The sequence below is a fragment of the Babylonia areolata genome, chromosome 5 (genome assembly GCF_041734735.1).
Source record: "Babylonia areolata isolate BAREFJ2019XMU chromosome 5, ASM4173473v1, whole genome shotgun sequence".
Classification (NCBI taxonomy): Eukaryota; Metazoa; Mollusca; class Gastropoda; order Neogastropoda; family Buccinidae; genus Babylonia; species Babylonia areolata.
Genome location: NC_134880.1, coordinates 3,278,965 through 3,346,859, shown reverse-complemented (window position 1 = coordinate 3,346,859; position 67,895 = coordinate 3,278,965). Strand labels below are relative to the sequence as shown.

At 41.9% G+C, this 67,895-nt stretch overlaps 3 protein-coding genes across 5 annotated transcripts; 1 reads left to right on the top strand and 2 right to left on the bottom strand.

Annotated features, from left to right (window-relative positions):
* Positions 1 to 12,103: 12,103 nt before the first annotated feature.
* LOC143282320 (cyclin-dependent kinases regulatory subunit-like) lies at positions 12,104 to 17,798 on the bottom strand. Its single transcript, XM_076587923.1, has 3 exons — positions 17,631 to 17,798; positions 15,294 to 15,421; positions 12,104 to 13,941 (listed from the first exon to the last, which is right to left on the bottom strand). Exons 1-3 carry the CDS (start codon positions 17,690 to 17,692, stop codon positions 13,892 to 13,894), a joined length of 240 nt encoding a protein of 79 aa, XP_076444038.1. The 5' UTR covers positions 17,693 to 17,798; the 3' UTR covers positions 12,104 to 13,891.
* A 327-nt stretch (positions 17,799 to 18,125) lies between these two features.
* On the top strand, positions 18,126 to 51,582 carry LOC143281864 (SHC-transforming protein 1-like). Of its 3 annotated transcripts, none has more exons than XM_076587121.1 (13): positions 18,126 to 18,265; positions 35,794 to 35,947; positions 37,141 to 37,211; positions 37,939 to 37,999; positions 38,935 to 39,054; positions 40,535 to 40,588; positions 41,215 to 41,393; positions 43,030 to 43,183; positions 44,083 to 44,206; positions 46,345 to 46,449; positions 47,369 to 47,604; positions 48,508 to 48,639; positions 51,411 to 51,582. In XM_076587121.1, exons 2-13 carry the CDS (start codon positions 35,795 to 35,797, stop codon positions 51,546 to 51,548), a joined length of 1,527 nt encoding a protein of 508 aa, XP_076443236.1. In that variant the 5' UTR covers positions 18,126 to 18,265; position 35,794; the 3' UTR covers positions 51,549 to 51,582. The 3 variants fall into 3 exon arrangements, with proteins under 3 accessions (XP_076443236.1, XP_076443237.1, XP_076443238.1); XM_076587122.1 differs by having other exon boundaries at positions 18,139 to 18,265; positions 35,773 to 35,947; XM_076587123.1 differs by lacking the exon at positions 18,126 to 18,265 and adding an exon at positions 29,643 to 29,688.
* A 7,659-nt stretch (positions 51,583 to 59,241) lies between these two features.
* LOC143281866 (uncharacterized) lies at positions 59,242 to 63,550 on the bottom strand. Its single transcript, XM_076587124.1, has 2 exons — positions 63,480 to 63,550; positions 59,242 to 61,283 (listed from the first exon to the last, which is right to left on the bottom strand). The coding sequence occupies exons 1-2, from the start codon at positions 63,506 to 63,508 to the stop codon at positions 60,716 to 60,718; spliced, it is 597 nt and encodes a 198-aa protein (XP_076443239.1). The 5' UTR covers positions 63,509 to 63,550; the 3' UTR covers positions 59,242 to 60,715.
* Between the last annotated feature and the right edge of the window lie 4,345 nt (positions 63,551 to 67,895).

Sequence of the window (67,895 nt, the reverse complement as noted above, 5' to 3'; positions counted from 1 at the left end):
AGAAAAAAACCACCCACACAAAGACTGAATGGAGTACAGACAAACGTGTGGGAGGGGGCAGGATACAGGGTCGGGGTGGGGGAGGGGGGGAGCAGAGAAGGGGAGGGGGGGTGACATTTCAGGAAGGAAGGAAGGAAGGTGATGATCATCAAATTCTGTATTATGTGGGGGGGGGGGAGGGGGGGGGGGGATGCGGGTGCGAGGGGGATCGGGGGGAGGGGGAGGGAGGGAGGGGGTCTCGTTGGGCTCAATCGGTGGGAGTGCCGAGTTCGCAGCTAAACTGTTCATTCATCGTGAGCGCGATTCACACACACACACACACACACACACACACACACACACACACACACACACACACACACACACACACACACACACACACATACAATGACAATTTCGCACAAAATTTTCTAAAAAGTATAAAATGTATATGCGGTAAGCAAATAACTGTAAGCCATCTACTGATTCATTGTCCGAGCATAAGACAGTTACTTCCAAAAGATGTAGTTGATGACTTTTCTTCCAATATTTCATTAGCCACTGAAAAGATTTTGAATGATTATTCATTGCTTAGAATGTTTTCAGAAATTTTAAACTCCAGTCCAGTTGGTATCCTCCTTTGATGTATCATGTTTAATACTGTTATTTATATTTACATTGTTGTATGTTAATACTTGTTGATATGCATATACATATTCTCCTTACCATGACAACTCATTCAATACACACCACAACCTCTTTAGACATTTTCTTATAATATACTTTTCCTCTGTTACATAACATGAACTTCTTTTTTTTTTTTTACACTGATATTCACATGCATTCCCTTTCCTTTATACACTACTTTACTCCTTTCCGTCTAAAAACACTTAAAGTGAATAGACGTTAAACTGAAGAACATACACACACACATACACACACACACGCACACACTCACACTCACACACACACACACACACACACACACACACACACACACACACACACACACACACACACACACACACACAAAACCAAGCCAAAAAAACAACAACAACAAAAACAAAACAACAACAAACAAACAATAAAGCAATAATTAACTGTCCAAATAATAATAATAATAAATAAATAAATATATAAATAAAAAAAACATATATACATACATGCATGCATACATACATACATTTTGAAACCTTCAACAATTGAACGTAACAAATAAATAGGCAAGTAAATAAACACTGAGATACATTTTTGATATACTAAAAACAAACAAACGATAAAGAACGAACGAAAGAAGCCAATAATTCAATGAGTATTTAAATACATATAAATAAAAGTTTGCACAGTCAACGAACAAAATCCAACACTAACTCAATGACAGAAAGAAGAAACGAAATGTCACCTAACCAGAGAAATAAGATGAGCAACTAGTTAACATGCTTTTCTCCACCCAGCTCTGGGACATAAAAATATGATGATTATTTGACAATAATGATTTGCGCATGGGGTGGGGTGGTCGTTTTTAAAATCGCTTATCTTGTTAATCATGCTCCCGATTGCCACATTGTGTTAGTATGCACTGCAAGCAGCAGTAAGAATGTATATATGTGTGTATATATATATATATATATATATATATATATATATATATATATATATATATATATATATGGGGGGGGGGGGAGAGAGAGAGAGAGAGACAGAGACAGACATAGAGACAGACAGACAGAGACAGAGAGTGACAGTGAGACTATCAGTCGCGGCTCGTGCAATGTCGATCTGAACTGAGGTCACCTGAGGCCAACCTGCCACAGAAAGCAAAAATTAGCTGGCTTTTTTTCTTTTTCTTTTTTTCCTTTCTTTCTTTCGATCTCTTTATCTCTTTTTTTTTTTCTTTCTTTCTTTTTTGTCGGTTTTTTTTTTTTTTTTTTTTTTTTTACCGCTTTTATTTCTTATTTTTGTTTTTGCTTCGTTTTTGTTTTATCTGACACCAGACAGATCCTGTAATGAACGCCAATTAGTTACTGGTCACACGTGACGGCATGAAGACAATTAGCGTTGGCGTTGGGTGGGTCTGACATTAGACACCTCTGGTCTTGAGAGAGAGAGAGAGTGGGCGGGTACGTGACGTGTGGGGTGTGGGGTGAGTTGGTGAGAGTGTGGGGGGAGGGAGGGGAAGGGGATGTGGGGTAAGCGACTGGGAGTGTTGGAGGCGAATGGTGAGAATAGAGAAAGTTGAGAGAATGGGGGGAAGGGTGGGAAGAGAGAGAGGGGGGGAGGGAGAGAGAGAGGGGAGAGAGAGGGGGGTGAGAGAGTGTGGGGTAGTGCCGGAAAGAGAGGGAGGGTGGGAGAGAGAGAGAGAGAGAGGGGGGGGGTGGTGAGAGAGAGGAGGGAGAGGGGTGAGAGAGTGGGGGTAGTGCCGGAAAGAGAGGGAGGGTGGGAGAGAGAGAGAGAGAGAGGGGGGTGGTGAGAGAGAGGAGGGAGAGGGGGTGAGAGAGTGGGGGTAGTGCCGGAAAGAGAGGGAGGGTGGGAGAGAGAGAGAGAGGGGGGGGTGAGAGAGAGGGAGAGAGAGGGGGGTGAGAGAGTGTGGGGTAGTGCCGGAAAGAGAGGGAGGGTGGGAGAGAGAGAGAGAGGGGGGGTGAGAGAGAGGAGGGAGAGGGGTGAGAGAGTGTGGGGTAGTGCCGGAAAGAGAGGGAGGGTGGGAGAGAGAGAGAGAGAGAGGGGGTGAGAGAGAGGAGGGAGAGGGGTGAGAGAGTGTGGGGTAGTGCCGGAAAGAGGGAGGGTGGGAGAGAGAGAGAGAGAGGGGGGGGGTGAGAGAGAGGAGGGAGAGGGGTGAGAGAGTGTGGGGTAGTGCCGGAAAGAGAGGGAGGGTGGGAGAGAGGGGGAGAGAGAGGGGGGAGAGAGAGAGGGGGGGAAAGGTGGGGAGAGAGAGAGGGGGGAGGGAGAGAGAGGGAGAGAGAGAGGGAGGGTGAGAGGGTGTGGGGAAGTGCCGGAGAGAGAGAGGGAGGGAGGGAGAGAGAGAGGAGGGGGAGGAAAGGAGAGAGAGTAGAGGACAGTGTGTGTGTGTGTGTGTGTGTGTGTGTGTGTGTGTTGTGTGTGTGTGTGTGTGTGTGTGTGTGTGTGTGTGTGTGTGTGACAGGCAGACAGACAGGCAGAAACTCAGAGTGAATTAGATGGTGAGGGCGGATTATGAGAAAGGCCTGCCGGTTATTTTCTGACAGGTAGAGTGAAGTATTTGTCTGTGACCATGCATAGTGTAACTGTTGTCCTTGACAACATTCTTTTCAGTTGTCATTTTCTCAGGAACAATGACGTCACCCGCTGACCAGACACAGTGTCATTAGTGAGAGAGAGTGTGGGCAACTATGGCAGTTTGAAATGAGGGGAGAACAAAGAGGAAAACATGTGCCGGAGAGAGAGGGAGGGAGGGAAAGAGAGGGGGTGAGAGAGAGAGAGGGTGGGGGAGAGAGACACAGAGAGGGAGAGGGGGGGGTGAGAGAGTTGAGGTAGTGCCGGAGAGAGAGAGAGAGAGGGAGAGAGAGGGGGGAGAGAGAGAGAGAGGGAGGGAGGAAGAGAGAGAGGGAGAGAGAGAGGGAGGAAGAGAGAGGGGCATGGAGGGAGAGAGAGAGGGATGGAGGGAGAGAGAGAGGGGGGTGAGATAGTGTGGGGTAGTGCCGGAGGAGAGAGAGAGAGGGGAGGGAGTGGGGGGGGGGGGGTAGGGAGACAGAGACAGAGAGACAAATACGAGGGAGCGAGAGACACAGGGAATGGGACAGGGAAGGAGAGGGGGAGGGGGAGAAAGAGAGGGAGACTGAAAGACAGACAGACAGACAGACAGACAGACAGACAGACAGGAGGAAGACGTAATGTATGAACATTATTAATGACAGGAATCATGCAGACATCATAAAACTGTGTGCCGTGACTTTGCACAGCGACGGTGATTTCAATGGGTTTTGTTGTTGTTGTTTTCATCACTAACAAACATTTGATGTCACCTGTATAGGAGAGAGAGAGAGAGGGAGGGAGAGAGAGACAGAGAGAGAGAGAGAGAGAGAGATAGTTTATTCAGTCAAGGCCATAGCCCCATATGAACAGGGGGCATCAACAAAATTTTGTTTTGTATACGTCATTGTAATTGTTTATGCAAACAGTGCAGCATATTCCATAACAAGCTCCAATAAAACTAGGATATAAGTGTCTCTCTTAAATGAAATGCTTTAGAGAGAAACAAAGCAAAACTACGTATAGTGTTAGAGAGAGAGGGGGAAGGGGGGAGTGGGAGAGTGGTGATGGGGATGGGTGGGAGTGAGAGAGAGCAGGAGAGAGTGTGTGTGTGAGAGAGAGTGAGAGAGAGCAGGAGAGAGTGTGTGTGTGAGAGAGAGTGAGATAGAGCAGGAGAGAGTGTGTGTGGGAGAGAGAGTGAGAGGGAGCAGGAGAAAGTGTGTGGGGGAGAGAGAGAGAGAGAGAGAGAGAGAGAGAGAGAGAGAGAGCAGGAGAGAGTGTGTGTGGGAGAGAGAGTGAGAGAGAGCAGGAGAAAGTGTGTGTGGGAGAGAGAGTGAGAGAGAGCAGCAGGAGAGAGTGTGTGTGGGAGAGAGAGTGAGAGAGAGCAGGAGTGTGTGTGGGAGAGAGAGTGAGAGAGAGCAGCAGGAGAGAGTGTGTGTGAGAGAGAGAGTGAGAGAGAGCAGCAGGAGAGAGTGTGTGTGTGAGAGAGAGCAGGAGAGAGTGTGTGTGGGAGAGAGAGTGAGAGAGAGAGAGATCAGCGGTATGGAAAATGACACAGCACAACACACACACACACACACACACACACACACACACACACACACACACATTAGAACTACCATCTCCACAACGATTCGACGCATTGAAATACACCCCGTCTCACGATCGCCCCAGATGATATCAGTGGATACCTGTATTACGCCAGTCCTCGGTCAGAGACCGAGTTGTAAGCGCTTCGAAAACACGGAGCCGTTTGCACAACAGGCTGCCCACCTGCTGGGGTACTTCCCTGTATCATTCAGTCAGGTTTTTAACAATCACGCGCGCGCGCACACACACACACACACACACACACACACACACACACACACACACACACACACACACACATGTAACTTGTAACGTTTATGACCGTTTCAGTATTTATTACCCCCACCATGCAGGCAGCCATATTCCGTTTTCGGGGGGGTGAGGGGATTATGTATGCTGGGTATGCTCTTAGTTTTTCCATTACCCACCGATCACTAACATAGATTTCAAGATGTTTAACTTCTGTCTCAAGTTCATCTTCCGCCCGGAGTGGGTATTCACACTGACGACAAGGATTCAGTTCAGACACTAGCAGGTCTGCACATTACACTGACCTGGGAGATCGGCCGGCAAACCACCATCCTTCACCCAACACGATCGCCGGGGATCGAACCCAGGAAACTGGGGTCAGAATCCAGCGCTCTAACCATTCGACCCCCGCACCCGGCCTCCGTGCCATGTCCGACACTCGTCACACCACGAGGAAGGAGGTCAGTAAAATACAGGATTAACAAACAAACATAATTCGGAAAAAGAACTGCGGATGAAAACACAGACACAGACACAGATTTTTGGCACAGTTTGTTTTGAACTGGCTGAAATCGTTACGTATCTCTGCGCTCGATCCCAGACAACATCTGCCAAACGGCCTTACTCATCTCAGTGTATCATCACTGACCTGTGGGGTTCCACAGGGTTCTGTGCTGGGACCTGTTCTGTTCGTTTTGTACGTCAGACCTGTGTTGCATCATTAACAAACTCTCACTGTCTCACGAAAGCTTCATGGCCGCCGACACCCAGCTACAAACATCAGGTTCCATTTCTGAATTCACCGACATTACTGCAAGCACCCAAAGTGACTGCATTTGCAGATATGAAACAGTGGATGGCACTGAACTAATCACAGTTCTCTGATGACGAGAAATCGTGCTCCTCAAGTTGTTTCCTCTTAATGTCAGAATAATCCTTTTCTTCCGGAATCTGTCTGCATTGGCACTGATGATAATTATTGCCGGCCTTTTTCCTTCAGTCCGCCATCTCGGTGTTACATTTGATCCTACACTTTCCATCAAGCAGCATGTATTCAACTGTAAAGCAGTCTACTATGAATCTTTTTCTTGTTTTCTTTCTTTAAATATATATATATATATATATATATATTTAAATTAGATATAATATTAGTTCCGTTCGACATTTCCTTTCCACTGAAGATACAAGAACACTGGTCTGTTCATTGGTCTTGTCTAGGCTTGATGTTCTCCTGACTGGTTCACTGAAGTACCTTTTTCAGTGGAAAAACTCCGAAAGGTCCAGAACAGTGATGCCAGGTTGGTCTCGCACAGTCTCTTCACTGGTTACCTGTCCACAACAGAATCAACTACAAACTTGCCAGAGGACAACACTCTCAGTCGTTGCCATGGGTTCTTTTTCAGTGCGCCAAGTGCGTGCTGCACACGGGACCTCGGTTTATCGTCTCATCCGAAAGACTAGACGCTCAGTTTAACTTAATTTTCCAGTCAAAGTTGGGAGAATGGGCCGAGAGCGGGATTCGAACCCACACCCTCACGGACTCTCTGTATTGGCAGCTGAGCGTAACCATTCTGCCACATATGTACACAAATATATAAGCATGCATTCAAGGCTTGACCATCTCGTTAAGTTATGTTGCTGTCAGGCACAGTCTACGGCCTAGCATACGTGGTGAAGCGAATATGGATTTGTCCGAACGCAGTGACACCTCCTCGAGAAACTAAAACAAAAACAAAAAAACAACAACAAACAACCACAAACTTGTATGATCTGTTCCTCATTCCTGGCACTGCCGAGAAATATCTTATAGATATCATCCACATAATTATACTGATATAGATTCCATTCCGACAGCTCCGTTCTTTCGATACCCGGCACTTACATCACATCCCCTCTGTCAGAACAAAGTCGTTCGGTCAGCATTCTTTCTCTGTTTGTGGCACAGCTGTCTGGAACCAACACCCTGTGCAGATGAGGAACTCTTCTTCCACTGTATTCATGTCTTCCTTAAAATTCCACTTCTTTAACCTGACGTAGAAACTATACTGACTGACCTGTCCCATTGTTCCGGTGTGTGTGTGTGTGTGTGTGTGTGTGTGTGTGTGTGTGTGTGTGTGTGTGTGTGTGTGTGTGTGTGTGTGTGCACGGTGTGTGTGTGTGTGTGTGTGTGTGTGCACGGTGTGAGTGTGTGTGTGTGTGTGTGTGTGTGTGCACGGTGTGTGTGTGTGTGTGTGTGTGTGTGTGTGTGTGTGTGTGCACGGTGTGTGTGTGTGTGTGTGTGTGTGTTTGTGTGTGTGTGTGTGTGTGTGTGTGCACGGTGTGTGTGTGTGTGTGTGTGTGTGTGTGTGTGTGTGTGTTTGTGTGTGTGTGTGTGTGTGCACGGGGTGTGTGTGTGTGTGTGTGTGTGTGTGTGTGTGTTTACGCATTTTTGTAAAGCTCTTCGAGCCCTGTTTAACAGATGTAGGCGCTATATAAATTCACGTCACTATTATCACACACACACAATTATCAAAACAAAACAAAAAAACAAAACAAAAAAAAAAAAAAAAGAAGAAGAAAACGTCATAATTATGTCAAACAGACAGACAGAGAGAGACACACACACAGTGATGCAGACAGACAGACAGACAGACACAGTGATACAGACAGACAGACACAGTGATAGACAGACAGACAGACACAGTGATACAGAGACAGAGACACAAATACTGGCCGCACACGATGCGGCGAACGAAAGCTGGTCAGCTGAGCCGCAACGTGACACAAACAATGAGCTCTGATGCATGCAATCCTATCTCATGCGTCGGTTCTTTTCTAGTTTCTCCCCTCCCACATCAAATATCGTTGGAGGAAAAAAAAGGAAAAAAAGGCGGGGGTTGGGGGTGGGGGTGGGGGGGGGGGAGGACTGCAGATGAGGAGTGAAAGTTTCCGTGTTCTCATCCAATTGACCAGGACGGAACGTGACAAAAACAATGGACAACTGAAGGCACAAGCTCTACAAAAACACAACCACCCACAAACACAAAAAGCCGGGAAGGGATGAGTGTTGACTTCAACAGGTAAACCAGCAAAACATATAAAGAAATGAAAAAAAAAAAAAAAACAGACACAAACTTCAAGGCAATCGCCGAGTGGTTTAAGCGTTGGACTTTCAGTCTGAGAGTCCGGGGTTCGAATCAATCACGGTAACGGCGCCTGGCGGGTAAAGGGTGGAGATTTTTCCGATCTCCCAAGTCAACATATGTGCAGACCTGCTCAGTTTTTCCTGAACCCCCTTCGTGTGTATACGGGAAGCGGAAGATCAAACACGCACGTCAGTAAAGATCCTGTAATCCATGTCAGCATTCGGTGGGTTATGGAAACAAGACTGAACATACCCTGCATGCACCCCCTCCCCCCCCCCACACACACACACACAACCCCCGAAAACGGAGAATGGCTGCCTACATGGCGGGGTAAAAACGGTCATACACGTAAAGGCCCACTCGCGTGCATACGAATGAACGTGGGAGTTGCAGCTCACGAACGAAGATGAAGAGAAGAAGAAGAGGTAAACCAGCAAAACCAAAGAACAGACACACACTCCAAGGAGACCCCCAGGTGGTGGAGTGCAGTGGAGCAATGACAGGAGTGGTAATGTACCTGGCCGTTTGGAAACAGAGTATCCACGGGTGAGCCGAGTCCCATTATTTTAAAAAAATTTTTTAATTATACAGTATCAGTATCAGTAGCTCAAGGAGGCGTCACTGCGTTCGGACAAATCCATACACGCTACACCACATCTGCCAAGCAAGTAACCCAACGCGCTTAGTCAGGCCTTGAGAAAAAAAATAATAAAATAAAATAAAATAAATGAAAATGAAAACACACACACACACACACAAATAAATAAATAAATAAATAAAGTAAAAATAAATAAGTAAATAAATAAATAAATAATAGATAAATGTATAAAAATAAGAACTACTACTAATAATAATAATATTTATAAGGCGCAAAAACTTGATGAAGTCAACTATAAGCGTACAAAAATAAAAATAAAAATTTACATATATATATATATATATATATTTTTTTTTTTTTTTAATTATTATACACGGACCGGGAGTTCTACTCCACCCTCCACTCGATCTTGTGAGGTGGTCTGGGCGCTAGTCACCATGAACCAAGATTCCGGGTGCAGCATACATTTAGCACACACAAACAGACCCACGGCAACAATTAAAGGGGTTGTCCCTGTGGTGAAATTATGTTGAAAAATCCACATTGATAGTAAAACAAATACATGTGGGGGAAAAAACGTATGCCGGGTGGAACTGCATCAGTTCTGCCGATGCCTTCTCCCCGGGGAGAGCATCTCGAATTTCTCACGGCACAAAAATTTGCTGTGGCAAAAAGTAACTTGTAACAATACAATGCAAAGAGCCATCAGCACAAGTTCATTTGATTCGCATTTTGTTTGTTCTTCTTCTTTCCGTTGCACGACCAACATCGATTTGCCAATGACTCTGTCGTGGTTCATGCATGCTGGATATTTTTGTGTCTCCATAACCCACCGAACACTGACATAGGTTACAGGATCTTTAACGTGCGTATTTGATCTTCTGCTTGCGTATACACACGACGGGGGTTCAGGAACTAGCAGGTCTGCACATATGTTGACTTGGGAGATCGGAAAAATCTCCACCCTTTTCCCACCAAGCGCCGTTTCCGTGATTCGAACCCGGGACCCGATTGAAAGTCCAACGCTTAAACCACTCGGCTATTGCGCCCATCGCAACCTGTAGAACACCCTAGAGTGTAAACACGTCGCTTCCTCATCTCGTTTTGTGGAGATCCCGTGTTTGTCCTCATCAAAATGGTGAGAGCAATTTTTATTTCTTTTTCGTTTCATCAAAACTAAGACGTCATGTCGTTAGTATAAGGGAAGCAAATGAATCGTATTGGCGGTACTCATAACAGTGCAGTTATCTCTCTTTACTTTTTCTCAAAAGTGAAAACCATCAGTCCCTGACGAAATCTCAGCTGTGCTGATGGACCTTTATTTCAGGCATCACTTTGACATTTCCCTCTCTGACACTCACTGGGCATTCTGGGATTGATGGCAGTATTCCAAATGATTCATAAAGGTCTGGTGAATACTGACTGTCCTTTTTTCAAGATGTTTATATCTTACTCTTAGGAATTAGGATAACAACGTGGCTTTAGTCATCCACTTGTTGATACTGATGACATATTTCTCTTCCCCTCTCTCATCCATCTGTCAATCTGTGTGTGTGTGTGTGCGCACACGCATATGTCTGTTCTTGATCATATTCTTTTTGCAGGACTTTTGTTGTTTTTTTTAATTCTTTCTCCCCCTTTTGTTAAATATATATGTCATTATGTGCTATTGTAACTGATGTAGATTAGTAAGGACAGATTGGGAGAATGGGCCATGCCTAAAATCTTAATCCTTGAATAAAAAAAACGTTTTGAGTTCTGAAATTAAAATTTCCATGACAATCACATCTGGCATGTGTGTGTGTGTTAAAATCAAAATTGGAAAAAAAAAGTTCTGCTGTGAAAACAGTAAAATGGTGTGTGTGTGTGTGTGTGTGCGTGTGTGTGTGCGCACGCGCGCGGAGCGTGCAGGCTCATGTGTGAACGTAACACCTACTGGGCATATTTTCTAACAGGAAAAGATGCAGAAGATTCAATTCTAAAAACAGAGCATCTGCAAGTCATTCAAAATAATTGAATATTGTCATTGTGGCATCCAGCTAACACAAGTATGGACAGTACAAGACTGACTGACATATTCCACATTGTTTTTTTCTCAGTTAATTAAGACTGCACTCCACTGGGTTTTGATTCTGAGAAAAATCAGTATGAGGGGGGCGGGGGTGTTAACGTGAAAAAGGGAGGAGAGAAGTAAGGTTGGCTGACTGCTCGATAACGTTTTCCCCCGATACTGTGACAGGAAAACCATTGCAGCCCAACAGAAAAGTTGACTGAGCATTTTTCCACTTTGTCCGACAAAAACTTTAATCGTCTCTGACAATCAGACAGGTGGGTAATTTCAGTCCTGGTTTTCAATTAGAAGTAATATTTCATTTCATTTACAATATTAATTTATGCTGCTGTTGCTGACAGTCACAATGTATTGTGAATTTTACATGCTTGAGCACATAAGTTACATTTGTTGTTGCTCATGTACTGTGTTGAATATTCTTTTTTGTGAATATGCACAAGAAAAACTATTCAAACATCAATCACAGGCAATAAAAACACCAATTCAACATCAGTTTTACTCACAATTTTAATGCCATTTGAATACTGACAAGTACCGTACTCAGCATGTTTGACAAAAGTGTATGAGAGTCAGAGTTTGCAAATGCGTCATACAATAAGCAACAAACAGAAGGAAAGACAGAACGAGCTCACAAACACTGAAAGTCAAATTGTATAAGCACTTGCAATAGTGGTATTACACAACCTATAATGTACAAATCTGAAATCTGAACACATGAATGGATTTGATCAACAAAATAAATTATGCAAACCCTACTCCTATTTTCATAAAGGCAATTTCAGCTTATCAACCCAGATAAAATATAGTAAAGGTCTCCAACAGAAAAAATTCATAAGTAAGTTCTTGAGAAAATACAGAACCTAATAATAAAGTAATATACGAATAAATAAATAAACAGCAAAAAAAAACAAAAAAAAAAACAACAAAAACATATTGATATGTTTTATAGTTTCCCCAAGGAAGCTGTCAATTACTTCAGTTTAACTTCAAACACTAAAATAATTACTTTGTGAGCAATAAAACATTTCTTTCACACTGGGTGATACTGTGACAGATTCATTAAAACAATCCAATTCAGGATGGCTCACATTCACAAGTCACTTGCTACTGATTGAGTTACCAAACAAAATCCATCATCACAGAAAAGAAATGAAATGAAAACGAATGGAAAGAAAAGAAAAAACATATAGTTAAATTCATGAGCATTCCAACGCTCAGCTGTCAGAACCATGCTGTCCACCCCTACCCTCACAACTCCTCCCTCTGCTCCTGCCCCCTCAATTTACTAACTGTCAGGTCTACTGTTAGTTCTCTTCAATCTAAACATCAACACCCCATGGCTTCTGACAAGGCGTAATTCATTCACATAAAATGCGCCCCTGGCGTTTTCAAAAAGGAAAGGACATGCTGAATGTTTATCAACTGGGTCCTTGGGACATTCTAAAAACATATCTTTCAGAATACACATCTTAAAAAAGTGAAAACTGTGTCTTGGAGCTTCAGTCTGCATCAAAGAAAAGTTGTTTCCCTTGACCACTCCATGGCTCAAAAAATTTGAACGATTATGACTAGAAGGTATAACTACCTTTGTATGTATGTAGCAATGCATCTTAGAACACAAAGTGCAGCATTACTACCCGTTCGTGACTCTGAATGCAGTCTAGGACCCCCAAGAATTGTGGTACCTCAAATCCCAATTTTTTTTTTTCCCCCTTTTAAATCGAACTTATCAGAAGCCCTGTGAGATCCATCTCTACTGCAGGCACCCAGACACTCTCTTCAATGCACTCTCTTCAATGCCTACATCCTGTCGACATGTCATCATGCTTAGCACAATGCTGTGAGACCTGATTTCACAAGAACAGTTCCATGTAATTCCAAGACCATTCAAAACACACACACTGAAAGTGAAACCGGGAATCACAAAGCCCTTTGATTTTTGCTAAAAACAAAGTTAGAACTTTTCAACTTCAGTTCAAGGCACATACTGACATCGTACCTAAGACTGTGGCAATGGACAGCAGTCAGTTACAACCCAGTAAACATCTTTTCTTTTAATCAAACTTTAATTTTGACCTGGATTAATGACAAATTGTATTTTTCACTTTTTGTCAGTATAAACTTACTAGTAATAGTAGTATCAACTCAACCAATATTGCAGCTCCTTTATAAAAAAACAACAACAGAACACACACACACATACACACACACAGCTGGGCCCATATATAAATTTAGAACTTATTTATCATGATTTTTCTTATTCTGTGACTCAAACTCAAAGTAAAATAATCCCATGACTGTTGACAGTCCAGAACCTGGGGGAAAAAAAAAACAACAAAAAAAACAAAAAAACCCACAGGACTTTACCTTGTTTGATGAACCATTGGCAAACTAGTGTAAACACATTTTATGTCTTTTTTTTTTTAAAGAAATACACCAGATGTCTGAAAGACATTGTGGAAAATCTGCAACAATACAAGACTATAATAATGATTTCATCAAAATCAGAGTAGCTGAAAAAAGCCAAAATAATCATAACTAAACATGCAAAAAGTCTGCATCACAAACTTCATACATCCCTGTCCATAATATTTCCCTATTCCAACCTGAGACTTAAGTAAGATTACAAAGCACTCCCCTTTTGAAACTTTTGACATTTTTCATATCATGACAATATATACTGACACTACCGATACATGACAAACTACATAAATAATATCTAAAGCAATAAATCATACATCATGCTTAAAACAATTCCAGCAGCGCTGTAGGCATACTAATGATGTCATACTGCTGGCCTGGCGTCACTGCGGGATGACTTGCACCACCAGTAGCAGCATCTGCTTCACCTCTGCCACTTGAACTTTGGAGCTGAACCCCCCTCCCCCCATCCCAAAGAAAACAAAAAACATGAATCCGGCACTGTCACTTTCTCCCGGGCTTCAGAACTGAGCGAGTCCTCCAGAGTCTACACACACGCTAGATGTGGCCTGTGTATAAAAGGTCTCTCACTGTGTTCACCAGGAAGGAGGCAGGCAGTGAGGTAGTGCAATGTTATGCACAGCCTGGGGGCAGCTTCCGCCGGAACAACAGTATGTGAGGTTCTGAAAAAACAAAAGAAATAAAAACCATATAACTTTAGAAGTGTACATAGTGACAAAAATGCATTATTATAATAATTCAAAAACAGTTATCATATATCTTTAAGTCACTGTCAAGGTTAGACTTAAAGGTCCCATAGCCTTTACACTATCAGGACAGGGCTAGGGCAAAACATAGGAAGGCAGAGCCCAATCCTCTACTTTTGCCATTTTAACTAGTTAACCATCCCAGCCCATCAGATCTGTACCCAGTCACACCTGGAAACGTGTAAGGAGTCAGAGGGAAGTACCTTTCCCAGAAAAACACTGAAACCAGGCCTTGAACCATGAACACTGGGCCAGAAGTTCAATGCCTAACCAACCTGACCTCAACATCTTCTATGATACTGATACTAGTGATAGTGTATATTGTGACAAAAAGATATGATTACCACTAGATATCATCTTTATGATCTTAATCATTTATGTACTGCTACAAACAGTGAGACAAAGACTGAACTGGAAATGAAACATGTTAACAGGTAAGACTATAAACTTAAAGTTAAATTATATATATATATATATATATATATATATGGAGGAGGAGGAAAGTAAGAATAAAAGTAATACTGGCTAATGTTAGCATCCTTAGAATCTTGTGAAATGCACATCTGAGTTCTGTACAAATATAAGTTCTTTAAAAAAAAAATATATGTATATATATAGCACTTAGCAGTTTACATTCAGGATTCTATATAGAGATCTACAAAATCAAATGTATGTTCAATATATATAAACTGACCCAATAAAACATACTTTGGAAGCACAACTTAAAGAAATTTCAACTTCATCTTTTCATAGTGAATATAAACTCCAAAAGTTCCAAGTCAACTTATTCAATCATTGTCTTCACAGCTGAGTTGACTAGCACTAGTCGACGCTCTGGGGTAACGTTAAAAGAGGTAAAAAGAAGACAGTCAAAAACAAACAGAGAGCAGGGGGCAGAGAGGGGGGAGGGGGTGGGGGGGGTGGGGGCGTGAGATTGAGACAGAGACAAAGAAAGAGAGACACTCAGACAGAAAGTTCATAAACTTTCATTCCAGGTGCCACTGAGCACTATGCTCTCTGTTGAGCCTTGACGTTCCATTTCAAAATGCATCTGCATGCACTGGATAAGTTTCGACCTTGCCGTTTATTTAAAGCAGCGAAAATGTTTTTGTTAAAGTGGCTTAATCTAAAAAATCCTGGAGAGACCACCCAAAAGTTTACAGAGACTGAGACAGGGTCCCTGGAAGTGGAACCCTTACATTTTATCTCCATGGGAAAGACTGGATGAGGCACTAGTGTCCTGACAGGTGAACCTCCAAAGTGTATACCTGGGTTGTGACGCATGTAATGGATCCAGCCTTGGCTTTGTTGCACTCCAATGCTGCGCCATTCTTGCTCTGTCATCAGGTGGTCCTTTGGCACCAGTTTGGCAATGTCTTTTGGCAGCACCACATGCCTGAAAATAAAACAGTTTATCTTTAACTGCACTGAAAGGTAAACAACTGCATTATCAGTTTCCAACACAAATCATAATGCTTTACTATCAAAAAAAGTATTTGTAATGATCTTATCAAGTTATCTGGATGAAAACTGAACTGAAAAAAATAATAAAAAGCCTATTGTCATTCAATAAAGTTACATTTAAATTATTACCACTATTATTACTGTTTTCATCATGACTGCTTACTGTGTAGTGTGTACTGTTCATGACTTTTGGCATCATCAACACTGCTGGCACAGGGAAAAAATCTTTGCTTCGATCTGGACCATCCGCTGCTTTTTCAAACTCAAAGATAAAACTGCTTCTCTGTAAAACCCCACCTTTTGTTTCTGCTTCTGTTTATATACTATATCTCCTGTTTATATCTCTATATATCTTAAATTTGTACGGCTTCTTTGTCTACCATCCAAAGAAACCAAACCATAGCACTGAAATTATGTAAAATGGACAGTAAATAATTGTTGAATAATCTAATCATAAGCCGCACTAAGTCGACTTTTACGATCATTCTGATTACAAATTTTACAAAAAACAGTGCAAATTCTGTAATTACTGATGCTAATTGCTATACAACTTGAACTGTGCCGTCTGGTATTTATAACATTCGTTTTTTTTTAACGATCATGCAAAGTGCCACAGCTCATCTTAAGAATGTTTCAAAACATGAAATTAAAATACTGTCATGGATCAAACATGAGATATATATGCTTATTGTTTTCTAATAATTATACTCAAGTAAACTATATAAGAAATCTTATATCTAAATTAATTGCTAAACTACACAAAATAGACATCACAGCACAAGTTAATCTATGATAATAATGTTATTGTTTTCTCTTCTTTCCATTACACAACAACATCAACTTACTGCTGACTCTTATGGCTGATGCATGCTGGGTATTTTTGTGTCTCCACAACTTACTGAACACACACGGAATGCATAAAATGGATGCCCACATTTCAATCTGTAATTGTAAACAGCCAATTGCACACTCAGCTCTATGAAAGGAAACCTCAGAAATTACCCTCCAGAGTGCCAACAGATGGCTTTCTCACTCGTCCACTCCATACTGGAGTATGGTGCAGCAGTGTGTGACCGCTACCTAAAAAAAGACACTGAAACCAGTGAAAGGCTCAAAAAGGTTCAGTGCCAGGCCATCACAAAGGATTACATATCAAGGGATCAGGGCTGTGAGATACACATGTTATAAGAACTGAATCTACCACCTTTGGAGAATCAGTGCAAAATCATCTGCCTCACCACAATGTATACTAATATTATACTAACAGGACTATCAACAGCCAAATACCAGCTTTACCTAAATTACCACCACAAAAAAATCATGACACATGCCAGCAAATATTTTGCTAATTTTTGGAATGCGCTGCATACTAACACAAAATATGCACCAGATATCAACAGCTTTAAAAAACTCCTAGATGAAGACCCTAAACTGAAAAAAGTGAAAGACCTTTTCTTGAGTGTTGATTGAACATAATAATTAATATTATTTTATAAGATAGGCATGCAATCAAACCTAAACAAAGTTGACAAATAATGAGGGGACACAAATAGGCCTTAAGGCCAAAATGCCAGTCCCTATTACTACTACTACTACTTCCAGCAAGACCAGCAGAAGATCTAGACCAACTATACAAAAATGGATCATGACAGACAACATGGTAGGAAAAAGACCTGTAACAACAGCAAGGGTCAAGAACTCATTCTTCCGATCTTCGTAAAAACAACAGCAGAATGGAATCAGCTGGGGGAAGGAGTTTAGTGTACAGCAGCATTAAGACAGCCATCAAGTTACCTGCGATCTGCTGTTTTCCATCCTTATCAGTACAGTTGCTTTTGTTTTTGAACATGCGCTCTTCTAAGTCTGTTGCAACGATTGCCAGATTAGCCCCTGCAATGTATTTGTCCCGATCGCCACAGAATTTGAATGAACAGCAATGAACAGTGAAAAAAAAGAACAAGAGTCACAGTTAAATTTGTCGATACATTATTTTACCCACATCAAAGAATAAGATGTAAGATCAAGTTCAAAAGATTTTCCCCCCGAGATTCAGACACACATGCTGCGAGAAAGAGTGAAAGACTGCGGGTTGATGAGGCAACGTGAGCAAGCCCAAACATGCAATTATCGTCTCGACGTACCTGTACTCGAATACATCGTCTGTGTACTTGTCTGAGTAGTAAATCTGTTTTATCGACGACATGCTGCAATATGAAGTTCTGAACGTTCAGTCGTTCGATAATCCCAAGCACTTTCCACAACTTTGTCACAAATGAAACACCGTCCAAACCCTTGTCCCACGATGCTTTCCTTCAGTTGAAAAGATTCAAAGGTGATTCGGCAAATTTCATTGGTCACTCTCATTTCCGGGTGTTTTTGGTTGGTTAGAATCTTGGTTTTTTTTTAAATATTATTTTGTCCCCCAAATATGTGTGAATGTCGATTAAAAAAAAAAAAATAGATTGTTGTTTTCGTGTGACTGTTTTTTTTCTATAAAAAAGCTCACTTATTTCTTTTATTTGATTGGCAACGACGTCAGGATTCAGAAGCTGGAGGAAAGGTAAGCAGGAAAGGGAGGAGCAGCGTGTGAGGGGTGGGGGGAGAAGAACGATAACCTTCACCACGTTTCCTGTTCAAGAACTTCCTGATTGAGACTGACTGGCAAACAGACACAGATTATTGGAAAATTCGGGTGACCTGTTGATAGGATGATATTTTAGAGGAACGTTTCACACGAAGATCAGTTTCTTGAAACAATATGAACTAAGTCTGACAGGTATGTATAAACAATTAAGTATCTGATAATAATTATTTCAATCGAATTCTGTCGTGTTAATAATTTTGGCTTCTATTACTTCTTTTGTCAGCTGGTCACGATTTCATCTAAAGATAGATCAAGCATGCTGTGTGAGGCGCTGGAGTTTTACTCATTCAGTGATGTCATTCATAGTCGTGACACTTAAAACTCAAACACATTTTAACACTGACAAGTTTTATCAAAACTTGTACTACTTCGAAATCAAATGGGTAAGTTTGTTACTTTGCCACTGTGTGTGTGTGCGTGTGTGTGTGTGTGTGTGTTGCTGCTGCTGCTGCTGTTCGTGGTGGTGGTGGTGGTAATGTTGTTGAAAGTATGTTTATATGATGCAGTCTGTATGAATCTTTTTCTTTATTGTAATTTGTACATGCGTCCAACCAGTGAAAGATTAATTTGCAACTGTCTGTTTTATTATAGATTTAGATTGTTGGTATTCTTGTTATTATTATTGTTTGCTGCAGTTAGCTTTGTTATTTATTCTTTCTTCCTTTTTTTTTTTTTTTTTTTTAATATACATTACGTGCGTACTTCTTTGGTGGTCAATTATGTAGTTTTGAAACTAATGGGATGCTGGAAATATAAGAGGTGAATCGTATAGTTTACGTTTGTATGTTTCATTGAAAATTGTCTTTAGAGAGCAAACTGTAAGACTGATTAACAGCTTCAACTGACTGGTAAAATTACACACACACACACACACACACACACACACACACACACACACACACACACACACACTCACACACACATATATATATATATATATATATATATATATATATATATTTAATTATATATATAAATAATATATATATATATATATATATATATATATATATATTCAATAGATAGAAAGATATAAGGAGAGACAATTAAGAGACACCCAAACCCAAAGGATTAAAGTTATGATATATAGTGTCTGATATAGTTCTTTGTACATAGTGAGGAACTGAGGAAGGTAGTACAATGGTTAAGATGCCCATCTGCTAATACAGAGTCCTTGACGGTCTGGGTTTGAATCCTGCTCTCACCCTTTCTCCCAAGTTTGACTGGAGAATCAAACTTAGCATCTTGTCATTCGGATGAGACAGTAAACTGACACCCCATGTGCAGCACACACTTGGCACACTGAAAAAGAACCCATGGCAACCAGAGTGTTGTCCTCTGGCAAAGTTCTGTAGAAGGAATCTACTCTGATAGGTACACAAATATGTGTGCAGGCACCCAAGGCCTGACTAGGCGCGTTGGGTTATGCTACAGGTCAGGCATCTGCCTAGCAGATGCTATGTAGCATATGGATTTATCTGAACACAGTGATGCCTCCTTGAGAAGCTGAAACAATACCATAGTACCAGGTAGTTGGAGGTAGGGGGGCGAAGAGAGTTATAGAGATGGGGCTGGTTGTGAGAGAGAAACAGACAGTGTGAGAGTATTAAATTTAGAGTTACTGGGGTGGAGAGGGAGAAAGCCAGAGAGAGTTTGGCAACGAGGGATCTTTTTTACATTTGATGTTTTACTCACCCAGTTAGTGGGGCCATATTCATTGGAATTTGTACCCCAAGATTTGTCATTAAACTGAAAGTCCCTTGACAAACTCTAGAGCTGCCTAGAGGCCAAAATATTTGGGGAAACTCTTTGGACTGTTTGGCTCAAGTTTTTGGTTTTGTGTGCCTGGTGTGCACAAATGTGTGATAACTGATATCTGATATTTTTTTAATATTAATTGTTCAACAGTACACATAATTACAATGCAAGCGAAGACAAAAGAGTATCAACAAGCTTGAAGCTTTACATGCTCACACGTTGCCCTTCAGTTTTAACGTGAGGGCTGATGAAACATATTATAAGTAATATCAAATAACTTATTCATTAACAGCAAAGGAAGAAAAATTACAAATGAATAGAAGTCAGATAACTTTACAATAATATGACTGCAAGCATCACATTGAATGTATAATCTCAACAGGTATCACCCGATGAAAGAGAAACACGAGTAAGGAAAACAAATTAAGAAGTGGAAATAAAATTTAGAAAAGAAGATTGGAGGGGGAAACAGATGGATGAGGAGAAGTGCTAACTAATCAAACATTAGTCCATCAAACTTTGAACATTTGGTCAGTCAATGATAGGCATCCAACACAGATTTATCATTTATAATCATGTTGTACCCATTTTGTACAATATTTATTAGTTGAAATCTCTATGAATCAGAAATAAATTGATGAACAGTTTTGAATATGAAAACATTTGTATCATTTTGGAGATGGATCAGGATCTCCATTCAACAGAGTTGGGAAGTGGATGTATTTTGGAGATAAAATTAGCATTGTGTTTGCCCAAGCAACATGCAAAAATGAAAAATAATAAACAGTGTTTCGTGTTTAGGTTTGGTTTGGTTTAACATACTTTGGGTCATGTGACCTTTGCATAAAAAAAAAATCATTGGGTCATAAATGGGTTGTGACAAATTTCCCTGTCTTCCTACCCCATTGGCAATAATCCTCCATGCCACTTACATTTGCACATTTCTATAACACACACACATGTGCAACAGTGTGTGTGTGTGTGTGTGTGCGCGCGCACGCGCGCGTATTTGTGTTCAATTCAATTCAGTTCAATTCAGAATACTTTATTATCTGCTTCAACCAAAAACAGAAATTTTTTTCTTTAGGCTCACTTAAAATAAAATGTTTGTTTATCTGTATTGCTGTTGTTGCTGTGTTGAGTTGTTCTTGATCAGGGAAAATGTTCAAAATCACCCTGAAAGTGAAACAGTCAACAATCACACACCCACACACACCCACACACACACACACACACACACACACACACACACACACACACACACACACACACACAATGCAGGCTAACAGTAACACATGCACCCATTCCTGAAATCCCATCTTCCCACCTGCCCACAAATATGAATAGTCACACATCACAGAACATGTAGCATTTGCACAGCCTGTTCTCAGTTTCAAATGATGTTCAGATAGGTATCCGGAAACAGATAATGTGATAACACCAAGTGGGCAATAAGTGAGGGAAATTTATCATTATTACAATCTATAATCACAGTAGACAACAACAACAGAAACCCTTACAAAGTAATTTAGAGTAAATCATACATACACTATCACAGCCATACACACATGCAGTAATAATCACAGTTAAAGGATAGACATAACAGTACACTAAAAGTTGACATAAACATATAATAGCAGTGTGCAATTTATAGTATATTGAGTTGGGACGTCATATTCCACGCACATTCACTCTGGCATTCATTCCAGTCATACATCTGATTATCAGTTACTGTTATTTAATATCTGGATTGACATTAGAATAAAGCTGCATTTGGTTCTGTTTGTTTTGAATTTTGGAACACAGAAACGTTTGCCTGAAGTTAGGAGTTGATAATTATTTGCCAGCATATGGCCATTGTCGCTTGAAATGTGTGTGGCTTTCTGTCGAACTCTGACATGGTACAAATCACACAAACTGTCCTGTCTCACACCCACAACCTTACTGTGGTACATTTGCTGTGATTTGCCACTTCTTCCACTTCTTGGTGAAGCAATCACATGCATGTGTCAAGTGGCAATAAGTAGTGTGTGTGTGTGTATGTGTGTGTGTGTGTCACTGTATGTGTGTGTGTGTGTGTTCATGTTTGTGTGTACATTTTTGTGTGTGTACATGTTTGTGTGATTTGAATTGATTTTGTACTCCAGTGTTTATGAGTGCGCAAAAAGCACTCATGCACATCCTCACAGCCAGGTATCAGCTCTCTGTCTTATCTTTTTCTGTGTCACACAGACAGACACACTTTCTCACACTCACACACACACACACACAGACGCGCGCGCGCGCACACACACACACACACACACACACACACACACACACACACACACACACACACACACACACAGATTGGAGCTGTGATCCACTGCAGTTCACAACATGCAAGCGACGATGGCCTAAGGGTCATAGCTGATTTTCTGTGGAAGTTTTGAGGTTGTTTGTTTTGCAATGTTCTTCTGTTCAGTGTTGAACTGCAGAGGGTCAACAGCAGTGAATTTCTTTCGTAGTTTGAAACTGTTGTCATGATTATTTAGCACTATAGCAGGCAATTGAGAGGAGGCTCAAACATACAGAAGACCTTTTGGTGTGACTGACGTGCAGAACAAATCAATTAAGTCAAGTTACCAACTGGTTCCTACATCATTGGGTTGTTTCAAATCTGTATGTGTCAGTGACCGATGTCTGACTCAAACCTAAACTCTGAATGTTCAGTGGTTCCTCTTGCAAAGTGGGTCATTTACTAATGGTGGTTGAACATATCATCACTCAGAGTCAAATCATTTATCAGAAATTACACCGAAACGAAGTCGACGATGAATGATTTATTCTTTCTGTTTACCAGAGTGACAGTAGCTAGGCACTTAGTCTCTTTGCACATATAAGTAATAAGGTATTGTCTAAGCTGGTTTACAGAGTTGCTAGTTTTGACATGATCAGGTAATCAGGTATAGAATCTGAGACATAGATATGTATATGTTTGTGGTAAAAGGTATGAATGATTGCTGTGTTCAATATGGAATTTTGGTACGGTATGCTCTACTGATCTGTGTTTGTAGAAAGGTTATTGTCTGATATATCTGATGCATTAAAACACAAAGTCACGCCTTTCATTGTTTTGCACATGAGATATTTTTTTGCTATTTAAGATTTATGTTTGTCACTTCAGATTTCCTCTAAAATGCCTACATAGTACATGGATGTGTCCAGGAATACTGTTTTTACATTCATTTAGTGCCCTCCCCCCCCCCCCCCCTCAATTCCTACACACACACGCGCGCACACACACACACACGCACGCATGCGCGCGCGCGCACACACACACACACACACACACACACAAAATGTTCACACAGTGACTGAGTGAGTCACGTACATTGACTGAGTGACCCCCATTAACAGTAGCTTCACAACAGGAGAGAGCTGGGTCTTTGTTTCCCCAACCTTTGTCCAGGGTGAAGAATGTTGGGAGAGGATGATAGTGCATTCACTGCTTGGGCTGACTGCTTGAGTAGTTTACTTCTTATCACTTTTCCGCATTGTTCAGTGTTTGAAACAGGTATCTTGTTTGACTCTCTCTCTCTCTCTCTCTCTCTCTCTCTCTCTTGTGTATACATGTATACATGTATGTCTTTGAATTTGTGTCTGTCTACAGGTCCATATATGTCTGTCTCTCTGTCACTGGCAGACTGCTTGTTTGTGTGAGCCGAATGTTACGTGACAGTGGTCTCATAATCATAATGCATGCCAATAATTTTGTGTTTGGTCTTGTTTTCATTGTATATTGGTTTTATTTTTACTTTATTGCTTATTTATTTTATTTGTTTATTTTGTTCATCATTCTCTCAACTGGTGCTGTCTCTCTTCAGTCTTTGTGATTCAGTGGTTCTCTCTCTCCCTCTTTCTCACCGTCTCTCTCTCTCTTTCACTCCTATCTCTCTCTCTCTGAATGTTCAGTCAGTCTCACTCTCACTCTCAGTCTCAGTCTGTGAATCTTAAGGCTCTCTGTCTCGAGAAAGCTGCCTTTTGTCTCTTTTTCTTTCCGTTTGCATACAAAGAGAGAGAGAGAGAATGAGTGTGTGTGTGTGTGTGTGTGTGTATGTGTGTGAGTGAGTGTCTGTCTCTTTCTCTCTGCTTTGTTCTGTGAGAGTATCGCTGTATGCATGCATATATATATATATATATATATATATATATATATATATATATATATATATATATATGTCTGGGCAGGCATACATGTGTGTATGTGCACCCGTATGCGTCTGACTGTGTGAATGCAAATGCATGCATGTAATAGAGAGAATGTGATCAGTGACTTTATTTACACCAGAATTACATTAATCTGCTCATGATGCTTTTTCAGTTGGAGTGTTTTGTTTATAATCTGAACTTAATATGGAAAGCTAATTGATTAGAAAAGCAACTGAACAGTACCTGATAAAGTGCCTGTCAAAATTATTATGAATTATTGCATAGAGGACAAATTTGTGTCCAACTTCCAAGTAATAATCCATCAAACGTCGATGAATAGCACATGCATGAGTAACAAAACATGCATATTTGATCTCCTTGCATGCATATATACGTGAAGGGCGTTCAGGGGCTAGCAAGTCTGCATATATATATATATATGTTGACCTGGGAACTTGGAATTTCCACCCTTAAGTCACCAGGTGCACTGGGGATAAAACTCTAGAAATTCAGGCGAGAATCCAGGAAAGAATAAACATAAAGTTTCAAATGAATGCCTCTGGACCCCAGTGGCAAATGTTTCAGTTTTATAGATTTATATCGCTCAATGAGTCACTTCCACCAGTGGAACCATCACATGCAAGCAGTTTTTTTGTGAGTGAATTATAACAATAATAAAAAAATATTTTTATGTAGAGCTATGGTGTGAGCTGAAGCAAACCCTGGACTCTTTCCCAGTCCAATACTTTAAACTGAATTATAAGAATAAATAAAATGAACTAGAAAATTTTTTTTAAATCATAAAAGAAAGTCATAACAGCACAGTCAGTGATACCGATAAAAGGACAAATTTGCAAGACCCACAAAGTGGTGGTGTGTGTCCATCGAGATCGATGATGACCATCGTTGTCATCCAGCTGGGGATGGGGGGAGGGTGGTGGTGGGGTGGGGGGGGGGGAGGATGCTCATGAATCTATCTGTGAATGCGCAGATGGCTGAATAGTCCAATCTGTGCACGAAATGTTCGCTGACAGTTGGGGCAGACAAAGACAGGCATACCATTGTCAGGGAGCTTGTTTGCCCGTGACTTTCTGGCCTGCCTCTTCTCAACAGCTGCAGCAGTCCTGTTGGCCTCGCACAACTTGGCGCCTTTGTGCACAGCAGCACGCCATTTGTCACGGTCCACTGCAGATTCCTCCCAGGAGTCAGGGTTGATATCAAACGCTTTCAGAGAGACTTTCAGAGTATCTCTGAAGCGCTTCTTCTGACCTCCGTGTGATCTCTTCCCTTGTTGCAGCTCGCCATAGAAAAGCCTTTTGGGCAGCCGATGGTCTGGCATGCGCGCCACGTGTCCAGCCCAGCGAAGCTGGGACTTCATCAGGATGGTGAAGATGCTGGGAAGGGTGGCTTTTGCGAGCACCTCTGTGTCTGGGGTCTTGTCTTGCCACTTGATGTTCAGTAGCTTCCTGAGGCATGTTGTGTGGAAGTGGTTCAGCTTCTTGGCATGTCGTTGGTACACTGTCCAAGTTTCGCAGGCGTACAGTAGTGTGGGGAGAACTACTGCTCTGTAGACCTTTAGCTTGGTCTCAAGACTAATGCCTCTTCTGTTCCAGACATTTGCACTGAGTCTACCAAAAGTTGCGCTTGCTCTTGCAATCCTGACGTTCACTTCATCGTCGATGGTCGCATTTCGTGACAGTGTGCTGCCAAGGTATGTGAACCGCTCCACCGCACTGAGTCTCTGACCGTTGACTGTGATGTTGGGCTCAACGTAGGGTTTCCCTGGGGCTGGCTGATGGAGAACTTCAGTTTTCCTCGTGCTGATGGTAAGGCCGAAGTTCCTGCTGGCAGTGGCAAACTTGTCAACGCTGAGTTGCATGTCAGCTTCAGATCCAGCGTTGAGGGCACAATCATCAGCAAACAAAAAGTCTCTGATGATGTCTGTCATGACCTTCGTTTTGGCTTGAAGCCTTCTGAGGTTAAACAACTTACCATCTGTTCGGTACTTTAGGCCGATTCCAACATCGCCATCTCTGAAGGCATCAGTAAGCATTGCAGAGAACATGAGGCTGAACAGCGTTGGAGCCAGGACGCAGCCTTGCTTGACACCATTTGTGACAGCAAAAGGAGCAGATGTTTCCCCTTTGTCCTGGACTCGAGCCTGCATGCCTTCATGGAACTGGCTGACCAAGGAAATAAATTTCCGAGGGCATCCGTACTTGGCCATGATCTTCCACAGTCCCTCTCTACTCACGGTGTCGAAGGCCTTAGTGAGGTCGACATAGGTGGAGAACAGATCAGCATTTTGCTCCTGACATTTCTCTTGCAGCTGCCTTGCAGCAAACACCATGTCGGTGGTTCCGCGCTCTTTCCGGAATCCACATTGGCTCTCAGGCAAATGACCTTGGTCAAGGTGTGCTGTGAGGCGGTTTAGTAGGATCCTGGCAAGTATCTTGCCTGCGATGGAGAGCAAGGAAATGCCCCGATGGTTATCACAGGCTTGCCGGTTCCCCTTTCGCTTGTACAAGTGAATGATAGATGCATCTTTGAAATCCTGGGGGATCGTCTCTTCTTTCCACATGAGTGAGTACAGCTGATGGAGCTTCTCAGTCAGCACAGTGCCTCCATCCTTGTAGACCTCTGCTGGTATGGAGTCTGAGCCAGGTGCTTTGCCACTAGATAGCAGACGAATTGCTTTCTGGGTCTCAAGAGGTGTTGGCGGATCGTCCAGTGCTTCGTTGATGGGAACTTGTGGGAGACGGTCTATGGCTTCATCATTTATGGAGGAAGGGCGATTTAAGACACTGTTGAAGTGCTCAGCCCAGCGTTCGAGAATTTTCTCCTTCTCGGTGATCAAGGTATTCCCATCTGCACTGAGGAGGGGGGATGATCCTGAGGATGTGGGGCCGTAGACTTCTTTTAAGGCATCATAGAACCTCTTCATATCGTGCCTGTCAGCATATCCCTGGATCTCATCAGCTTTGTCACTCAGCCACTTATCCTGCATCTGGCGTAACTTTTGCTGAACAGTCCTGCGGATGGCATCGTACACATCCTTTTTTGATGTGGACTTTGGGTTGCTCAGGTAGGCTTGATGCAGACGACGTTTCTCATCCAGAAGCTGCTTGATTTCATCACAGTTTTCATCAAACCAGTCTTTGTGCTTTCTGGACATGGGTCCCAGGGTCTCTGAAGCTGTACTATAGATCAGCTCACGCAGGGTCCTCCAGTCAGACTCCACATTCTGGTTGTCCAGAGAGGCGGATTCCAGACGATCTTCCAGCAGCTCCACAAAGGACTGTTTGATGGTGATGTTTTTCAGCTTAGCGATGTTGAGCCGTTTTGGAGCCTTCTGGCCTTGGGGGCGTCTCTTGGGCTGGATTCGAATATTCAGCTTCGAGACTACAAGGCGATGGTCTGTCCAACACTCGGCGCCGCACATGGTCTTTGTTACGCGTACATCTTGCCTATCCCTTTTCCTGACGATGACATAATCGATGAGATGCCAATGCTTTGAGCGAGGGTGCATCCATGACGTCCTGTTACGGGTAGGGAGGCAGAAAACTGTGTTGGTTATCAGCAGTTCGTGCTCTGCACAGGTCTGAAGCAAAAGCAATCCATTTGGGTTGCAGTGGCCCACACCGTGCTTTCCAATCACTCCATCCCAGGAGATGTAGTCAGAGCCAACTCTAGCATTGAAGTCCCCAAGAATGATGAGCTTGTCTGCTTTAGGGATAGCAGCAATGACAGAGTGAAGGTCCTCGTAGAACTTCGCCTTCACTTCATCCGGGTTGGTCATGGTTGGGGCGTAGGCACTGACAATGGTGAGGTGCTTCTGGCCAGATGCCAGTGGGAGTTTCATGGTCATAAGCCTATCGTTGACTCCCTTTGGGATTCCAGCTAGCTTGCTGACAAGTGCTGTTTTTACTGCAAAACCAACGCCAGCCTCACGTCGCTCTTCGCTTCCTCGTCCACTCCAGAAGAAGGTGTAACCAGATCCCCGTTCACAGAGCTCGCCTTCACCTGCAAGCCGAGTCTCACTCAAGGCTGCGATGTCAATGTTGTATCTGGCGAGTTCGGATGCAACTAGTGCTGTTCTCCTTTGGGGTCTGTCCGCGTTATCTCTGTCCAGGAGAGTCCTTATGTTCCAAGCACCAATGGTGAGAGGAACGATCCTTGTTTTTTTCTTTTCTTTCTTGTTGTTTCGACCGCTGATGTAGGGTCCCCGCCAGCCGCGGTATGCTGGCCAGGGTGATATGGAGCAGGCAATTTTTAGGGCACCTTTTCTAGCCCCTTCCTCATGCCAGGGAGGTGAGCAGTGCATTCCTAAAGAGGGCTGCTCAGACGCTCAGACGGCTGCCGAGCTCCATCGCTGCTCCTGTCGACGAAGAACGACCCTATGGCCTGAGCCGCCTGCATGCAGGTCTGCGACTGCGACTGCCAGTGTACCCACACCTGTCGTTTCGTCGCTCGCCTGTCGCCACAGGACTTGGGGGTGATGAAATGATGAAGGATGAAAGGTTATTTTGGATGACTGATGACTTGCGCAATGAGTTTGTTTAAAGTGAAGAGGAGTTGCGCAACGTCAACCTCACTCTCTCGTCCGGGTCCACCAATTTCCAGTGGCAAGACTAAGTCGAGACGACTGGAGGATGAGCACGGATGCAGTGGATGACCAAGATATCCTTTCGGTGTCTCATCTTGCTCTCTGCACTCCACAGTGCGTTGCTGTAGCCGCCTTCCTCTCCGTTGAACCGATAGGTTTCTTCCGCAGATTCTGCCGGATCCAGACTTCGCATGCATGGGTAGACACACCCCGGGGGCCAACTGCGTGTGGCATGCACACAGCACAGTGGAGCTAGATGGCCGTCGGTGGCTCTCCTGAGCCAACGCCCTTTTATGGATCTCCATAAGGGTGTCTAGCCACCCGCCTCACCAGTCCCGGAAGGGAGTGGTGGGAGTGCCGGTTTAGTCGCCGGCACCCCGACCCTGAACAGGTTGTACTGGATTACAGGTTACCAGTAGCAGATCTAATGACCTGACCTGACCAACCCCACAAAGTAATACCATAGAAGCAACAGCACTCACTCCATGACAAATAGGACACAACTGTGGTAATACTCGTAGGATCTCCATCATGGCAAGAGTTCTTACACAGTTGATAGCTCAGGGCCTTGAGTACAATTCCATCCTGCAAGAAGGAAATAACTGGTTTTACACATAATATAATTTTATGTATTAATTAACACAACTGCAGTTAGAACAGATCTCCAGCATGTCAAGAGTTCTTGCATAGTCGATAATTGGGGTCCTTGAATAACTCCACACAGCTGGAAGGAAAAGTTTGGTTTTATTCATGTAATGTATGTTGAAAGCTGAGAGTGTCGGAAAGGGGGCCTGGAGCAGCACTTCAGCAGGCTCTCAGGCCTGAGTGACCGTTGATCCTTGCTCTGTTGGTTATCACTCATGTTAGGAACAAGTTCAAGTTGTCTATAGATTACAGTATGAGTGTGACTGCTGTCATGACAGTGTGCCAGTCAGGTTTCTGAGCAGAGTTGTGCCAGCCATTATTGACTGTGGCTACCGTGCTGATTTTAATGTTTCAGGTATTGTGTGGGTTTTGGTTTTTTTTTTGTTTGTTGTTGTTTTGTTTGTTGTTTGGGTTTGTGTGTGTGTGTGTGTGTGTGTGTGTGTGTGGTATTATCTGAAATTTCAACTTGATTTCTTTGTAACAAATTGTACTTTGTAGTCTCTCTTTTGTCTTTTTGTTTGTTTGTTTGTTTCTTCTTCTTCTTCTTCTTCTTCTTCTCTCTCTCTCTCTCTCTCTCTCTCTCTCTCTCTCTCTCTCTCTCTCTCTCTCTCTCTCTCTCTATCTCTCTCTCTCTATCTCTCTCTCTCTCTCTCTCTCTCTCTCTCTCTCTCTCTCTCTCTCTCTCTCTCTCTCTCTCTCTCTGTCTCTTAAGAAGTTCTTAGGCGTAGAAGAGCGAACTCCCAATGATTTGATATACGGGGAAACAAACAGATATCCTATCTATATAAATTCAGTTATAAAATGCATTAAGTATTGGTTAAAGTTACTGAGAATGCATGAGTCTAGACTGGCTCACAAAGCCTATAAAATGTTATTTGATCTTGATGCGCGTGGCAAAACAAACTGTAAACTGTTTATGTTTGGATTTGGGTATGTATGGCTTAATCAAGGTGTAGAGGGGATTGATGAGTTTCTTCGGACTTTTAAAGAAAGACTTATTGTTTGTAGATGGCAAGAATGGGATTTCCATGTTAACAGTGAAAGATTTAATGCCTTTAAAACCTTTTGTACTATACCTGATGTCAAAACCTATTTATTGATGAATATAGATAAACATTTAAAGTATATAATGGCTAGATTTAGACTTGGTATTTTAGAAATTGCAGAACATAGTCACCATTATAAAGTACATGATGAGTCTGATTTATTATGTCCACTGTGTAAGAAGGGGAAGGAAAATGAAGTGCACTTTGTTCTATCCTGTCCTGTTATGTATGACTTAAGAATGCAATACATACCGTTGAAATATTTTCAGTTCCCTAGTCAGTTTAGATTATCGCTACTTATGGCATCTACACATGAACAAACTATCAGAAATTTCTCAATTTATCTGTACAAAGCGTTTAAGCTTCGATCCACTCTTACCTCGTAAAATTAATTTATTAAGCTTGTGCCACTTCTGATGACACGATTACTTTATTGAGTTCAGTTAAATAGGCGTGTGTTATTTATCTGCTGTGTACTACTTAGTTAAGTGTATACTGCATGACAAAGTATGATATTTGTCTTGCTTATTTTATTCTATTTTTTCTTCTCACATATGTTTTTTTTTTTTTCTGACACCCTTTCATGAGGGGCAATGGCCTATATGAATAAACCATTCATTCATTCCATTCTCTCTCTCTCTCTCCCTCTCCCTCTCTCTGCCTCTGTCTCTGTCTGTCCCTGTCTCTCTGTCTCTGTCTCTCTCTCTCTCTCGTTTCTCACTTTCTGTGCATCGTACTATCTCTGGCTCTGTCTCCCTTTTTGTGCATGGATTTGTCACTGTGTATCCTTGTCCACTGATTCTCTAATGTGCGTGCTCTCTCTCTCTCTCTCTCTCTCTCTCTCTCTCTCTCTGTCTTGCAACGTGATGAGAAGGTTCATTCTTTTGCATGTAAACGTTTTTTTAACATACCGCTTAGAGTACTAAACAAGTTTGCATATGGTGAATTAGGACGTTATCCGCTGTATATAAATAGTGCTGTAAGGTGTATCAGGTACTGGTTAAGGTTGTTGAATATGAATGCACCAATTACCCAGACAGGCATATTTGATGTTGTTTAACCTGGACGAAAGGGGAAAAAAGTGCTGGGTGTCTTTAGTGAAAAATACTTTATTTAGACTTGGGTTTGGATATGTCTGGTTGCAACAGGGGTTTGATTGTGAGCAAACTTTTTTGTCACTATTCAAGCAAAGAATGAAAGATATATTTATGCAAGAATGGGACAAGTCAGTAATGTCAAAGATACATATCATAACTACAGACTGTTTAAAACTGGTTTTCAGTTGAGGAATATTTTGACTTGGTGGATAAAAAGTGTTTTAGGGACAGTTTGATAAAATTACGGCTTGGTTTGCTCCCAATAAATGGATCATTTTTCAGGAGAACATTCAAATGCAATTCAAATTACGCATTTATAAATGTTGTAAAGTGGTCAAAGATGAAAAACATTTTATAAACAATTGTGTCCTTGACCTGTGGCAAAAACATCTGAACTTGGTCAGTTGATGTTCACTTGCTGAAGAATGGTTCTGTTTACAGTATTTGTAAACTCTGCATTTGTATATTTAATTCCCTGACAGGAATTCTTTGACAGCAATGAAGAAATTCAGAATTAATTTACTTTGCACAAGAAGCACTTTTGTTCTTCAGGTTAAAGGTAGTATGTATTTTACATTTTGTTGTTGCTGAGTGATCACCATGTTGTGTACTTCTGACCTCTTTCTGGGGGCCGGAGGCCTGGAGATTAAAGTTTGTGTTCTTGTTGTTCTGTCTCTATCTCTCTGTCTCTCCTTTCTCACTTTCTGTGCATCATACTATCTCTGGCTCTGTCTCCCTTTTTGTGCATGGATTTGTCACTGTGTATCCTTGTCCACTGATTCTCTAATGTGCGCTCTCTCTCTCTCTCTCTCTCTCTCTCTCTCTGAATGTGTGTAAACAGTGTGAGTCTATCACTCTACCATCTATGCAATAACCCAATGTTCCAATTATTTGGGTGTATGTACATACATGTCTGTGTTTATAGTAAACTTAAGCAAGCTCTGTTTCTCTGGAAAATACTTTCTCAACTCCAAATGGTTTGTTTACCCTTTGTTTGTTTTGCTTTTCTTTCTTTTTCATATGGCATATAGTAATTAGTATATTTGCTTCTTAGAAAAAAATATCTTTCTTTTCTTTGCCTTGCATGCATGCAAACACACACACACACACACACACACACACACACTGTCTTATTCAGATGTATAAATGGGGCACAATGTTTAATATAAAAAAGGACATACATATTGTATTATGTTTACCTTTTACGGCTTTAGTGTGTGTGAATAATCACTATGTGTATATTGTGTTTTTGTGTCTATGCATTTAGCATTATGCGTGTGTGTGTATAATTAGTGCGCGCGCATGTGTGTGTGTGTGTGTAGGTGTGCATACATGTATAATTTATGTATTTTCTTTATTGATGCATCAGTTTTATAAACTTCCCGTAATTGTTTTACAGAACTTTGTCAATACTCTCCTTACATTGAATGGGAAATTATGGTGGGTAAAGGGTGGAGATTTTTCTGATCTCCCAGGTCAATATATGTGCAGACCTGCTTGTGCCTGAACCCCCTTCGTGTGAAAACGCAAGCAGAAGATCAAATATGCATGTTATAGATCCTGTAATCCATGTCAGTGTTAAGTGGTTATGGAAACAAGAACATACCCAGCATGCACCCCCCCACCCCCTCCACATACACACACACACACACACACACACACACACACACACACCCGGCACCTTATCCCCCACTCTGAAAACAGAGCATGGCTACCTTCATGGCATGGTAAAAATGGTCATACTCGTAAAAGCCCACTTGTGTACATACACTATATGAGTGAACGTGGGAGTTGCAGCCCACGAATGAAGAAGAAGAAGATTTTTTGCAGTTACTAACTTCAGCCAAGCGTGTTTGGGTTACTTCAGAAAGTAAAAACATCAGAAATGTTTAGTGTGTTACAACACCAATTCATTTTGGCTGTTTTTAGAAATTAGGTATAACACAATGTGATAGATATATGTTATCTAGAGCTCTGTATGCCTGTTAGAGGGAACTCATGATAGTTGTAAGTGTCAGTCAGCTACTTTCTACTCTATAATGTGTAGTCACACTTTCACAGATACCATATAATATGCATATGTATACACATGTATGTATACACAAATGCATACACACACACACACACACATACACACTCATGCATGTATACACATGTATGCATGCACACACATGTAAATTATAAACACATACACTCACATGTATACAATCCCTCTCACAGATACATGTATATGACACGCATGCCAATCCACACACACACACACACACACACACACCACACCACACCACACCACACCACACCACACCGCCCCCGCCTCCTCCCCCCCCCTCCCTCCACACACACACACACACAAGCTCACTAACGCCAGTGACAAGACTTCACACAGACATGGAATTCCCTTCCTTAATTGCTCTACATGGTGGAAAGGTGTGTGTATGATTGTGACAGCCTAATTCCCCCAAAAAGTATGTGAAAACTACACCACAGTGGTTCAGGCCTTTTTATACTTGGTGTCATTTATAAAATATCTTTCCTGAGTGTGACCATGGCCATTCCTTTTTATGGTCTATATCTTTGTGCTGTTTTGTATGACATTGTAACGGTTAGTTTGATACATCTATATCTGTAGATATCAGTTATACTGTGCAAAATAGCAGTCTCAGTTATGGAAAGTAAGTCTCAGTTGTTGATCAGTTACAAACTATCATGGCATGTTACATTTTGAAGACTGTTTTTGATATGGAATGTTATTGTCTTGGTCTCACACCACATTAAATATACATTTCAAAGATTCAGCATAGTTGAATAGAACTTTTTTTTCTTCTTTTTTTAACATAAAAAAAAAAAAACCATTTTTATAGGTTGACATTTTACAACAACAACAACAACATCTTAATAGACATTTATGAAGAAAGAAAAAAACATGTATAAACAGACTGACAGACAGAAACCGCCAAGCAGCTGGATTATACATAGATTGGTTATCATCATGGAGTAATTTCATTCATTTCTTAAGCTCTTACACAAGCTGCTAAGGAATACAAACTGTCAAATATCTTAAGAGTATGTTCACAGAAAGTGAACATCACACTCATTTGTTATGTATTATTTATTGTATATCAATAAAAAGAAAATAAATATGGGTGGTTAATTTTCGTTAAATCATGAACAGGTTACTAATCATTTGTGATCAATAATTCGTAAGGCAGCCATCTGGCAGAGAAAGTGGCATAGTTAAAGTTAGTGTATGCATTATATTCTTCAATTCTATATCAAGTTTTTAATTTGTTTAAAAAACCCTGATATTTGTGGAAATCTGTCTTCAATTTACATAAAAAAGTTATACTTTGCAAACAATATCATAAAACACAAAACAGCATCAGTTGTTATTGTCACATCATATCCAAATGACACAAGTGTTTCTGTTAACATTAAAATTCCTGTGTTGACACATCTCTCTTTTATCAAATCTGTTAAAGAGTTCCAAAAAATTTGCACGTAATGGCACAATAAAAAATATTATCGTCCAGTTTGGATAAATGACAACCAGTGAGTAAAAAGATGAAGTGTGAATGATTTTCTGTTTCACACAACCCATTTTGTCAGTGATATAATCTGGTTTTTGCCAGTTTTGGTACAAAATGATACAGTTTCATAACTATGGTAATGGCAGTGATGATGGTGATATTATTACAAAAACAAAGCTAACAATGGTATGTAGATGATTTTTATGGCAATGATAACAGTGACAATACTGAAGATAATAGAAATGATACAATGATAAAATGAATGTTCCTAAGATGATGACAGCAGTGTCAATGATGATTTATACAGATTATAAGATGATTTGAGTAGTACCACTACCAGTGACCATTTACATAATCCCCAAAATCCAACATAATCCCCCAAATCCAACATCATCCTCAAAATCCAACATCATCCTCAAAATCCAACATCATCCTCAAAACCCAACATCATCCCCAAAACCCAACATAATCCCCAAAATCCAACATAATCCCCCAAATCCAACATCATCCCCCAAATCCAACATCATCCTCAAAATCCAACATCATCCCCAAAATCCAGCATAATCCCCCAAATCCAACATAATCCCCCAAACCCAACATCATCCCCCAAATCCAACATAATTCCCAAAACTCAACATCATCCCCAAAATCCAACATCATCCCCAAAACCCAGCATCATCCCCAAAACCCAACATCATCCCCCAAACCCAACATAATCCCCAAAATCCAAACATAATCCCCAAAATCCAACATGATCCCCCAAATCCAGTGGGCGGTCAATCTGTGGCAGAATGGCAGGCGTGATCGATCGGTTCAAGAAGAAGAAGGGGGGGCAAAACCCGGAGTGGTCGCGGAACGGGAGCTTCCTGAACAAGCCTGAGGTGGGGTGGATCCACCCAGACCAGCAGCTGGCCCCAGATGCCGGGATATGCTACGGCGTGCGGGTGAGGGGGTTGTGGTCTTTTGTAGATATTCCTTGATTTGGAGTCTGGGAGTGTGTGTGTGTGTGTGTGTGTGTTTGAAATCATGCAGCTTTTTGTATTGAATCGTGTGTGTGTCTGTGTCGCTGTGTGTGTAAAATCAGGCATCTTCTTGTATTAAATCATGTGTCTGTGTGTGTGTGTTGACTAACATGTGTGTGTATGTGTGTGTGTGTGTGTGTGAAATCATGCATCTTCTTGTATTGAATCATGTGTGCGAGCACTTACACGTGCGAGTTATGTGTCTATGTACACCAGTGCATGTTTGTGCATCCAGTAGTGGCTTTTTACAAGTTGATGCGACACAGGAAAAATGAATACCGATGCAGGCAGCAAACAAAGAAGGAAGAAAAAAAAACAACCAAAAAAACGTGTGGATGGTGCTGCGACTGTAGTGACACACTCACCCTGGGTACAGCAGCACAGATGTGTTTTACACAGAGAACTTTGTCAGTGTGTGGTGACAGATAGTAAGAACACAGTACAATACAATAACAATACAATACAATACAATGCAATGCAATGCAATGCAATACTATACTATGCAATGTGATGCAATACAATGTGATGCAATGCTGTACAATACAATGCAGTGCTATACTATGCAATGCGATGCGATACAATGCAATGCAATACAATACAATACAACACAGTATAGTACAATACAATACAGTGCAAAACAGTAGACTACAGTGCAAAACAATACAACACAGTACAATACAGTGCAATGCAACACAATACAATACAGTACAATACAGTGCAATGCAACACAATACAATACAGTACAATACAGTGCAATACAAAACAATACAATACAGTACAATACAGTGCAATGCAACACAATACAATACAGTACAATATAATACACAATTTAGTCCATTCCAATACAATACAATACATTGCAAAACAATAGACTACAGTGCAAAACATTACACTACAGTACAATACAGTGCAATACAATACAATACAATACAACACAGTACAACACAGTACAATACAACACAACACAACACAATACAATACAATACAATACAATATAATGCACAATTCAATCCATTCCAATACAATAGAATACAGTGATGTATGATATCCTGTCGTTGACTGAAAGAGTGCTGTGTGAGTCATGGTGACAAGGAAAATGGCCTGTGTGTGGGCAGTACATTGGGAACGTGGAGGTGAAGGAATCCATGAAGAGCCTGGACTTTGACACAAGAACCCAGGTGGCCAGGTGGGTGGCAGTGTCTTGCTGCTTTCAGGACACAGACTCCTGACAGTAAGGACAGACAGGACAGTGAGGTGCTCTGATTGGGTCAGAGTCAGATGGTTTATTGTTTGTTGTATATCAGCGACAGGCCATTGTACAGACATGTTGTAAAAGTGGGGAAGGGGACAAATGCCAGTGCATGCAGTGCGTATACACATGTGTGCGCGTGTGTGTGTGTGTGTGTGTAGATGCCTGCGTGTGTGAGTGTGTGTGTGTGCGTGTGTGTGTATAGATGTCTGTGTGTGTGAGTGTGTATGTGAGTGTGTGTGTGTGTCCATATTGAGTGTGTGGAAGAGGTGGTAGGCATGCTTCAAAGCACTGGGAATCAATGGTATTGGTCATTTCGGTTTTGTCAGCAAAATCTGCAACAGCTCTGTTGAGCCGCATGTATTGTACAAGAATATACTGTTTTCTGTTTTTCATATATTTTATTTTATTTTATTTTATTTTATTTATTGATTGATTTATTTTTTTGATAGCTAGGAACATGATGCATGAAATATTCAGACTGCTGTTGGTCAATAAGTGGAATACAAGTTTTGGTCATCTGATTTCTTATCATTGACTCCTGAAATTCAGGGGATAGACAGAAAGTCTGACTGACTGACTGAGTGACTGACTGACTGAGTGAGTGATTGACCAAATGATGAATTTGGGACTGATCATCGGGTTGATTGACTGATTGTTGTAGAGAAGCCATCAACAGAGTGGCCGAGGCTGCCGGGCTTAAAACTGCCACAAAGAAAAGAAAGGTGTGTGTTTGTGTGGGTTTTTTTTTGGTATGTGGCATGCTTGTGGGATGTGTTGTGTGTGTATGCATTCCAGAAGGTGTATTGTTTTTCTGTGTCAGTGTATGTGTGTGTGTGTGTGTGTGTGTGTGTGTGTGTGTGTGTGCATGAGGAGTGATTGTGGTGTTTCTGTGTGTGTGTGTGTGTGTGTGTGTGTGTGTGTGTGTGTGTGTGTGTGTGTGCATAAGGAGTGATTGTGGTGTTTCTGTGTGTGTGTGTGTGTGTGAGAAGTGGTTGTGGTGTTTCTGTGTGTATGTGTGTGTGTGTGTATGTGTGTTTCTATGTGTGTGTGTGTGCGTGTGCATGTGCACATGAGGAGGAGGTTATTGTTTCTCTGTGTCAGTATGTGTTTATGAGTGTGTGCATGCTTACTGTTTTTTTTAGTCATAGTCTTTCACAAAAGACTAAGCTTTAAAGGAGAGTCCCATCACTGTGAAGAAAGCCTTGATCATACAGCTCTCATTTCGCTGTAGGCAGAAATGTAAGCTTATGATGATCTGTGATATAAGCCAAAAGAATAGCCAAGAGCTAAGGCAGTCTTGCCTCCTAGTTTGAAAATCATAGTCCTTCAAAAAAGACTAAGCTGTGAACAAATTTTCCTGTTGCTGTTGGGAAAACATTGATCATACACTTTGCTGTTGGTCCAGCTGTAAACTTATGTCAGTGTCTAATAAGGGGTCTAAATACACATTTCTAGACCGATGAATTTTCATTTTTTTAACATATTTTAAAATTCTGTTTTCGGTAACACATACATAATTGATCATGCAGCTAGCTCTCACTTTGCTTTTGACCCATCTGAAAGCTTTTTGTCAGTCTCTTGATGTAAGCCTGGCGCTTAGCCCTAGGGACTGACTGTAGGCATGGCTGAATGGTTGTGTGTGTGTGTGTGTGGACAGGTGGACAAACGGGTGTCACGTATGCTGGGGGAGATCCCCCACATGAACCACGCCGGGGCCAACGTCAACCTCACCATCACCACTGACAGCATCAACCTCATGGTCATGGAGACAGGGGAGGTGAGGTGGAGAGATGGGGGTGGGGGTGGGGGTGGTTTGGGTTGGGGGGTGAGTGTGGTGGTGGTGGGTGAGGGTGAGGGTGGTGAGGGATGGTTGAGAGGAGAGAGGTGAGGTGGAGAGAGGGGGTTGGGGTGGGATGAGGGTGGTGGTTGGGGGGTGAGTGTGGTGGTGGTGGGTGAGGGTGAGGGTGGTGAGGGATGGTTGAGAGGAGAGAGGTGAGGTGGAGAGAGGGGGTTGGGGTGGGATGAGGGTGGTGGTTGGGGGGTGAGTGTGGTGGTGGTGGGTGAGGGTGGTGAGGGGTGGTTGAGAGGAGAGAGGTGAGGTGGAGAGAGGGGGTTGGGGTGGGATGAGGGTGGTGGTTGGGGGGTGAGTGTGGTGGTGGTGGGTGAGGGTGGTGAGGGATGGTTGAGAGGAGAGAGGTGAGGTGGAGAGAGGGGGTTGGGGTGGGATGAGGGTGGTGGTTGGGGGGTGAGTGTGGTGGTGGTGGGTGAGGGTGGGGGGTGAGTGTGGTGGGGAATGGTAGAGAGGTGAGGTGGAGAGACGGGGTTGGGGGTGTGTGTGGGGGGCTGGGGGCGGGGGGGGGGGGGGGGGCGGGTGAGGGTGGTGGTGAGAGATCGTTGTGAGAGGCGAGGTGGAGAGAGGGGGTGGTGGGGAATGGTAGAGAGGTGAGGTGGAGAGAGGGGGTTGTGGGGGGCTGGGGGGGGGGGTGAGGGTGGTGGTGAGAGATGTTGTGAGAGGCGAGGTGGAGAGAGGGGGTGGTGGGTGGTGAGGCATGAGGGGGATGGGGTGGTGAAGGGGAGGGATTGTGTGTTGCACGTGGGGTGAGAGTATTTCCTTATTCAGATTTCCATGTTGACATTTTGGCTTTTTTTCCCTCTCCCTTTATTTTACTTTGTTTCGGTATTAAGATACACTGGTCCAGTGATTAAATGGCCCCTGGACCCCAGCTTCAAACTCATCTGTGTTACGAAAAACAGTCACTCACACACTTGATGGTGCTGGTGGTTGTGGGATTGTTGGAAATGTACCAGGAGGCTTCTGCGCATGTGTGTGTTTAAAAGAAGTAGGTTTTGATTTTGATTTTGATTCCTGGCCATGAAAACCATCTGTGAACACATATTTATTAACCCCTGAACTGCTGAACCTCGCTGAAAGGAGATTTGTGTGGCATGGATCTAGATTGTGATGACTACATTTTGTGCGTATTTGATTTTGCTGAGCAGAGGTTGTACAAGCCTGATAGAACACTTTTCCAATATAGAATGATGGCTAATATACTGACGTGTAAGCTCAGTGTAATGACAGTGTGATAACAGCTTTCTCTGATGAGTGTACCCATTAAGAGAAGACAAGGGGTTAAGAATCCTGATTTTTTTTAGATGTTTGTTTTTGTTGGAGAACCTTAGACTGTAGAGCCATACACTGAAGAAGAAGGAGTACATGCAGTGGATTTTTTTTGATTTTTTTTTTAATGTTTCAGATTATTGCTGACCATCCGATGCATGTGGTGTCCTTTGCATCTGGTGGAGATGCGGTAAGAACATTTGACTTTTGGTGTTACTCATGTGCACACACTTACATACACAATACACACATCCTATCCCCAAGGCCTATCACACACACACACACACACACACACACACACACACACACACAGATACACACAGACACACACACAGATACACACAGACACACACACACACACCCACACTAACGCACACACAGAGTTCCTGTCCCACCATTCCTTTTGACATGGGCATGTGGCCCCGTTCAGTAACTGTTTGTCTTGACGCAACTTTTTTTAATTTATTTATTATTATTATGATTACTATTTTTAAAAAATCATTATTTATTTATTCATTTATGTACGCTTATAGTTGACTTCATCAAGTTTTTGCACTTTATACATATTATTATTAGTAGTAGTAGTTCTTTTTTATGTATTTATCTATTATTTATTTACCCCTCTTTTTTTTTTCCTCAAGGCCTGACTAAGCGCGTTGGATTACGCTGCTGGTCAGGCATCTGCTTGGCAGATGGGGTGCAGTGTATATGGATTTGTCCGAACGCAGTGACGCCTCCTTGAGCTACTGAAACTGAAACTGAAACTTGACGCGACATGTCTCCCTCACCACTCACCATGGCCCTGTGTGTGTGCAGGAGACGCTGGACTTTGTGTCCTACGTGGCCAAGGACCCGGCCCTGGGGCGGGCGTGTCACGTGCTGGAGTGTGGAGGGGGTCTGGCAGAGGACGTGGTGACCACCGTGGGTCAGGCCTTTGAGCTGCGCTTCAAACAGTACCTGCAGAAACAGCCCAAGGCTGTGCAGATCCCTGACAGGTGAGGGGGAGTGGGGGTGGAGAGCGATAAGGATTTGTGGTGATGATGTTAACGATATGTATGATGGTTATAAATTATCAAAGGTGGTGTCGAATCAAAGCTACCTATGGTCAAAGAGTCTTTAAGTCTGGAAACATTGTGTTTTTATCTTCATCTTGAGGTATCTTTGATTTTACACCACCTTTTGTTTTGAACTTCTCGTTTTAAAGGGTCCAGCAGTCACTATGTTTTTCTTCTGTGATATGTATGACAGTTGTATCCGACTATGACCATCAGAACAGCAAAGGAGGCAGCTGCTGTCTGGAATATTTGGGCTAGAATTTGATTACAGTGGAGAGTGTCTTGCCCAAGTTACATCCCCACTCTCTCAGCCAAGAGGGCTTTAGAACAGTCAGTGATGGGATGGCCCCTAAAGGCCGTCTAGCCCCCCAAGGCTGCAGTGCTTACTAAGAACAACTTCAAGAGTCATAGTCCGTCACAGAAGACTAAGCTGTATGATAGCAATAAAAATAGCTATGACAAATTTGTTATATGGCTGCACAGCTTTCAGACAGCTGTCAACACTCTGAATGCAAGTTAAACACGCATTCATCTGAGCTTGCCAGGTACTGGGAGAAAGGACGCATGAAGGGTAGCAGTGGTAGAGGGAGCTGCTTTTGGCTTCAAGGAGAGAAATTTGAGATACATATAGAGAGAGATAAAAGAAAAAAGGGCCATTGGCCAAAGGATGTTCAAAATTTGAAGTAATCTGTGTGGTATGGTGGGGAAGGGTGCGGAAGAGAAACTTGTGTCTGAATGAGACATTTTATTATTTTTAGTATGAAGATGATGAAAAGAACTGCTTGTACTTTCAAGAGTATTGCTATGGTAATTTTGATTATGATTATGACTGATTTTTTTTTTAATGTACTTTAAAAAGAACACTCACAAAAACCACATCATTTAAGGGTATGAATCATCGAATGAGTTTGCATATGTGTAGGTATGTTGTGCATGTGCTTGTGTGTGTGTGTGTGTGAAAAAGAGAGAGAGTGTGTGTGTGTTTGTACATGCGTGCGTGCGTGTGTGTGTGTGTGTTGTGTGTTTCAGAGAGAAAGAGTGTGTGTGTGTGTGTGTGACAGAGAGAGAGAAAGAGTGTGTGTGTGTTTGTACATACGTGCGCGCGCGCGCGCGCGTGTGTGTGTGTGTGTGTGTGTGACACAGAGAGAGAGAGTGTGTGTGTGTTTGTACATGTGTGCGTGTGTGTGTGTGTGTGACAGAGAGTGTGTGTGTGTGTTTGTACATGTGTGTGTGTGTGTGTGAGAGAGAGAGAGACAGAGAGAGAGTGTGTGTTTGCACATGTGTGTGTGTGTGTGTGAGAGAGAGAGAGGAGAGAGAGACAGAGAGAGAGTGTGTGTGTTTGTACATGTGTGTGTGTGTGTGTGAGACAGAGAGAAAGAACAAGAAAGAGAGAGAGAGAGTGTGTGTGTGTGTGTGATAGTTTGTTGACATTTATTCAATCTCTAAGGTTTTGTTGTTGTTTTTTCCCAGATGAGAGAACCCTTCCTTTGAAAGAAAGAAAGAGAGAGAGAGAGTGTGTGTGATAGTTTGTTGACATTTATTCAATCTCTAAGGTTTTGTTGTTGTTTTTTCCCAGACGAGAGAACCCTTCCTTTGAAGGGGAGAAGTGGGGGGAGGAGGAGGAGTACTACAACGATCGACCAGGTGCCTGTCCCCCCTCCCCGGGTCCTGAGGGAGCCGCCCCTCCGATTCCCCCCATCCCTGAGTACAATTCTCCATGCAACGTCCCGGTACGTATGCTCACCTTGTCACCACATGTTTTTCACATGTTTTATTGGGTGCATGCTCTTTCACATGTATTTGCTCCAGTTGTATGTGCTGTTGGTGTGTACACATGGATGCAAACATGCACGCACGCACAAACCCACGCACGCAGGCATGATCACACACATGCACACGCGCACAGAGTGACTCACACTGTGCATCATAGAGAGAGAGAGTAGTAAAAAAAATTGTTTATAAATCTACCTCTAGCTGATAATAGAAATAATGTAAGCTCAGGGCAGTCGTTGACAGCAGAAATGATGAAATCTCACGGCTGTCAATTTTTTGGTCATAGGTAGGCTTTTTAAATGCTCACACTCACACACCATAAACACATTTGATTCCTTGCGTGTTTGTAGTAAAAACAATATTATGTGATGATGGTGTGCTGGGAGTAAATGTAATTTTATCTCATGAATATGTTGGATTTTTTCCTCTTTTTTGGGGGGTGGGGGTGGGATGTTTTTTTCACCTGGGATTTGGGACATTTCATTTTCTATATTTTGATGCTGATGAGGGTCATGAAGATTCTCCTCTGGGAGTCAGATTCAATTTGGGAGGACTTGACAAGGCTGTACTCTCCTGATATATCCTGGCATCAACCAGGCTGAGAGATACAGACACCTGCAGTGCTGGTGCAGAACTTTTAGCAGTGCTCCCAAAGACACATTTGTGAAGTGGATGACTCTGTGGTCCCGGTCTTCCCATTTTGACCCTGTAGCACACTCAGCTCCGGACAGGAGCCGGCCACGAACCGAAGAACCACCCCCACCCCCAATCAAACGCATGTCCTCCAAGTCATAATCACTCAGCACTAACCACTTCACCAGGGTGGCTGGTATCTCATGACTTTGAGTTGTCACAGGTTGGCCAGTACATGTCAGTGAAGGACAAGGATGAGGATGGAGTGTACAGTGAAGCCAAAGGCAACTCGCACAACCTCATTGATTTCTCAGACACCTCCACAAACGTCTACGATAATCGGCAAGGTTGGTCCAGAGGAATACTGTTGTTGTTTTTTGTCACAAAGATTATGTTTAATCCCACAATAAATGCCCATTCTGTCTCCCCCTCCTATTTGTGTGTCCTGTAAGCCATACTGGGTACATTTCAAGTGCTGTCAAAAAAAAAAAAGGGGGCGCACAGAAGGGAGGTAATTTACTAAGGGATGTCACTGGCAGCAGCTACTTTTGGTTTCTTTGCATAAGCAGGGTTGTAGTTTGCACAGGACAGGTTTAAGATCTCTGCTGGAGTCTGCAATTGCATTTCATGGTAAGTATGTAAGATAAAGCGTAACTTTAGGGGGAAATTTTCTAATTTTAAGCCTTTCACTTCCAACCGTGGATATATCTGCAGCTCAGGGATAACTGCATTACCATCTGTCCAGCTACTCACTTGCATACGCTTACTTCACTGCAAATGGCGACTGCCTTGATGAATGTTTGAAGCAGCATCTCAGCACATTTGGGCTGGATTTTGATGCAGCTTTTTGTGAATTGAAAAGCTGTTGAGCATGCCAACATGGCTGCCAGGATGTATGGTACAGAAGAGGTGGCCAGAATTTTGTTTGATTTTCCGCACAACGTCATCAATAGGAACTACAAAAACGTGATAGAAAACCAGAGAAATGTTGTTTATCTACTGAAGTGATTCTGGTTATCTTGGTGTTGATTACATGCTTCAAGGTACATCAACAGGAAGGGGTGGGGTGTGTTAGAAGTGGGTATGAAAGAAACCCAATATTTTAGCTTGAAACCTTTCTTTGGGGTTTTCATTAACTATGAAACACTCGATATGAAAGCTTCCAGCAGAAATGTTGTTTACAGTGAGCTTTAGTGGGTGTTTGGGTAGGAGGGTGTGTATATGGGTATGTGAGTGTTTATGTATAGTGTTTTGTTTGGGTAGGAGGGTGTGTATATGGGTATGTGAGTGTTTATGTATAGTGTTTTGTTTGGGTAGGAGGGTGTGTATATGGGTATGTGAGTGTTTATGTAGAGTGTTTTGTTTGGGTAGGAGGGTGTGTATATGGGTGTGTGAGTGTTTATGTATAGTGTTTTGTTTGGGTAGGAGGGTGTGTATATGGGTGTGTGAGTGTTTATGTATAGTGTTTTGTTTGGGTAGGAGGGTGTGTATATGGGTATGTGAGTGTTTATGTATAGTGTTTTGTTTGGGTAGGAGGGTGTGTATATGGGTGTGCGAGTGTTTATGTATAGTGTTTTGTTTGGGTAGGAGGGTGTGTATATGGGTGTGTGAGTGTTTATGTGTAGTGTTTTGTTTGGGTAGGAGGGTGTGTATATGGGTGTGTGAGTGTTTATGTATAGTGTTTTGTTTGGGTAGGAGGGTGTGTATATGGGTGTGTGAGTGTTTATGTATAGTGTTTTGTTTGGGTAGGAGGGTGTGTATATGGGTGTGTGAGTGTTTATGTATAGTGTTTATATCAAAAACAACATGACAGTGGAGGAGAAAACAACATAAGTGCACTTGGTTGTTGTGTCTCAAACATTTGTTGGTATTCGAGCACCATTTCCACACATGGAATAATCAAACTTGAATTTTTTTTTTTTTTTTTTTTAAGGTATTTTGTGGGTTGTTTGGTTTTTTTGTAAAAATCTGAGTCATCTTCATCTCCTCAGGAGTTTTCTCATCCTGTCGACATTGAACATAAGATGCTTACATTCTCCATTCATTTTCCTTCAAGAAAACGTAATTTTACATACTTTGAAGCATGATTTTTATTTTTTTGTGAATTTTTTTTTAGATATTGGTGATTGTTTTGCAAAAATCTCAAATATTGAAATAAAGTGAAAAGGTGAAAGGAACTTATTCATAGTTGATTTTTATTATAACTTTCATCAAGTTGTGAAAATAACAAATTCTGACAAGTCTGATGAATAAGTTATTTTCACAACTTGATGAAAGAGCATCATTGGCATCATTCTACCAAAGTTAAACTCAAATGATTTTTTTATGTATGGGTAACAGTACTCCCCCAAAATATAACTTATAGAACGCTGTTATCTTCTGGGTTTTTTTCTTGTCTTTTCAACATTTTTTTTTATTGGTTTTTTTTTTTTTTTTTTGCTCTGTGTGATCCATTTTCTTCATTATATTTTCCCCGTGGTTTCAGGAGTCGAAGTCGACGACGATCCGAATGATCTGTTGGCTCGTGTGTATGACAATCGCAGTGGTTTGGCCAATGGAGACTCGAATCAACTGAATCCTTTTGACTTTGGTAAGTTTGTATTCTGTGTGTGTGTGGAGGGTGTGTGTGGAGGGTGTGTGTGTGTGTATGCACCCAATGTGCATGTATGCCTCTGTTTGTTTCTGCCAAGGAAATTATAGTCCACATACTTGAATCCTTTATCGCATCTGTGTGTGTGTGTGTGTGTGTGTGTGTGTGTTCTATATTCAGCCCTTTGTGGTCAGTAGGGCTTTAAGCGAGAGGTGTATTGAGCTCAAAAGTTAAATGATGCAAGTTCTAATTTCTATTCATGATGTGTATTTTCCATTTGATTTACCTGTTTTTATTTGATTATAGAAGATGTATTTAAATTTGAACATAAAAAAAAGTTGATCAGAGGTGGCCTTTTTTAAAAGAACCTTTGGTCCTTGTTTACAATGGACAAAAAAAGTTTTACACTGAAAATAAACCACAGTCAAAGTCATGACATTCCATTAAGCTGCAGTATATACAGATAATATTTACTTCTTCCTCGGCCATACATTTAGTGGTGGTCTGGATGCTATTCATCCAGATGAGACAATAAACCGAGGTCCCATGTGCAGCATACACTTTGTGCTCGTTAGAGAACCCACAGCAGCAAAAGGGTTGTCCCTGGCAAAATTTGGTTGTGTGGGACAAACCGTTTTCAAACTCTCATGCCCCATTATCACACCGTTGTGAAATACACTCTGTTCTGTGTTGTGTTTCATTTTCTTTTTGTTGTTTGTTTTTACTTGTTTCTTGTTCACTCTTGTTTCTTTTGCTTGAGCTGAAGACCAGATGTAAAAAAAGCATTTGTGTTACTCAACTATTATCTTAAGATAAAGATTCGTTTCACTTCCTTAAACTGAGAGAAAAAAAAGAAAGAAGAAAAGGTAGAAATTCTGTGAACCAAACTCCCCATCACACTACCTGCGGGGCACCTCAGGGTCGCTGACGGGCAGCCTGGGGCAGGAGACCAGACAGGACGGGGGGTCCACAGTTGACCGGGACCTGATGGAAGCGGGGCTGGACATGGCCGTCGGGGGTTCGGATCCGGGCAAGGAGAGTGCTGCCGCTTCTTCCGGTGAGATTGACTTGCGGCAGAACCCTGGGGCCTCCACAGACGGTCCCTCGGCCCCCGTGTTCGAGGAGTGGTACCACGGAAAGATTGGCAGAAAGGAGGTCAGTTGGTGATGGTGGTGATGGAGGTGTTGTGGACTGTTAGCTTTGTGTGTGGAGGGAAGGGGGGGGCAGGGTGGGGGGGGACAGAGGGGTTGATTCTTGCGTGTGGTAATGAAGCGTGTTTGTGAGTTTATTTACTGTCGTGTGTGTGTGTGTGTGTGTGTGCGTGTGTGTATGTGTGAACTGTCTAGTAGTAGTTTACTGTGGTGTGTGTGTGTGTGCATATTTTAATATCTCAGATACAAAAAGAACAGTTCATAGACTGAAAATTTGTGTATTTCCGTTGTTGTATTAATTGCATTTTTATCCCCCCAAAAAATCAGTAGCGGCAGATAGGATGACAAATTGAAGAACATAGGTTCTTGTCAGACCTGTCTGTGTCTGTGTCTGTGTCTTTATGGTGTTTGTATGTCGGAAGTAGAAGAATTCAGTGAAAAGAGATCAGGTGACAAAGGTATAGAACAAAGCCTTTCACTGAACACTTAGGTACTTGTATTTTGTATGTTTACTGATTTGCTCAACAGAGTCTTGTATTTGGGATCAGTTGTTTTGATCTATGATATAGTCTTGTATTTCATATGGGGTTTTTTTTGGGGTTTTTTAGTGATTTGCTGTATGTGGTCTTGAATTTTAGATATATGTAAAGTGATTTGCTATGTGTAGTTTAGATGTTCAGAGCTTTGCTCAATACAGTCTTGTATTTTGGACATGTTTAGAGGATTTTGCTGTGTAACGTCTGGCAGTGGGTGGATGAACTCTTTTTTTTCGTTTCATTTTGTTTCGTTTCTCTCACTGTGTTCCACAACTGACAAAAGCCTCTTGAAAATAAAATTCTTTTCTTTTGTTCTGCATCGTTTCTCTCACTCTGTCACTCGCTGACACACTCCCCGGACTTGGCTTCAGGCGGAGAAGCTGCTGGAGCTGGACGGTGATTTCCTGGTGCGGGAGGCCAGCAACAGCTCCACCCAGTTCGTGCTGAGCGGCAAGCAGAGCGGCAACGTCCGGCATCTCCTGCTGGTCGACCCGGACGGCATTGTGAGTCTGGATGGACGAGCGGGACGGGAACAGGGACCATGATGGGGGACCGGGACTGGGACCAGACGTACAGACCTCCTTGCCGGACTGCAACAGACATACAGACCTCCTTGCCGGACTGCAACAGACATACAGACCTCCTTGCCGGACTGGGACAGACATACAGACCTCCTTGCTGGACTGGGACAGACATACAGACCTCCTTGCTGGACTGCAACAGACATACAGACCTCCTTGCTGGACTGGGACAGACATACAGACCTCCTTGCTGGACTGGGACAGACATACAGACCTCCTTGCCGGACTGGGACAGACATACAGACCTCCTTGCTGGACTGGGACAGACATACAGACCTCCTTGCCGGACTGGGACAGACATACAGACCTCCTTGCCGGACTGGGACAGACATACAGACCTCCTTGCCGGACTGCAACAGACATACAGACCTCCTTGCCGGACTGGGACAGACATACAGACCTCCTTGCCGGACTGGGACAGACATACAGACCTCCTTGCTGGACTGCAACAGACATACAGACCTCCTTGCCGGACTGGGACAGACATACAGACCTCCTTGCTGGACTGGGACAGACATACAGACCTCCTTGCTGGACTGGGACCAGACGTACAGACCTCCTTGCTGGACTGCAACAGACATACAGACCTCCTTGCTGGACTGGGACAGACAGACAGACCTCCTTGCCGGACTGGGACAGACAGACAGACCTCCTTGCTGGACTGGGACAGACATACAGACCTCCTTGCTGGACTGGGACCAGACGTACAGACCTCCTTGCTGGACTGGGACCAGACGTACAGACCTCCTTGCCGGACTGGGACCAGACGTACAGACCTCCTTGCCGGACTGGGACAGACAGACAGACCTCCTTGCCGGACTGGGACCAGACAGACAGACCTCCTTGCCGGACTGGGACAGACAGACAGACCTCCTTGCCGGACTGGGACCAGACGTACAGACCTCCTTGCCGGACTGGGACAGACAGACAGACCTCCTTGCCGGACTGGGACCAGACAGACAGACCTCCTTGCCGGACTGGGACAGACAGACAGACCTCCTTGCTGGACTGGGACCAGACGTACAGACCTCCTTGCCGGACTGGGACCAGACGTACAGACCTCCTTGCCGGACTGGGACAGACATACAGACCTCCTTGCTGGACTGGGACAGACAGACAGACCTCCTTGCCGGACTGGGACAGACAGACAGACGTTTACTTTTTTTGTTGTTGTTTTTTGTTGTTGTTTTTGTTTGTTTGTTTTTTTGTTTGTTTTTTTGTTTTTGTTTGTTTGTTTTTTGTTTTTTCTCAAGGCCTGACTGAGCACATTGGGTTGCGCTGCTGGTCGGGCATCTGCTTGGCAGATGTGGTGTAGCGTATATGGATTTGTCCGAATGCAGTGACGGCTGCTTGAGCTACTGAAAACTGAAACTGTGGCATCGTGGGTCTTCCTTTATACAGTTGTGTTGTAAAGGAAAACCAACTCGGTGCAACCAAAGAAAAAAACGAATGAAAAACAACAGATGCACAGATAGAGATCATACAGATAGGTAGGGACAGACAGAAAGATGGCTATTTATTTACCAGTGGTATCGTGGGTCTTTCTTCATACAGTTACGTATATGAAGAAAACAAACTTGATGCAGCCAAAACAAAAATGAAAGAAAAATTCCTAACATACAGGTAGAGATAGGTACTGACAGACAGACGGACGGACAGACAAAAATACAGACAGTTGGAAACTTATCAGTCTATGGCTTTTGTAAGCCTTTCTTTACACAGGTGTGTAAGGAAAACAAACTAAATGCAACAGAAGTTTCTCTCTCTCTCTATCTCTCTCTCTCTCTCTTTCCTCTCTCTCTCTCTCTTTCCTCTCTCTCTCTCTGTGTCGCTCTCCTCTCTGTCACTGTCTCTATCTCTCTCTCTCTGTCACTCTCTCTCTCTTTCTCTCTGTCACTCTGTCTCTCTCTCTCCTCTCTCCCCCTGCCCCTCTGTCTCTCTCTCTCTCTCTCTGTCTTCTGTTGCCTAAAAGGGCAGGATGTAAAAAAAAAAAAAGTGATAATACTTGTTCCATTACCCTCTTTAAATCAAATTTGCTTTGTTCCATTTCCCTCTCTCATTCTCATATAAGTTTATTTGTTAATATTTTTCCTCTGGTCTTATTATACCATCACGAGGAAACCTTCTTGCATGATTCTCATCCACAACTTTGTTGCTTTTATCTTCCTGTAACTTATGTCATTTTTAACATGTCTTACAGTACGGTGCTTATTTTGGTAAGTCTTATTGCAATGTGGTTTGAGCCTTCTGGTTGTGAGAGAAAAGCGCAATGAAAGTAAGATCTGTTATTATTGTTATTATTATGATTATTGTTATTATTATGATTATTGTCATTACTATCATCACCATCATCATCATCTTCATTCTCCTTCTTCTTCTTCTTCATATTATTATCAATACTACTATCAATGATAAGACCATGCTCATTTTAATATGTCTTATTACAGTGTGGTTTGAGCCTTCTGGTTGTATGGGAAAAGTGCAATAAAAATAAGATCTATTATTGTTGTTATTATGAATATGATTATTATAATTATGATTATTATCATTATTTTTATTTCTATTATTGTTATTACTTTCATCGTCTTCGTACATTGTCTTCTTCTTCATATTATTGTTATCATTGATACTGTTATTATTGTTATTTACCATCTTATCTAAAAGATCTTTTCATTTTTCTTTCTTCCCCGCAGGTGAGGACAAAGGACTTCATCTTTGACAGCGTCAGCCACCTGATCAACTACCACCGCCAGAACAGCCTTCCCATCATCACGGAAGGCAGCGAACTGCGATTGATTCGACCCATCAAAACATGCATCACCGCCATTTAGTATTCACATGCACACAGTGGTGACACCGTGCACATTCGGACATCATGGGTTGGGAGAAAAACAGAAAGAAAAGAAAAAAGGTGGGAGGGGCTTGTTTCATCAACTTTTTTTTTTTTTTTTTTTTTTCCTTTTTTCTTTTTTTCTTAATCTGCCTTGCATCATCTCCCAGTGTAGCCCCCCCCGCCCCCCCCCCCCACCCCCTTTTTTTTTTTTTAAAGAATTTTTTTTTGTAAAATATGTGATGAAGATGCGGAGCAATCATTTCTGATCTTTTTAAAAGATATTTTTCAAATAGAATTAGAAGACTAGACCAGTACTGTTACAAAAGAATGGAATGTCTGCTATGCTCTGGGGGTTTTTTTGTTTTGTTTTTTTTGGTTTTGTTTTGGTTTTTTTGTCCCCATTTTTGTGTGTTTAGATTAAGTGAATATGAACCACACTGTGATCAGTTCTGAGGCTGATGTTGCTTGGGGGGGGGGGGGGGGGGGGGTAGGGAGTAGGTAAACGAACAGTGTTTAGATTCTGTGGTTTTTGTGAAGGAATATCATCTGAAAATTGGTCGCTATTTGTCAACTTTAGAGGGAAAGAATTTGGTAATCTTGAAAACCACCCAAATATTTAGGGTTGGGGGGGTGAGGGGGGGGGGGAGTGTGTGGGGGGAAGGGATAAGGAAATGAAGGAAAGGGGGGAGGGGGGTGATCATAAAATCTTGGTCAATACTGGCTTACTGAAATGAAGAACGCCAGAAGAAAACAATTCAGAAACGCATGTTTGTTTTACGATTTGATTGCATAAATTTTGTTGTGCTTGGTATCATGATGTGTATAATCCACAGCTGCTTTGCTGTTTGTTGTCGTTGCTTTTTGGTTTTTTGAGGAATGCTTCGACTGGATTGTGTGTTCTCTCTGGCAGACGAGATCCATGCTGGTTTCTTGTGGATAACCCAGTGATACCTTTGACCTCCCTTTTTTTTTCCTTTTTTTTTTCTATGTGGGAACATTGTCGTTAGTGAAGGAGAGTATAAATAGGTTAGTAAAGGATAGTTCAGTTACACATACTACATTACGACCTACAGGTGCCAGGAAAGAGTGTGGGTCATGGTGAGTATGTTAAATTAAACATAATTTTTCAGGTGGGGAGGGGGGGGGAGGTCTGTATTTCGTGTCAAATTAAACTTCTTTTTTTTTTTTTAAGAAAAAAAGACCTGTATAACCATTGCAACCTCCATGGATGAACAACAGCAAGATGTCAGTAAGAAACAACATGACCCAGGGATGGACAGAGGAGAGGGGTGGGGGATGGGGTGGAGTGGTAAGGGGGCTGGGTGGGAGGGAATGGTGGAATGTCCTTTTCCTTCACAGTTCTTCTTCTTCTGCGTTCCCTGTGATCATGGTCTCAGACTTGCAGTCCTATGCTGGAGATGAAGGTGGTGGTCTTGATGAGATCTTCTTTGGTGCCCCAGAGCTTTTCTGCCAGTGTGGCTCCATAGGGCCACTGCTGCGTCCGTGCATTTTGATACAGGGGGCAGGACTGCAGGATGTGCTCCGGGGTTTGTGGGCCTGTCTTACACGGGCAGTCAGGAGTGTGTGACAGCTTTATTCGGTACATGTGGTCTCGCAGGCGGCAGTGCCCCGTGCGTAGTCAGAATATGATTGTCTGCTGGAATCGCTGCAGGTGAGGCATCTGGTCATCTGTTGTTGCTGGAATATGTTTTTGAATTTTCGTTTGACTCCTTCAGTGTCTGAAGCTTGTCCGAAATAACACAGCTGTGTAGCCATCTGCAAGTTGTAGACCCAGCGTCCTGCACTTTGTCAAACACTAACAGGGCTCATCTGCTGATTTGTTTGGGGTTTTTTTGTTTTCCCTTTATCGTACAGTACATGATGGATGTTTTTCAGAGTATGTCTTCATACCATGGAATGTTACTGGAGAAGGTGTTTGAGTTACAGGGTAAGCATTGTTGAAATGTCCGTTAAATTTTATTGAACAGTGAAGCAGTGTTGCCTGTTTGTTTTTCTTTTTCTTTTTTTTCATTTTGAATGGTAGGCGATTTTTTTTTTTTTTTTTGGGGGGGGGGGGGGGGGGGGGGGATTTGGGGTAGTGGAAGAGGGAATGGGGTAGCATCATTGTCAAAAAAAAAAAAAAAAAAAAAAGGAATGATGGTGTGTTATAAATTGTAACATTTTGCTCCTTGTGATGTTAATTTCAAAATGACAGACATGGTTGTTTTTCTGTTCAGACATTGCACAATTGATCAGTTATCACTAAACATGCTCACACACATGCTCATGCGTGTGCGCACGCATGCACACACACACACACACACACACACACACACACACACACACATGTACATGCACACGCACACGCACACGCACACACATGCAAGCTTCCACGTACACATTTAACCTTGACAGCTAAGTCACTGATAAGATGTCTTGTGTAAAGAAATTGTTATGGAGACCTGAAATGGCAATCATTTTGTAACAGCTGCGAAGCATTCAACATGTTCCTCCATACCACTCAGTTCACAGTGAGTGTTGAAATGAGACTTTTTTTGTTCCAACTTGTTTTTGTTAACCATTCATAATTAACTATTTAAGATAGTTCAAGTTATTATCAGATTGTCTTGTGTCCTCTGGGGATGAAGGAGGTGGTGTGGTGGTGGGGGAGTGGTGGGGGTAACAGTTCTCTGTGCATGATTAGGAGAAAATAGTCAAGCTGTATTCTGCTGCCATTGAAGAGATTTGTATTTTTCTTCTTCTTGAATGCCTGTGTGAGAAATATCTCTTTTTTTTTCTGTTCTTTATTTCCAACACCCAAATGTGAAATTTTGTTGCAGTCTCAGTGGATATGTACTTACTGTACAGATGATGATCAAAGTTAATGTGTGATGTGCATCATATATTGACATCAAACCTCATGTGTGTGACAGCTTTTAGGAGCAGAGTAATGTTACAAGTAAGCTTGTTTTTATTTGTGGTTGTTTTTCTTTCGTGCAATTGTTACTGATGTTGTGGACTTGTGATCAAATTTTACTTTGCTTTTTTTTTCTTTATACATATAGAATTTTTCATTCTGAATTTTGCGTGTGTGATTCTTTGTGAGCAGATGTTTTTTGCTTAAAAAAAAAATTAAGTCCTTCAACTTTAAGTCTATATAACATTGTTAGCTTTCATACTGATACTGAATTAGCATACGAGAATTTCAGTTGAACATTGCTTTTGATAGTTCTTTTTTCTTTTTTTTTTCTAACTGCAATTATGTCTTATTGATAAAGTTTTCGTTCGTGTTAGTTGTTTTTGTTCTTACTGATTCAGTAAAATTACCAACTACTTAACAAAGGAATTAGTTGTAAATGAGAGTGGAAATGTATTATTTTGGCAGGCTTGGATTTAATTAATCAATGCAAACATAAGACCATCTAGTTATTTATTAAGTATGTCTTCCAGTACCTTTTTTTTAATTTTATTTTTTTTATTTTACATTTTTTGTGAATTTTTTTTTTTTTTTTTTTTTTTCTGAGAGGTGGAAAAGTGTTCAGATTTCTAAATTTTGCATGTTAAGATGATGATGATGATTATCATTCATGGTGTTATTAATTTCATTGTTGTTGTTGTTAAAGTGTGTAAGGGTATATTTGTGTTTGCAAACATGCGCGTAAGCATTCACCATAAATGTGCATAATTCTTTTTTCAACAACAAATGAAATAAACGAGTCAGTCCAAAGGAGAGTCGTAAGTGTTTTGCTCTTGTCTAGGGCAAGAGGGTGTGTAATAAACTGCCTTGACAAACAGAAAGTTACTGGCATCCTCAGAAATTTCTGTCTTCAAATTTCTGCCCACTTTTTCATCTTTTTCATTTTCAAAATTCGTCAGGAAAGAAGTTGTTGTGTTATTTTGTGCTTTTTCTTTTTTTTGGGGGGGTGGGGGGGGGGCAATGAAAAGCCAAACTGGTGTTGTCAAATGCTTGGTCAGTCTAGGATGTTTACAGCAGTAAGCAGTGATTTTGTAAAAGATTTAACAATAATGTATCTCTCATTGATTTGTGCTTGCATATATACAAATGTATATGCATAATATTTTAGTAGTTATTGATAGCAGAGTATGGAAAAGTTAACATTTGCAATAATTGCTGTCAGATTGGCATTGTCGTTTTCAAGAACAAGGGGTTTTGTTGTTTTCTGTTTGTAGTGTTGGACAGGGATAGGAGGAAGTTCAGTCTAAGGGGAATGTAAAAGGTTTGTATACACATTGTCACATGTGTGAGTCTGCATGTATGTGTGTGTGTGTGTACACATAAGTATGTTTGTATATATACGCAAGTTTCCTTTTGTTCATTTTTGGAACAATGGGAAGCAAGTGTCAATCACTTTTGCTTTTTCTCTGTTTCCTGTACAAAATTTATATACCCTTTGCAATTGCTGGCATATCTATGATTGATATTTATATGCTGTACTTTTCATATCTTATAAATTATCTGTTCATTTTGTTTCTTTTTCAACCCACTTGTGATAGATAACTATAAATTATAGTTATAGATAATTATATAATGATCACTGACAGTATTTCCAATTGTGGATGTTAAAATCTTTTGCTAAGTTTCAAAGTTTGACTGATGTAGCTGTCATTGAAGTTTGAGGGCAAGGTATTAGGTTAACATTGCAGTTTGCTGGTAAACTTGCCACTGAACTTGGAATCAGTTGAAGGCAAAGCACTAATGTGGAATAGGCATTAGGCTTCTTGATGTTATCCAAACAAATCCATACCATTTTAACAACTTTCAGTTGTCAGTATTAGTAACAGCATCTAGCTGCTAACATCAGTAGCATTGTTGGAGATTAGATGTACTGGTATAGTGGAAACAGACGCAAGACAAACTGGGTGGCTTGGGACCGGGGAAACACACTCTATGAATGAATGAATTATATAGAATTTTGTTGTGCTGGAAATTTGTATCTAAATCTTAATTTTTCATGACGATTCTGGTGTGTTGCAGTAATCTTGAGCATGGGAGAACACATAATTACCACTGAAACTGTTTGTGGTAATTTGTCCACATTTTGTTTTGAATTGATGTCCAGTATCTTTGTTTTATCCTGCTTGCTCCATTGTTTCATAATTTTGTTCTCCTTCTGTATGCTTTTAAAGAACAAAGGAAGTGCATATCTTATCTCTGACGTATTATTATTATGCAGCCATTTTTCTTAAAATGTATTCTATTTTTTGTATACACTAGTACCGGTACACTATTTTTCCTTCATTCCTACAATCTCTCATGTCTCTGATTATGTTCATTTTTCACAGAAATTTGGTTAGCCATCTTAATTTACTGTTTAACTTTATTTTTATAAGGTTAAGGTCATTTATTTCTGTGATACTTGTTAGTTAAATTGTTTGGTTTTTGTGTGTGTGTTTTTTTAGTGCCTGTTCCTTCCTTGGAGTTGATTCTCTCTCAGTCTATGTTCATAATTATATCAAACGTTTTTCTGTGTTTTTTTGTTTGTTTGGTTTTTTACGCAGTACTTCGAGGAATGTTTCTTGATGCAGATAGAAAGGGGAAAGTCTGCATTCTGTTTTGAAAAATCACAACAATGAGATGGATATGGAGGTTTTCCGACGTGACAGGGTGTGGGGTTGAAAGCTGGGCATGAAACTGAAAAATGTATACAGTGTGTTTGCGTGTTGCATGAAATGGACTTGTAAAATTTTGTTATTAGTCAGCCGAGGAGAAGGTTGCCTTCCATCTTCTGTTTCATAAACATCAGTGTAACATATTTCATTTTTGTGTTCTTGTATGTAAATATATATTCACCTCTGCCCCCACTCCTCCCTCTTTTGAAATTTGTATTATGTTTTTTTCATTTATTGGACAAGAATAACGGGACCGTGTGTTGGGTTTTTGGGTATTACCAGTGTGAACAAACTCAAGTTTGCTGTGTGCATGCAGCACATTTTGTGGAAGAGGGGAAATTGTAATGACATATCAAAATTTTCCTCGTTTGTTCTGTTTACAGAAATTTCTTTTCTTGTTTGTTGGTGTTTTAGTTTAGAAAATTTAGTTCTCATTTTCCTTTTTTTTTTTTTTAATTGGACACACTGTGGCAAATACCAGTTCTGGTTCAGCATTCATTGAGGTATTAATAAAAATAAATTGTGTGTGTATGTAGTTTTGAGAGAGAATTAATGTGTATGGGTGTGCAGTTTGTCAGTGTATGTGAAAAGTAGGGGCATGTGTCAGCATGGACTTATCAGTAAATATACATATTTTACAAATATTCATTATAACAGGTTTTTTTTATGAATAACAGTGATGTAAATTTCTACACTGCATAGCTGGATATCAGTATTCGAGGAAATGATTCAGGCTTCCTGAAAGTTTGTGAAACAATAGATTGTCATAGCCTTGTTGAAATGCAAAGCTTGGTTGACTCATTTTACTGTATTTTATTTATGGACTTATTTATACTTTTATTGCATTATATTAGTTTATTTTTGGTTCCATTTGCATTGTTTGTTTCAGCAAGTGTATTCAACAAATTAGTTGTTGAATATGTCCATTTATTTGTCTATTACTGGTCCTTTTTTTTTTTTTTTTTTTTTTTTGGTTATATGCATTTTCCTTGCTGGTACGCTGTCCTTAATTGCCCTTTTTTTTATTCTATAGTTGAAGTGCATAGTGTTATTAATCAAGAAACCTTCCCTGTGACTGCAGATATATGATCATAATGTAACTCCATAAGTTGTGCTGCAGTTCCGTGCTGTTTGTGGTTGTTCGTTGTCACTGGAGGAAAAACAGAGCGTGTGTGAACCGTCTCCCTAGCGTTCTGCTTTCACTATTCCGTGTGCTGCACCCCCCTTCAGCACCAGCGGTCCCCAGCCCTCAGTCCTCTTTCAACAACTGTTACTCTAGATGATTATAAAGTTGAGCGCTGGCACACTTACAGTTACACTTGGTTGCGTTTTGACAGCTGAAAAACTATTGAAGCTCAAAGCATGCAGCTGTTACTGTTTTGACAATACTCATCAATAGTGACTTTTAGTTATATGCGAAAGACTGTAGGTAGAAAATAAGATTTTATATTTGACAGTTATGACGCTTAGTAAAGTAAAACTGGTGGTAAACACGTGCTTCCATGCACAGGATTGATTCAAAATTATGACCATTGGTACACCTGAAGGCTCACATACATTCATGGGCACACAGGTGCACAAGCATTCTCACACTCATGACATTTTCACTTTTTTTTTCTTCAATTTTGATGTTTATGATCTCTGGATGGGACACATACTTAAAAGGTAACACTTATTTTGACAGTTATGACACTTCTTAAATCTGGTATCATGCATATATTTATAATATACACAGTACAACCTAATATATACACATCCACACACCTTTGAATACTTCAACATCACCATGAAACCTGTGACATTTCCAGTGTCAACTAATCTTTCATCAGATTATGTTTCACTGATTTTGATGCAAGTTTCTGTCTAGCTTTTTACAGTGAACATTTCATCTTTCCACTGTGCAAGGCATGTTATATTGTCCAGTGTAGGCTGAGATCTACTTCTGTTTGTAAATGTGGCTTGTTGAAAATGTTGAAAAACTATGACAAATGTCTCCAAGTAATGTGCATGTGGTTTTTGTCTTTCAAAAGCTTATACAGTATCAATAAAGTTATCTTTAAAAAAAAAAAAACAACAACAACAAGTATCGTTTGGTTGCTTTTGTATGACTGATGACAGAGTGAGAAAGTAAAGAAGTGATTAAATCTTGAACACTTGTTTTTTGGGGGGTGTTTTTTCTGCTTCATTTGCTGCATTTCAGTGACGTTCCCCTCACACAGTTGGTCCCAAATCCCCCATACACAGCCACACACACAAGCTTGTTCTGCAATCAGCCACTGAGCCAGCTGTCTTACAAAATAATGCCTGTCATTTGGAAAAGTGCATTTATCGAAGTAGATTTAGACTCGATGCACTGGTAATCACCCATTCACACACAGCCATGCCCAAAAATGACCAACCCCACTCAACCATACACACATACACCTGTGAGCAGAAAACGGCTCAAATTAACAGTGAAGAAAGAAAATCACAAAAAAAACTCACAGAACAGATAAGTTTTTAGCTGAGATTTAAAGATGGACTGTTGGTATCTCTCTCTCTCTCTCTCTCTCTCTATATATATATATATATATATATATCTAGAAAGCGAGATGCTTCTTATACTGTAATAGGGTTCAAACCTACTTTCTCCCAGTCATCAGTTTGCATTGCTAACCACTTCATCATGGCAGCTGGTACAATGAACACAAACTTATCTTTACCAAAGACTTATAATGATCACCCATGCCCATGCAGTAACAGCACACATGTATTCATGACAATGAATACAACACTACATATCAAAATAAGTTTTCAGCATATGTATAAATAAGAATTTCATGAATCTGAATGACATATTTTATTTCAATTTTTTTCCCTTCAAGTTTAAAATAACACAAAAAGTGATATTTTCCATGCATGTATTATGTGTGTGCACGCACACACACACACAGTCATCTCATTTCACCTTTATGAAGAAATGAAAGAATCACAACTACACACACATGCACACACACTTTTCTGATCAATATGAAGTGTATCACTTGACAGAATAACAAAAACCCAGGTAGAGAATCACATAGTCTACACATAAAACCTGAAAACACAGTGGTACTGAACATATAATACAGTGGTTTTCATAACCCGTTACGTTCAAACAGTAATAGCTTATTTTCTTCTTAATTAAACCCATAGATATTTCCATTTCTTCTATGTCTCCAGCACTGCAAAAGTATTTTAACACAAAAACACATAACTACCTTTTAAATAATAATTCATTCAATTGGCTTTGAATTTCATGTAACACTGTTTTCATTTAGGCTTCTCAGATTTTACATCACTGAATGTTCAGAGGTATTAAAAGTATATGTATATGATAATAAAACTAAAACTAATAATAATAATAATGATAATAAATGCACACCGAGCAGTCGCTAGGTTGCCAGTGCAGAGACGCAGGGGAAGCCAAGCAAAGGGTCAATAATATAAAAAAAAATTAACAAAAAAACCCAAAAAAAACACTTTCACACAGGTTGATCACCAGTGTTCATCCCGTCATTTCCTCCTGAGAGCCTCGTTCATTCTCCTGCGCACCTCCCGGCTGACCAGGTGCTGGTTGAACTTGAGGTGGTGTTTGGGCAGCACCTGAGCATTGTAGGTGTTGGGAAGGATGCGGTCGAAAGGCGTCAGACAGTGACGTTTCTTCAGCACACGCCGCCACAGCACCTCAATGCCACTGGGGCTCCGGAGCCGCTTCTCAATGCCGTGCTTGTTGACCCGCTTCCAGGCGCTGGGTCTGTAGTAGATCTCCGCTCTTCCCCGTGTGGTGATAAGGGAGGGGGTGGTGGCAGGGAGCAGCGCCAGGCGGGTGGCGGATGGTCCCAGGAGGGGAGACACACTGTTGAGGGCTCTGGAGCTGACCCCACCATTCCACACTGCACTGTTTGTTGCATGTGAAACCCAATGCGTCGTCAAGTGACTGGATGTGCAGGCCCCTGCCAGTTGTGTTTGAGCCGTGCTGAAGGCAAAGGCTGAGGAAGGTCTTGCTCTAAGCACTGCTGATGCCTGCTGCACAGCGGACAGGAGTCGACTTCCGGCTGTTGGCATACTGCCAGCTAAACACCTGTAACAAAAAAAGGGGTAGAATTGTGATGAAATCACTGTGCTAAATTAAGAGGAAAATACATTCTCAAAACACCATGCATACAAAACTATAATCAGCCACAATGCTGAATTAACAGTAAAAAACAAAATACATCCTAAAAAATTGACACATTCAAACCATTCAATCAGACTGACTCAAAATATGCAAATTTCATTCCCAACCACACTGTGTTGGACAAAGGCAAAGAGTTTTTCCCAACCAATGCATCTCATGGGGTGGTCTGGGTGCTGGTCTTTTGAATGAGATAATAAACCAAAGAATAGTGACCTTTAAAACATTACATAACATTTGTAAAAGAACCAACAAATTAAATTATATGAGAAACAATTGACTGCATGTCAGTTTGGGCAATTTGAATATGTCATTCTGACCCCCAGTTCCAACACCAATAATGTTAAATAAGAACGCTCAGTCACTGACAGTACTCAGTGTGCGTGTGTGGGTGTGGATGTGTGGGTGTGTATGTAAGTGTCCTGGTGTATGTGTAAATATGTGTCTCTGTATGCTTCTCTGTCTGTCACTCTGTGTGTGTCACTGTGTGTGTGTGTATGTGTGTGTGTGTGTGTGTGTGTGTGTGTACATACATGTATGTCTGTGTATATATGCTCATGCATGTTTTGTTTGTGTGTTTTTGTGTCCCACACCTTGGCCAATGACATTCCTATTTCAATGGAACAGTCTCCAAACAATATATCTCAATGGAACAGTCTCCCAACACTCCTTTTCAATGGAACAGTTTCCCACAAAAGGTGGTCACAGCACCTCCAAGGGATGCCTTCAAAGGAAGACTGCTCACATACACACTCTTTTCAGACCCCCAATCAAGACAGCCTGCCAGAGTCGTGATTCCTATTCGCAAGCATGCTTGCATGCTAGTGTTGTGAAAGTGAGTGGCAAGGGTGAGGAGTATGTGTGCATAGCAACAGATGTGAGCATGAAGTAGAGTTTATCCTTACCTCAGCAAAGTTGCCCTGAACGCTGAAGGCTACCTAGTCTCCACTAGCAAGAACCTTGTCACTCTTGTCGCAAGGTGGAAATTGAAAGGCACCTTCTAAGCATGTCTCATGAGAACCTTGCCTCACTACTCTGTAAGAAACGCGCTACTTGCCCCGTCGAAAAAATAAGTAAACAAATAATAACTTGACCATAACTCCATTCTACACACACTCTTTAAAATTGTCACTGTGGGTTGGTCTTCCCCCACACTTCTCACAAGACTCTAACCATCCGCCAGATAGCAAGACGTGGTAATGATGGTTGCCTTCTCAGTATCTGGTGGGCCTGATCGGAGTGATCCTGTAATCGGCAGGGCTGGGCGTTGCCTGAATGGTAACACTCTTGTGGCAGGTGCTCCTCTTTTTTTTTTTCAAAAGCAGATGAAGTGTAGCGTATATGGATCAGTCAGCACGCTTAGACACCTTGAAAATGAAATTCGAGAAAAGGCGAAAAAGGACCAAAGCCCACTCTACATACTCCATGCCCCAACTGTAAAGAACTTTTCAAGTTAACAGACGACTGCTTTTAACGTAGAGAAAAAGGTGCTATGATCAATGTCGACCATTCCGTTCATTATCTTAAAAACTAGTATCATGTCTCCTCTATATCTTCTATATTTTTGGGAGTGCAAATTCAACTGTCTCAAACGACTTTGATAGTCAAGATCTCTAAGTTCTGGAATTATTTTAGTTGCTCTCCTTTGTACTTGTTCAATTGCTTTGGACTGTCTTATTAATCTGGGATACCAAATTGTACTGCCATATTCTAGGATAGGCCTAACAATTGTTTTATAAAGGTTGACAAAGATATCCTTATCCAAGAATGTAAATGTTCTCTTGATAATACCCAGTACTTTGTTGGCTTTATTTACCACTGCTTGGATATGTGTATCAAAAGAGAAGTTTTTATCAAATATTACTCCCAAGTTTTTTTCTTCGTTACATTCCGAAATAACCATAAAATTCATGTTATCAATTTTCATTTTATATTCATTTTCAGGGTTATTTTTTCCTAGGTGTAGCACTTTACATAGTTTAAGTAATTCAAAGAACAAGGACAAGACTGAGGACATGGTCACAGGTACTGCTCCAGTGTTATTTATAATCATTCATTTATGGCAAACGAATAAGATAACACAATAACGCGAAAACAACTTACTTTGCAGCTCTAAAAATGATGTTGTCCATACTTGCAGTCAGTAACCGGAAGTAGTGTGGATTCAAGGGCAAGTCATGAGTTTCGGTAGTCCCGTCTTGGGAAGCTCAAACATGCGAGTCTTAACACCACAAAGAATATCGTATTCAAACTGCTCTCTCTCAGTGTCTCAGTACCTGTTTCATTTCGCTATCTGAGCGTGAAAACATATTACTTGGAATAAAGAAGTCATGCATTATATATGTATATAATGTCTATGATCGCATAACTTGCTTCATCCAGTGAGCCAACAGGTCATGGTGTGGTGTCCAGTTTAAAAAAAAAAAAGTTGGGATCGGATTGACCATATATATAATTGTGTGTGTGTGTGTGTGTGTGTGTGTGTGTGTGTGTGTGTGTGTGCCGACACACACTCACACGCACTGGCATGACACATCTTGACATGAACGCACTGCACGCACCGGCCCCGGTGACGGCACGGCCGGCCGGCACACGGTCACACACACACACACACACACACACACACACACACACACACACACACACACACACAAACACTCCACACGTGACAGTGACACTACACACACACACACACACACACACACACACACACACACACACACACACACACACACACACACACACACACACACACATACACTGACACACACAATGTGACACACACACACTCAGTGATATACACACCATGACTCACACACACACACACACACATCGCCGGGCACTCTCTGTCTCTCACACGCACGCACAGGCTGGCATGCACTGGAGCGCGCACTGCGGCACACACATGCACACACTGACACACGCGCGCGCGCGCACACACGGCACACACTCAGTGGCACTGCGCACACACACTGACGCGCGCGCGCACACACACACACACACACACACACACACACACACACTGACACACCGGCACAAACACACACCGTGACTCACACACACTGTTGGAGGGTGGGTATGTGTTGGAGGGTTGGTATGTGTGTTGGAGGGTAGGTATGTGTTGGAGGGTTGGTATGTGTGTTGGAGGGTTGGTATGTGTGTGTTGGAGGGTTGATAAGTGTATGTTAGAGGGTTGGTATGTGTGTGTTGGAGTTGGATATGTGTGCATTAAATGGTTGGTATTTGTGTGTTACGTTTGGAGGGTTGGTATATGTGTGTGTTGGATAGTGGTTATGTGTGCGAGTCGGAAGGTGAGTATTTGTGTGTTGAATGTTTGGTATGTGTGTGTTGGGGGGGTGGGTATGTGTGTGTGTTGGGTGGGTATGTGTGTTGGAGGTTAGGTATGTGTGTGTTGGGGGGTGGGTACGTGTGTGTCTGGGGATGTGTGTGTTTTGTTTATTTACATATTCAATCCTTTATTTCATTTAAAAACTGTAGAGGTTAAAATGAGAATGAAGCTTATGTACAAGGTATCTAAAAGTCAAAGAATGAAGACAGCACACCAAGTCTATGAACAAAGCAAGTGAAGAAAGAACATAAACGAAACTATGTACAAAGTCTCGATACCAACACTGACACGATCACTCATCATCCTCTTCGCTGTCTGACCACAGAGGTCCGTCAAAATGAGATCGAGCTGGGTGTTGTAATAGTGTTCCAGCCTGCGAGTCCTCGTTAACGGTTAATGAGCATCACGGTTTGAACACTCCGTCCAAGAGCACCGACGATGCTTGCTACCTCCCAGGCAGCGGATGTCTGCCTGCAAGCAGTCACAAGACGATTCAACACACTTTCCTTCACAGCTACAGCCACCGTGCTGCATGGCCTGGTGAGCACTTTAGTGCTGCTGGTCTAAATCAATGTGCTGCTGCCGAGTGGCTGTGTCCGTCTCCTCCAGAGACGGGAGGAGGAGGAGGGAAAGAGCTGGTAACTTGTACACTGACTTGAAGTTGTGTACCTTGTGTAATAGAGAGAGTTACCACTCTTTACTATTTGTTAATCGTTTCATCTCCTGGCCTCATTATTTGTTAATTTCCAGTTGATAAACCACCGAGGCAACCATGTGTTTGTTCTGTATTGTCCATGTGTTCTGCGTGGCTTATTCAGGATTAAAGAGGCTATGCCAGTCTTGAATAAAAGCTAATTTGTGTTTTCACATTTCTTCCGTCTTTCTGTCTTTGCTGCTGCGTGCATATGTCAAATGATTGGTATGAAAATAGGTTAAACACCCGAAACGCTAGCCTATCGGTCCCATCGTGTGGAAAGCGGTCAAAAACTGCCTGCCTTTCAAAAAGAAAAAAAAAGTGTAGTGGTATTCTCAGCAAAAGTCACTTTTTTTTGTTGGACCGAGTCCTTGTGGAAGCAGAGGAACTGTTCATCTGCTCCCGTGCAGGACGCACACAGAGAACTGAACTCTGACACTGGTCTTGGAAACAGCTGTACGCATGTTTCTCTCCATTCTAGCAAGGCTTGTAGAAGAACTGAGACAAGAGAAGTTAAAGGGACTGGACAGTCAGTGCCACAACTCAGAAAAGTTGGTCCAGGAAATTTGACCCCCTTACAGAAACGCAGAAAATTCACTACACCTCTGAGAAAGACGAAGCACTCAGTGGAACTGTGAAACCAGAAAGAACACGCTGGGAAGAGAAGACGACCCAACGAGGAAACTGACTGGGACAGCGACACAAAGCCAAAATGGCAGGCTTCGATAGCGACCAAAGCAAACGGATTCAACAGAAACTGAAACCAAAATGGCAGTCTGAGACACCTACTTATAGCAAATTGATTGCCAGTGATCAGTGCAAACACTGTGACAGCAACCAAAGCGGAGCAACAGTTAAAACGTCTGACTGCGACAACGAGCAAAGCATAAATGACGCCAAAAGGAAAAGACGCCACAATTAGCACACTCCATTTCGGGTATGCAGTTTCTTAAGTTTCGAGTTTTTGCCTTTTGCTGTCGGGCAGATGATTTTATTTTCTGTTAATTAACTGGTCAGTCACACACACACACACACACACAAACTTAAAAGTAGTATCAGTAGTTCAGTGTAGTTGTACTCGTCGCACTTATTTTTTTTAAATTTTTATCTATTATGCCGATTAGTCAATACTGTGGAACGAGCGATGACGTCACGAAACTAGGACTGTCTCCCTTCGATTTTTCTTCTTTCTTTGAACATCCACCATCATTTTGATGGCTTTGATGTGTATAAAACTGGGAGATTTCCACTAGCTAGGTTGTTTTGTAGAACTGGCAGTTTGGGACATGGGGGTGGGGTAGGGTGGTGGTGGTAGAGGACTGAGGATGAGGGACGGAGGGGAGGGGTGGGGAGGAGATATGCTGGTTGGTCAGACTCGGGACTTGAAGCACTCCACTGAGGTTGAGGAGATAACCTCTGGAGGCAGGCTGTTCCAGTCCCTGACAGTCCTCGGGATGAAGGAATACTTCCTGTAGTTCGTGTTGCAGGCCGGGAGGAGATACGTCTCCCTGTGGGGCTGTCTTGTGGACAGTGCTGGGGTGTTTGGTTCAGTTTGGGCCTGAACACAGGAGAGACGTTTGCTTTTTTCCAGTCCTTTGGAACAATGCTTGTGTTGATGGAGGGCTGAAAGAGAAGCGTCAGAGCTGGGGCAATTTCATCTGTGATTTCCTTCAGGAGGCGAGGGGTGATTCCGTCTGGCCCAGGGGCTTTGCTCGGATTTAGACCTTTCAGCAGCTTTCTGACTCCTGCTACTGAAATGTGGATGTGGTCACATGTGGGCCCCTCGGGCTCAGGGCTCATGCCAGTACAGGTCTTAGATTCCTCTGGTGAGCAGGATAATTTGCTGCTGGATGCAGACTGAAACTGCGCATTCAGTACTTCCGCCTTGTCCTTGCTTCTGTGACTAGCTTGCCAGCTACTTTCAACAGAGAGACACTGGCTGCTTCCGTGCGCTGAGACTTGATGTATGTCCAGAATGCTTTCTTCGTTCCAGGCTTTGTTTCTTGGCTGTCAGAGATCAGGTTTTCAGTGTAGGACCAGTCAGCTGTTCGAAGTCTGCTCTGAACTTGGCGTTTGAGGGTCTTTTGCTGGTCAGGCATCTGCTTGGCAGATGTGGTGTAGCGTATATGGATTTGACCGAACGCAGTGACGCCTCCTTGAGCTACTGAAACTGAAACTGAAACTGTCACGATCGGTCGCTTCCACAGCACTTTTGTGCGATTCGACGATCCGACAAGCTGGAACATCTCGTGCTCTACACTGACAGTTAACAAGTGTGAAATGGAAAAGAAAATGAAAATAGGAAGTACGTTGACAAGCTTGATCTTGAGGCAAGATGTCCATACATCGATAAATCGGCCGTGTGCCTGTGTGTCAGTGTGTGTGTGTGTGTGTGTGTGTGTGACGCTCAGTAATAAATTCACATGAAATCTATGAACTCATTCACGAAAACACTCTGGGTATATGTATACACTGA

Bases quoted from the DNA above. Each gene is read 5' to 3' on its own strand.
- LOC143282320 (XM_076587923.1), bottom strand. From the start codon at position 17,692: ATGTCGTCGATAAAACAGATTTACTACTCAGACAAGTACACAGACGAT. The intron at 15,422-17,630 runs GTACGTCGAGAC...TTTTATTTTCAG, and splicing joins GACGATGTATTCGAGTACAG to GCATGTGGTGCTGCCAAAAG. The intron at 13,942-15,293 runs GTATACACTTTG...TTGTTTTTTCAG, and splicing joins TTACATGCGTCACAACCCAG to AACCTCACATACTGTTGTTC.
- LOC143281866 (XM_076587124.1), bottom strand. From the start codon at position 63,508: ATGGACAACATCATTTTTAGAGCTGCAAA. The intron at 61,284-63,479 runs GTAAGTTGTTTT...TTTTTGTTACAG, and splicing joins ATCATTTTTAGAGCTGCAAA to GTGTTTAGCTGGCAGTATGC.
- LOC143281864 (XM_076587121.1), top strand. From the start codon at position 35,795: ATGGCAGGCGTGATCGATCGGTTCAAGAAGAAGAAGGGGGGGCAAAAC. The intron at 35,948-37,140 runs GTGAGGGGGTTG...GTGTGTGGGCAG, and splicing joins GGATATGCTACGGCGTGCGG to TACATTGGGAACGTGGAGGT. The intron at 41,394-43,029 runs GTGAGGGGGAGT...GTTTTTTCCCAG, and splicing joins GCTGTGCAGATCCCTGACAG to ACGAGAGAACCCTTCCTTTG.